General features: G+C 39.7%; 2 protein-coding genes across 2 annotated transcripts in view; both read left to right on the forward strand.

The window, feature by feature from the left end:
- The first annotated feature begins 10,316 nt into the window (after positions 1–10,316).
- MYL1 (myosin light chain 1) lies at positions 10,317–27,375 on the forward strand. Its single transcript, XM_027873775.1, has 7 exons — positions 10,317–10,463; positions 11,298–11,322; positions 15,821–15,964; positions 18,479–18,652; positions 19,339–19,416; positions 24,742–24,784; positions 27,050–27,375. The coding sequence occupies exons 1-6, from the start codon at positions 10,461–10,463 to the stop codon at positions 24,768–24,770; spliced, it is 453 nt and encodes a 150-aa protein (XP_027729576.1). The 5' UTR covers positions 10,317–10,460; the 3' UTR covers positions 24,771–24,784; positions 27,050–27,375.
- A 40,596-nt stretch (positions 27,376–67,971) lies between these two features.
- Positions 67,972–70,002, forward strand: part of ACADL (acyl-CoA dehydrogenase long chain) — a 44,653-nt gene continuing 42,622 nt past the window's right edge. Inside the window, exon 1 of the mRNA XM_027873847.1 lies at positions 67,972–68,116. Coding sequence (XP_027729648.1) covers positions 68,025–68,116 — 92 coding nt within the window. The 5' untranslated portion in view covers positions 67,972–68,024. The remainder of the gene's footprint in view (positions 68,117–70,002) is intronic.

Below are 70,002 nucleotides of genomic sequence, written 5' to 3' on the forward strand. Positions count from 1 at the left end.
ACATTTTTCACTCTGTTCTGATCAATTAAAGAAAATTTGAAATAAACTGTGAAAAATTCTACAAAGATTAAGATGCTTTACCATTAAGTATTCAGGTAATATTGATATTAATAAGAATATTGAGAGAGGAAGGAGTTTTACAAGGATTAGGTGTGATCATTTGTATGATCAGCATACATCATTGCACCTGGTACAATTTGTATTTCATTTCCGACATCATTTCCAGACTTGCTGGCTATTGGGTTTGTGTAGCATAGTGAAAAGAGTGTGGAATTGGGGTCAGGGACATGGGTTCAAATCCTGACTCTGCCCTTTTGTACCTGTGTGACCATCATCAAGTCACTTAACCAACTCCTCCTGTGTCTCTGTTCTCTGATCTGTAAAAATGAAGGAATCGCACTAGATGAGCTCCAAGGTCTCAGCTCTAAATCTGTGTGGTCTGAGTTTTCCTTAAGTACGGGCAAATAAGTATAGTTAATATTCAGTGACATAGTAAATAAGATAAGAGGTTAACTTGATTTCCTCATTTTTTTTCATATACCTGCTTTAAGTACTCTTTTCAAAAATGTTGATAATAGTGAAATGTTGGAGATACCCTCCCTGTTGGTAGTCTTTGTAATCCTTCTTTCTTAAAAGGCTGATACTTTCAACAGTAGTGCCAGGACAGTCTGACAAAACATGTAAAGTTTAGGATTTAAAATCCTTAGAAATGTACTTATAAGTTAGAAACACAATTAATAACAATGATTGCATAAAACCACCTGGGACCATGTGAAATAATAAAACAGAGACTGGATAACAAGAAACCTGAGTCTATAATTTTTAATAATAATAGCAAGAATTTATATCACATTTTAAGGTTTGCAAAGCACTTTCCCTACAATATTGCGTTCAATCCAATTATCATCACCACTATACAAATGAGGACTCTGAGGCTGAGAGAGATTGAGTGACTTGCCCAGAATCTCACAGCTAGTAAGGATCTGATACGGGATTCTTGCTGACGCTAGGTCCAGCACGGTGTCCTTCACCACCTGGCCAAACCAGCTCCAATCGGATCATTTGTGAAGTGTTTTAAATGCTGGCTATTAATATTTTAAAGAAAAGTTGAGTTTCTTCATCTGTAGAATGGGGAGGGGTGCACGATTTGATCTCTAGGGTCCCTTCCAATTTTATGATCTTCATGACGTAAGTAAATCATTTGCATGCTGCATGCTTTCGGTTTGGTTGATTTTTTTTTGTCTGATATGATTTTGAATCATGGTTCTCACTTGCTTTCTTTAGTGGTAATTCTTGTTGTATTTACTACTCAACCAGGTCACCCCTGCCTAGGCACTGCAAGTGGTATTGCAAGAGAGGTAAAGCTACAAAATGCATTGACAGAACCCTATATAGGTAGATAATGAACTTTAGGATTCATGTGTACAATTTAAGAGGCATGGAAAAAATTTACTTTATGAGCACCTCTCCACTGCTTTAAGATATCTGTAAGTGATGAAATGATATAAGAAAATATTTGCCTAGGCAAAAGGCAAAAAAAGTTGCAACTCATCTCATTCTCCTTCTTCTGTCATCCTGACTGGTTCTAGACTAAGATCTAGATAGGTTCTAGACTAGGTCCATGATTTTGTTGTTGTTCCCTCTCTCCCAGGTATAAACTACATATAGGTGAAGAGTAGTAAAGTGGATGGAGTTCTCGGCTTCTCATGGGGACACCCTGGATTTAAATCCCATCTCTAACTGTTATTTGGACCTACCGGTGACTTACCCTTTGTGTGCCACAGGCAATTCTCTAAAGGAAATTATTAAGGACTTACCTAAATCAAGGATTTCCCATAGAGGGGAACTCACTTTACTGAGGAAATGATAAGTCTTTCTCTTACTCTTATGCAGAATGAATGTTTGTGTCATCCCTATTATAAAAGACATATGAGGGATGGTCTATTTTTCTTGTCCAACCATGGCTTCAGATCTGGTAATGGATAAGCCTATAGCAACAGCTTGGTCCAGAAACTCTGTGACCACTCTTGGCATCCTTTATAGCACAGTCACAGACTTAGGGGTAGAGGGTACAAGATGATGTGGACATTGGCCTTATTGAACTTTATCCCCCCATCAAACCATTCTGTATCACTCCCAAGGCATAACAGCCCGTAAAACTGATTTTTGAAAGTCATCTCTAGATTGAACACAACCATATCTTAAAATGCTTATTATTTGGATTTTGTTTTTTTTACTCATGTAGTGGAAAAGAAAATGGATATAGTGTTACAATTCTGCAAAGTTTTCCATTCTATAAAATGAGATTAGAAAAAAATATGTTGTGTACTCATACACATGTGTACCTGACTAGGACAGCCGGAGAGGGGAATGCCTTATATTGAATTACCAATATTATAGTATCAATGATTCTGCTAACTGGTCTTTCCACTGAGCAATTAAAAATGACCAACTCTGCTCCCTTCCTCCCCTAGTAGTTGCTGCTTTCTAGCAGGGAGAACAGAGAACCAGATGCAGGAGAGAATCTTAGGACCTGAGAGTGCCACTTACTGGTACTCCTCTTCTTCATGTCCATCAATGCAAACCTGTACCATGCAAAATGGAGAATAGAACCCAATATGCAAGATTTTTTTTTTAATTTGATGGTATCAATTAAAATGTTGAAAGATTTTTGTTTTGTTTTCTAAAAAACACAAGTCTTTCAAAGTTGCCATTAGGTTAATTTAAAATGGTTTCCAATCTATGTTTAGTTTGTAAATAATTGAGAAAATCAAAGTCAGAAGTTCTGTACTTTGGAGGACTATGCAAAAACATGTTGCCATAGGTATGAATCAGTTCATCTCAAATTTAACTGGATAAAGTCATTTAACAATTCAATTCAACAAACATTTATTTACACACCCATTATATACAAGGTACTGTGCTAGTTGCTGGGGATATAAAGACAAAAAAAAAATTTTATAGTCCCTGCCAACAAGGAGTTTACATTCTCCTAGGAGATACAACATCAATCAATCTAGTATTCATTAAATACAGTCTCTAGGCCATGTACTTTCCTAAGTCCTGGTGATATGAAGAAAGGAAGAGAGAGAGAAAGAGAGACAGAAAGAGAGAGAGAGAGAGAGAGAGATTAAGGAAAGAAGGAAGAGAGGAAGGAAAGAAAAAAGAAAAAGGGAAGGAGGAAGGAAGAGAGAGGGAGAGAGGAAAGAAAGGAGAGAAAGAAAGAGGGAGGAAGAAGGAAGGAAGGAAAAAAGAAAGGAAAGAAAGAAAGAAAAAGAAAAATAGTCCCTGGACACAAGGAGTTTACATTCTCCATTCTCCTAAGAGATACAACATCAAACACTAACTCTGGTCCAGGCACTCTCCTAGGTGCTGGGGATAAAAGTACAAAGAATGAAACAGTTCTAAAAATCATATTAAAAAAAGAGAGGAGGAGGAAGAGAATACTACCACAAAGGGGATCAAATAAAGGCTTGGGGTAGGGCAGGGAGGAGGGGGGAGGAGTCAAAAGTAACACCTGAGCTAAACCTTGAAGGAAAAGGAGCAGAAATATAATGCCATGTGAGTATTTTAATTAAGAGAAGACATCTAGCCAATGACTAGGTGGTACCAATGGAAAAACAGAAAAATAGTTCAGGTCTCTTTATACAACATTTGCAAATTATAATAGTGATCACTGGTCTTTCAAAGGAACAATTAAATTATTAAACCAACCATACTATCAAGCAACTTCAATAAAAATCCAGGTGTTTGGTGGCTGTAACTTATCTTTGGGAGGCAACTCAAAGCCAGCCAGTCCTTTGAAAATATCACCAAGTGTCAGCACCGGGTTACCTCTGTCCAATTTCTAAACTGCCATGCACATAAGAAATGTCAACAGTCAGTATAGGGGAAATCTTTGAAGAGCAATCATTAACTTTTCCTAGAATTACAGATTCAAAAGACAAGACTGGGTGACATGTAAATGCAATGTCAAATACATTTTAAAATGAAGATGCATTTCCACCAACAGTCATCCACTCCCATTCCTGATGTGAGTCAACTCTGTAAGCTGATTGAATTAACAATGTGACAGTGCCAAATTTAGCCTCCTGACCTTTTACTATTGCAAATAAAACCCTTGGCAACTTGTATTTAGAAGTTGTCCCATAATTGCATGACATTAAAGACCATCTGACTCATGGAAATTTGGGAAATGATATGGTTAGTTTGCTGATAATACTTGTCCCCCCTGCTTATCATCCTAAGAAACTTTTTCTATGAAAATAGGATCTTTGTATTGGAAGAGTTCTTCTATACTTCCCTACAGCTTTATCCCTGCATGGAATAAAAACTATCTAGGGAGCAAAAATAGAAATTTAGAAATGATAGAGGCTTCAGATAAATTCAAATTCACATAATAACTGCCTAAAATTAAAATAATGTGGTTACAATTAAAATTTTGTGGGCTATTAATCCTTTCTGACACATAGGAAAAAAGTTTTCCATATTAAAAAAAAAGTTGCAAAATTATATATGATGCCAAATGGTTTTGATTCAAGAAAGCCTGTGGTTCTAGCCCCACCCCTGCTACAGAATCGTTTGTGTGACCCTGGGGAAGTCACTTGCCCTCTCAGTAGACTGGAGGTGGGGAGAGAGTTCTCTAAGACTGTGAGTTTCAGAGAAAGTACTGACCTGCATTGGTAGAGAGAGAGTTTCTTTGGCTCTATCAGTGAAATCACAGGTCCATTCGTTACATCTATATTAAGGGCTTACTTCTCACTCATAAAATCAGAGAACTAACTGTTGGCAGTAGGATTCCAGTTATTTCTGGAGAGTCCCAATGTTCACATAATTCTATCATCACAAAAAGGATTTTTGAATCAAAGTAAGAAAGATAGCAGGAGATGACAAACTTAAATGCATACACAGAAGAAATGAATGTGCTGAAAATGGGACATATAGGTAGAACTCTTGCAATAGAATATGCATTATTGACAGATAAGAAAGGGTAGAAATGGCCAACCACTTAACTTTTCTGTGCCTCACTTTCCTAACTTGTAAAATAAGGGCATTTTACTTCTAAGGGCAGATGACTTCTAAGGTTCCTACCATTTCCAAATTCTCTGATCTAATGAATAGGTCATTTGGTAAAATGTGTCTTCTAATTTGAGAAATAGATTATAATCAATCTATTAAATAATTCAAAAAGTACTTTATAAAACCCTTAAAGTTGTTATTATTTTCCAATGCACTGAAAGCCAGAAAAGTACCTACTATGCTCAAGGCACTATAGAAAAATAAAAAGATAGGTAAGTAGATAGATAAAAAGTTCTACCTTTTCATCAGGCCCTCCCTATTTCTCTATGTGCCTTTGCACATCCCTCAGATACTCTCCCTTGGCACCTCCTCATCTTGGAGGTGCCCTTTTAGGGTTTAGATGAAATCCTGCCTTCAGCTTTTGTTTTTCTGTCCCCAGTGCCTAAGACAGTGCCTGGCACATAATGGGTGTTAAATAAATTCTTGTTGAATGGAATTGAATAAAGTTGAGGGCATCAGAAGCCCAAAAAAAAGCAATGCTATATATAACCACTTATTTTTTCTTCATTACAATTTTTATATAATCTTTTCTTATTTCTTATAGGTCTGTACTATATTCTTTTGGCCTTGGCTCTATGCTGATTTGCATAGTTTAATCAGGTCACCCAATGTGACTTGAATATAAATTTCTTCCCCATTCAACCCATTCTAAATTCCCTCTTCTACTAGTATCTTATGATTAGAAAGTGAGTTTATCTTACATTTTCCTCAGTTTGGGTATACCATTTATACCAAGTTACAGTAACCTACCCCAGTAAATCTTTTGTTGGGTTCAACAGGAACTGTCTTCTGGGATTTAACAAAATGCACTTAAAGAGTTGATTTATTTCATTCAAACTCAGGGATTCAGAAGAGTGGGGCCCCAGTCTAGCAGACTGTTGCCTCTGCTAGGATGTGTGTGTGGGAAGGAGGTGTGTGTTTGGAGGGAGAGAGTGACTTTGTAATAGCCCCACAGAGATGGGCTGAAAACAGATGAGCTCACACTTACAAAGGACTTTCTCATCTTCTGGTCATTGGTGTCTTTGACAGGTCTTCAATCATGTGTTCTATAACCATGACACAGGACTGATTGAAAAAGAGGTTTGTCACTATTAGTCCCCTTTTTGCCCTTCTTGATCAGTCATTCCCCCCCACGTGTCTTGCAGAAATGATGAAACTCTTTGGAAGATGTGTTTTCTTTTCCTACCCTGGACCTCATCTTTTTAGGATTTAAATACTACTTGCCTTTTGATCATCTTGAATCAATATTCTTCCTCTTCTATGCTTATAAATATCAGTTCCAGAATCTCACTGATGAACTAAATTATTTGGATGGGGGGAGGTTATCTCTTAGGAATTGATTCTTTCTATACCCTAGAAACTATCTCATCCTTCAATCAGTTTCCTTAAACCTACCAATTTTTTAATAATAACAATAATAGCTAGCATTTATATAGCACTATAAGATTTGAAAAGTGCCTTATAAATATTATCTCATTTTATCCTCACAGTCACTCTGGGAAGGAGGCAGCTATTCCTAAGGTGGTTATTACAAAGGACAAATTTTAAGAATTTTAGCAAAGAAAAAAAAATGTGATTATACACAGCACTACCTCTTTTAGGCTTCTGATGCCCTCAGCTTTATTCAATTCAATTCAACAGGAATTTACTTAACACCCACTATGTGCCAGGCACTGTCTTAAGCACTAGGGACACAAAAACAAAAACTGAAGGCAGGATTTTATCTAAACCCTAAAAGGGTGAATTCCAAGACAATGAGATGCCTAGGGGGAGTATCTAAGGGATGGAGATAGCTTGTATAAAGGTACATAGAGAAATAGTGAGGACCTGATTAAAAAGATAGAGCTTATTTGCCTATCCCTATTCTACAGATGAGGAAACTGAGGCAGAGATTAACTGACTTGCCCAGGATCACCCATTTAATTGTGTCTGAGGTTGGATTTGAACTGAGATTTATCCTAACTTTAAGTCCAAAACTCTATCCATTGTGCCTTGTAGCTTCCTGGGAATCATTTGAGAAAAGCTTTTCAAAAGTAACCAGTAGTGTACAGGTATTCTGTAACCAATGCAATAAAAATACTTTAAGACTACCTACCTAAGCTCCACAATTTACAGTAATATTAACATCTTGCCAATTTTCACAAGGTCAGTACCAACTAACAGGTTACTTCAAGAATGTGGATTGTATTTCTTTTAGCCTCTGTGCAGGCCAAAAAGGAGAGCAGGCTAGTAAAAATAAATTTTGCATTTGTCAATTTTAAGGTTCTGATCTGCAAACCTGCTTCAAAGGAATCCTCCGGTGATCCTTTATGAACTCATTTCAATAAGTTGGTGGATCTATTATGTTTATTGGTGTAGGAGCTCCCTCTACAGATGCAGAGCAGAACTGCACTCCACCTCTTTCCCCTTCCCATGTCCTTTCCCTCTTCCCCAACTCCACCCCAACCTGAGTAGACTACATTCATGAGTTTCTCTGACTGAAAAACCCAACAACCTGCAGCAACTCTAAGGAGAAGCCTTTATGAAGCCAGTCGTCAGACATGGGGTCTCCAGTCCACTGCTAACCCATGCTTCAGAAACTTTCTTCTCTGCTAGGACCTACCTCAGTTGGGGCTTCATTTACACGGACTTTGGAAACCCAGGGTCGCTTTGGTAGAGGATACAGAATATGGGCTGTGGATGTCTATGTTTGCCCTTAAGGAAAGGAAGTGAGGAAAATCAGAGGCTAGAGACATCTCAATAAAGAAAGCTTAAAATTAATTTTCAAAACACACGCACATAAAATGCAGAGTCTACTTAGAATGGCTGTATTATTCTTGCCTGTCCAGGAAGAATAATACAAAATACCCTAAGTAGACTATACATTTTATATACATGCCAAGAAAAGTTAAGTTCCATTAACAGGAGTTTCACAGGAAAGAAACATTTTTATTCCTCTATCACATTTTACAAAGCAACTTTTAATTAAAGGACCTTTAAACATTATTCTTCCTGTTCACACATTTAGGACCAAGTATCCTAAAACAAAATAAATCCCATTTCCTGAATTATTTCTTGCTCATAACCGCACAAAAAAGAGGCTCTTTTACATATGTTCTCATAGTTCTTTCTAATATTCTCAGTTGCTGTTCATTTGCAAAGTAAAATAAGCACCTTTCTTTGTCTTCCCCTCTTACCTCCAAGGAGCCTTTTCACCTTTACATATGATTACCATTTTCTCCAATGATCCTTCAAAATTTCATCCACTGTAGGCTGCATGTATTTGTAATGGTACTAATAATTAGAAAATAATATCCACTATCCTCACTTGAAAAGTCAGATTCCCAAAATAATGTTCCTTATCATAAGAAAATAATATTTCTAGTGTAGGGGTTCTTAGTCTGGGGTCAATAAACTTGGTTTTTAAAAATACGTATTTTGATAATTATATTTCATTGATTTCCTTTGTAATCTTTACTATTTATATTATGCATTTAAAAACATTATCCTGAGAAGAGGACCATGACACTAAAAAGGTTAAGAAAGCCTATTATCTGGCCAATGTCTTAAGTTTAATGCCTGGTTCTCTCTCCCCAATATTCTTTAAAAGTATACTTTTCTCCTTGGAGAGTTGCAAATTACAGATCTCTAACACTTTGAGGACTTCTATTTTGAGGGCTCCCCTGTGAACAAGTGATTTACTTTAACAACATTCAAGCATCTACTCTTAGTTTAACCTTGTCATGTTTATGATACAGGTTAATTTGCTAATGACTGGCTAATTTTATCCCAGCTTGTAGAAAGTGGGTAAGTGCTTGGTTCAGGTTTCAGGAGACATTTTGTGGCTGCTATCTCTCCAGGACAGGAGTAACTTCTACTCTGTGGGATGGTAGTGAACAGAAGACATTGACCAGTAAGCAAGTTTCCATTTTGAATTTCTCTCAGTTCTCAGAGTTAGACCTTGTCAGTCCCCATATATCTGTAAGTCTTATAAAGGCCAATGTGGCTGCCACAGCACAGCACGTAGGTTGATTCAAGTTCCTTTAACAATCAGGTCCTCCCTATAAGGTGATGTCCAAAAGTACCCTCCATTTTCTGCAGCTGAAGAAAGAAGGGCACGGAGAACTGAAACACCAGACAATTATTAAAGGCCAAACAGGAGGAGGAGTCAATGTAAGGGTTTATAATACAGCTAAAAAGTAGTTGTAGACATAGATTGCATACATAAAAAATGGAAATGGAAACCTTAAAAAGCACAATGGTGGTCATGCCTGAAAAAGGAAGAAAAGGTAAAAAAAAAAAAATTGGTATAACCTTAAAGATAATGTAGGGAGGTAGGAAAATGGGCATCTCTACCAGAATTAAAAATGGAAGCTAGGGCTTTCAGAGTGAATATGCGTGGAAAATGGAGAACAAAATGGTTTCTACTTTGGGCAAGTTTTATATTCCTGGAGAATGAAGTAAGATGCAACTTCCTTGAGGGAAAGGATTGTCTTGATTTTGTCTTTGTGACTCCCACACCTAATAGTGCCTTTGGTCCAGATCTGGGAATGCATTAGCATACAGTAAGAAAGATATGGAAACTCCCTACACCACTACAGATTAGCAACTGATTTATAGTTTATAGTCTCAGAGTTGCCTGGAATGCAGAGATTAAGTGATTTCAGCCCATTATCCCACAGCTAGTATGTGTCAGAGGTCTTAACTCGAAATACCGAATACTACCATTCTCCAACTCACTGGAGCTAACATAAATGGCACTCAGCCAGACTCTTAAAAACGCACTGAGAGTTCTCATCAGTTTTAAAGGAGGCCTCTGCAGTTGGGACCTACTGTCGATTTCAGAACTTTAGGAGTTAATCTTTTTATAACAGCTGTTCTTGAAACTCAAAACCAGGCTGTTCCAGGTAGTTGCAACTAAAATCCCCCTCCACCCAAGTAATAACCAACTTTGCTGACCAGAAACTTGCCATGCCCCTAAACCTCCAACAGGAAGAATCTGACCCTTAAGCAACATTTTAATTAACTCACTCCTAAAGAAGCACTAACCCTCCCTAATGGGAAACTCTCAGTAATATTCAATGAGAGGTACTCCCCTTGATGATAATAGACCAGAGGAGTGCTGACAAGCTTCAGCCACACTAGAGCTGACCACTCCCAAGCTCTGTCTGATCTCCTAAAATAGCCCTTATGATAGACCCAGTAAGAAACGATCCTTCTTTCCCTTTGCCCTAAGAAAGCTAAAGAACTCTCCAAGGGGAGTGGCCACTTCCTTCTGATACCTGATCCTGGCTGTGAGGTCACAGTTTCCTCATAAATAAGAAGTCTTGTGAGAGGGAGGACTCCACTCAGGGACAAGAGCAGCCCTCAGCTCACTTCGCCAGCTTCTCAACATCTCCATCATGGTGGGTCTGACCAAGAAATTATTTTTCAATCCCCTGGTGGACTGCTGATGAGATAGGGAAGAAAGTCAAGCAAGAAAGTCGCAGTTAGGTTGGGGAGGTTGGGTAAGGGGTAGGGTGGAATGAGGCAGGAGGGGGTGGAGAGAAGCAGCCAAGTAGGTCAGATTTTTATTTGCCTCTTGAGGCTAAAGCAGAGGGAAAAGGATATTTTTAATTGTCTTGAGTTGTTTCGTCCAACCATACTTGGGTTAGTCCAATAGTCACAGGACAAATGATTAAATGGAATTGCATTTGCCAGGCAAGATGATGGCCATTTGTATCTGAAATTAGAAGTCAAGAGCAGCTCTCACTAGAAAACCATCTATCCTAAAATTTGATCCTATGATACTAATACTTATTATTTGGATAAGTGCCTTTTAATGCATTGGATTTATTGTCTGTCTTAATAGAAAATGTCCTAGTTAAACAGTGATAATGCTTCAAAACATCCTCTTAATGCTGCATGTCTAGGGCAAAACCTTAACTGAGCACTGAAACACTTTGTTATTCTAGGGAGCATTTATTTCAGCATTTGATTAAGCATTGATTCACTATTTGAGTTCCAGGCACCATTTCCCCTCAGTTGTCTATTTCATAGTCTTAAAATTCCTAGATGTAAAGGCTACCCTCCACCCCCAAGGTAGTACTTCTCAGGTGATAGCAACCTGCCTCAATGCAGACTACATTCGAGACCTTTTGTGTTTAAGAGACAAAATAAGAGAGTACTCTTGATTCTGTCAATGCATTTTCAACAATTATTAGCTGTATCTTTTCTTTTTCTTCCTCTCTTCACTGCAGTCCTTCAGTGCTGACCAAATCGCTGGTAAGTGCAACAAAACCTCAGTTTCTCTAGCCCTTGGGTGAAATGATAATGTCTCACCCCCCAAGTCCTAGCTCTTCACTAACCTTCAAGGCGTTTTGCTTCATGCTGTTCCTATTAATATCTATGCTACATGGGAAATCCAAAGAGTGGGCTCATTTGGGAGCCTACTCTAAAGATAGACTCATGGAATCAGCTAGATACACAGAAATATCAGGAACCTGTTTGGTTAAACAGTTCTTTGTGGTTAATGTCTTTCTAACAGATCGAGTTTTCTAAAGAGCAACAGGATGGTAAGTTAAATCAGATTATTGTTGCTGTGGGTGCCCTCCTCAAAAAGGCCTGTGGAAAAACTGACTCTCAGGAAGAGCTAATCTCTCCCTAATTATCCCCTTTAGCCTTGCCTACCAAAATAGGTAGACTGAGCTGAAGTCTTCTCTAAATATAAACATTTAACAAGAGCGAGTCTTAGACTTGTGAGCAGCAGCCAGAAGGTCTTTAGGTGGACAAAAGGGAAATGTTCTCAGCTGGTGGTGGTATCTCATATATTGATTTGTTTTTTTATAAATTAAAGCCAGTCGTCCACAGTATCTACTCAACCAAAATTATTTGGCCACTTGGCTAGTTAACTTCATCATCTAAGACCTCAAAAGAATTTTTAGGAGATCTAATCAATTCAGTTTGACTGCCTAATGTACTCAAGAAATAGAACCACTGCCTTATCACTACTTCTCTTTTCACCTTATAATAATCACTTCCATGCTGGGCTTTGAAAGAAAACGATTTGTTGTATTGTTTGTTTGCTTATGAGGAAAGTCAGCATACTTTCTATCATATCATGCTTGATGTTAAATTAATGACCATGTCCTTCATATAAACAGACATTGGCTGAAACATTCAAGATTCAACTTAGTGAATATTAAAATGTGTTTATGGTGTTCCAGACATACAGTGCTTGATTCTTTGAAAAGAGAAAGAATAAGAGTTTTCTAAAGTCTTCCCTTTTTTGGTTTAACAGATCCATTTCTTGCTTTTCTCTAGAAATTTATGGCTTTTTTTTTCTTTTCATAAAAGAATTTTGTCCAACAGGAATACTAATAATCTTGATGTACTCCTATTTATACAAGGACATACTATTTCTTGACAGTTTTTTGTCATTTTTAGTATTTTCAGGGAACTATGATAATGACATTTTTATCATGGAAATCCAATGAACTGAAAGGGAGACACCTGTAAGATTGGTGATATCCTAGTCTACATGTAAGTTAGAATGACTAGTCATACTGCTTAGTTTTTAAAACTTAATAGCTTATTCATAAAAATGTCTCAAATCTGGGTCTGAAAAATGTTGACGTTTTTGTCAATTCTGACAGAGTAAGGAATATCCCTAGAAAAGCTACGAGTGAATTTACTGGATGACCATAGTTAATGGCCTCATGAAGAAGACATATCAAATTGTCTGATATACAAGCTAACTAGAATTTTAGAACAAAGTAGAAAACGTGTCAGATGCTTTAAAAACATCACTAAGAGATTCTGCTTCCTTTATCTTCCTCTCTCAGTGAAAATGTCACTTTGTTTTCTTAAGACATTTCAATTGAGGACATGACATGGTCTTACTATACTCCTTTCTCCTCTGTGGCCCTCTGTAGTGTCTAACTTGAAATCTAATTATGACTGTTATACCACTATAGGGCTAAGCAGCGAAGCAATTAAAACCCATTTAGGAGACAAAAGGACTAGCTTGGTGTGCATCTCACTACACCTATTAAACGTTTTAAATTTAGAGAAAAAGAAAGACATTGTTCAAAGGGTAATTTTTTTCTCTCATGCCAGGAAGTACAAACTTAAGAATCTTAAATGCTGTGAAAACTATGTATTTCCTTTGATATAATTTCGTTTTGAATCTATCAGGACTGAGCACTGAAGCCTCTGAAAAAATGTAACTAGAAAATGTGCAATATTTATAACATCTAAAGACATTCTGGTTCTTCTGGGGAGGTCCTAGATTCTTAGAGAGACTAGCATTGCTTAAAAAGATTTCCAATTAAAGCAAATTTTTTTAAAATCCAAGAAGGAAACTAATCAGGGAGAGCCTGTTTCTGGTATAAGCATTTAAAGTAGAGAGGGTTAGGTTTGAAACTATCCTATTACAGTCCATAAAACCCTCTTCCTGCATCAGCAATTTGACTACGGTGATAGTGAACCTCCTAAGCAGACTGTATATGGAGGACTAAAACCAGTACCGGAAGACTCCAATTTCACATGTCCATTAAGGAAGATGAAAGACAACATGGTGACTCATGACTTGTGGATCATCTATCAGCGCTTGTAGGGTGTTCTCTTAAAAACGGTCATGGAAATGTTGAGTCCTTTGTTACAAATGCAACACAGTGCCATCTGCTTTAAAACTGTAGATTTCTCTTAAAAGAGTAAAAACTCTCTTAGTCATTGGCCAGTGAATGGTCCGAAACTAATCACCTACCAGGGGCTTTTAGCTTGACAGGGAATGATTGGAGGGACCACGAAGTTTTCTAAAACACTGGTCCAGATAGAGGTAAATTTCAGTTTAAAGGATGGTATTCACACCCTTCAGAAATGTATTGTATTTTTTATAGTGGCATTCACATATGCCCCCCCAAAATGCTTCCTGTCCTTTTCTCCCACTCTCACTGCCTCCAAAAAAGCGCAGATGTGTTTCTGAGCCATGCGTTCTATGACAACCTACTCCAATCCCCTCTTGACATAAATATAGATCTGGCTTAACCTTATACCACTCATTTCTTTGGCTAGTCAATTACACATTCAAGCTCACTTTCTCAAGAGATTGGTGGTTAAAATTATGAATAGAGCTGCATATGAAGTCAAGTAATAATGCTGAGCAGAATAGCAGCTGGGAGCACCATGATGCATAGAGCACAGGGCCTGAGGTCAGGAACTTGATTTCAAATCTAACCTCAGACACTTACCAGTTATATGACCCTGGGCACATCACTTAATCTCTCTTTGCCTCAGTTTCCTCAACTATAAATAATAGTACCTTTCCCAGGGTTGCTGTGAGGATCAAATTATTAATATTTGTACAGTGCTTAGCACAGTGCTTGACACATCGTAAGTTCTACATAAATGTCAGTTATTATTATTATTATTATTATTATTATTATTATTATTATTATAGTCAAGAAGACCTAAGTTTAAATCTAGCCTCAGATACTTACTAGCTATATGACCCTGGGCAAGTCATTTAACCTGCTTGCCTCAGTTTCCACAACTGCAAAATGGCTAATAACACCGACCTCCCAGGGTTATTGTAAGGATCAAATGACATAACATATGTAAAGTGCTTAGCACAATGCCTGGCACATAGTAGGTGCTATGTAAATGCTATGACAATGGTGGTGATGATGATGTAACTTAGTATACTTGAGACGTATATCTGGTATTAGAATATGGCAAACATTTGTTATATGATAAAGGGACAAAATGCAGGAAAAAGTCTATCAAAAAATAATCTGTTTAGCTTTCCAATTAGTTTGTATTTATCCCTAAGGCAACCTAAATCAGTTTGGCTTGGATACTTTGACCTGGGAATTTATAGGCCTCTGAATTTATCACTTGCCTTCAGGAAAACTATTATCCTATTGGGCTTTAATCAGTGAAAGGATGGAGTCCTGGGCCTCAAGAAAGGAGTTTCCCTAATTCCTATATGTTTATCATGAAAATTTTTACTAAGCTTTTATATAACTAAAATCAGTCAATCATTTACAAGAAGAAGAAAAGAAGGAAGGAAGGAAGGAGAAAGAAGGAAAGAAAGAAAAATAAAGGAAGAAGGAAAGAAAGAAAAAGAAAGAAAGAGAGAGAGAGAAAGAAACCTTAACCATTAGTAATAGTGGATTGAGTCCCAAGATTCCTGATATCACCTGTAAAAATAACTCACTGTTATACAGCACTTTGCAATAACAAAAGTGTTTGCCTCACAGTGACTTTGTAAAGTTAGCAATTAAAATTCTATTATGCCTTTATTACGTCCATTTTACAGATGTGGAAACTGACACTCAGTGAAATGATTTGTCTTTAGTCTCACCCCTGATTTGTCTGGTCTCACAGAGCCAGAAGAGGAGTCCACTGCTCTTTAGGGAAACCAACCCATAACTGTTCATCAAAGTAGCAGAGATAGATTAAATGAACAAAAAAGGAATAAATATGGCATGGACTGCCTTTTGCTGAAATAGATAAAGGGAATTTATGAAAAGAGGTTGAAAAAGCAGCAATGTAATCTCCACAGGTAATGACAAGGCAAGTGGGAATATAATGAGGACAGTGATGATATTTGGTACTTGGAGAAAAGTATATCTAAGAAAAAGAGATCTAGAATTTTTTTTAAAGATTAAAACTGTCAGTCTAGAGTAGCCTTGGCCAGAAACATGTATAAGTCATTGTTAACTGATAGATCTGTGGTAGGAAGGAATCCCTGAATAACCTGCCTTCTCTCTTCCTACAGACTTCAAGGAGGCTTTCCTCCTCTTTGACAGGACTGGCGAAAGCAAGATCACATTAAACCAAGTTGGTGATGTGCTGCGTGCTCTGGGTACCAATCCAACCAATGCAGAGGTCAAGAAAGTTCTGGGAAACCCCAGCAATGAAGGTAGGTAATGAAAGCAACATCTCCTAGCAATTGAGAATCTGTATGTTCAGGCCAGGTCAGGCTCCATAGCCTAGGCCTCAACTCTGAGAATAACTGACTTCCTTGTACTGTGGTTTCTCTGTTGATATATTAAGGTGGTCATAAGTGATATGAGGAGTTGTTAGATCTATGATTTAGTCAAAGTAGAGAATTACTTGCATAAAAACTCCTAGCCACAACACAGATCAGCAACATTTATAACTATATTAGCAACCTAAGACACTGAGAGGTTAAATTACTTGCTTGTGGTCTCTGTGCCTGAAGCAGGACTGGAACCCAGCTCATTGGAGCTCTTTCTCCCTCCATCATCATACTGCCTCAATCTTGGAAAATACAGCAGTGAGAACACAGTGGTTTTAGTGACTCATGCAGAGATTTTTTTTTTTAGTATTCATTAGCACTCTTAATATATCACTTCTTTAGCAACCTCCAAAGAATCTGTGACTATAATGAAGAATAGAGGAGATCAGACTTAATAAAAATATCTTCCATTTGTAGAAGATCCCAATGGACTTTGAAATTTGAATTCAGCTATGTTTTTGTAATTTTACAAGTGAAATATAAAATCAATGAGGAATACGTTTTGCAGAATTCAGACCCATTTATTGAGAAATCAGTCACTCAACAGTGATATTTTAGCCATTAGCACAGGGTAGCCATTTAGGGCAACTAGGTGGTAGTCAGCTTCCTCACACGTAAAATGAGCTGGAGAAGGAAACAGCAAGTTACTCCAGCGTAAAGCACTTTACAACTGTTATATAAATGCTAACTGTTATTATAAATTTTGTTGTTGTTCAGTTTTCATTTTTCAGTTGTGTCTGACTCTTCATGACCCCATTTGGAATTTTCTTGGCAAAAATACTGGAATGGTTTGCCATTTCCTTTCCAGCTCACTTTTACAGAAACTGAGGCAAATAGGGTTAAGCGACTTGCCCAGGGTCATACAACTAGTAAGTGTCTGAAGCCAGACTTGAACTCAGGAAATGAATCCTCCTGACTCCAGGTCTTGCACTCTACCCACTGTGCCACTTAGCTGCCCCAAAAAAACACTTTATAAACCTTTAAGTGTTATATAAATACTAACCATTATTATAAATGCTAGCTACTAAACCATCATTAGAATTATATTCAGACTTTCTCTCTCTTCCTACCCACTACCTCCCCAGGTTGAATTTTATCAAGTTAATCATGCTAAAAGTATCAAGAGCATGAGATAAGGTGAGAGAGCAGTGGGTAAAATCTTATTTTTAAAATGCCTTTCTCCTAATTAAACATCTATCTTTGACCATGGAATGATTAGATTAACATAGCTCATTTCTTCAGCATTCAAAACTCAATCTGTTTTAATCTTTGATCTCCAATTTAATTTCTATCCTATGAGAGCACTCAGGAGGAGGGAAAATGTGGTTTATGTGTAGAGATCATTTCCTTCCTCTGTGTATAAATGACTATACCATTTTAATGTTATGTCATCACCAGGCAGGTACTCAAAGTCTGGTGGAGATCATAGATTGCTAAAATATGCCAAAGAAAGCTCTCTCCTCTGCAGGGTTTTGGACTTCAAGAATTAAATCCAGACTTACTTATATTATACTTAGATTTAAAGCTAGAAAGAAACTTAGAGGTCAACTAATTCAACCCTCTTGTTTATAGATTACAAACAGAAGCCAGAGAGGTAGTGATTTCCCTAAAAGTGGTAGGTGATAGAACTAGAATTTGAACTCACCCACCATTCTCCTTCCACTGTACCACACTGCCTCTCAACCTCCTAGCACCTTGTTTCTGTACTTCTTTCTTCAATTCCTTTAAAAAGAAAGCATTTAGACGCACAGTACTTGCTCTGCTTTTCCTTTGTTGTTTTGTTTTATTGCCTCATTCTCATGGTTCCTCCCAATGGTTCTAATCGTTCTTTACATCATAACTAATGGGAAAATATGCTTAGTATAAATGTATAAGTAGAACCTATATCAGATTGTACACCATCTTGGACAGGGGAAAGGAGATGGGGTAGGGGAGAAGAAAATTTAAATTCAAAATCTTACGGAAGTAAATGTTGAGAATTAAAAATTAATTAATTAATCATTTAAAAAAAACCATTTACCACAGCTAGCTGGCGCATAGTAGGGACTTAACAGACAACATCATTTAAAAAGTCCCATTACAAATCAAGTGTATTCCAATCTTTTTTTGAAGTATTACATGTCTGTAGCATCTCAGCAGACCTTTATACTGCTTTCCCATCTAAAAATACTCTCCTATGTAAAAGTTTTATCATCTTAAATGCAGATGAAATAAAGATTGTTGGGGCAGGGGAGGGATTTCAGGTCCCTTATCTACAAACTTGAGCAGCTATTATGGATAGCATAATAGAATAGGGTCATCTTGTGCACCCAGAATTCTGAAACCCACCTTAAGCCGAAAATCTGACAGACCCTGGAGGGTTCATAAATCTCAAAATGGTGACATTTCTTTCAGAGATGAATGCCAAGAAAATTGAGTTTGAGCAGTTCCTACCCATGATGCAGGCCATTTCCAACAACAAGGACCAGGGAAGTTATGAAGACTTTGTTGAGGGTTTGCGTGTCTTTGACAAGGAGGGCAATGGCACAGTCATGGGCGCTGAGCTTCGTCACGTGCTTGCTACCCTGGGTAAGTACCTCTGATTTCCTGAGGCCATCATAAAAGCTAGCTGTGAAGAAGAAAGAGGGAAATTGGGTAAGGGAGACTTGATCAGTGCAGGGAAGGAAAATGTTCCAAAGTATAATTGATGAATAGCAACAGGAGGGAAAAGTCACTGAGAACTTTGACCAGTCAGTCTCCAAATTCTCCTAAGGGATCATCCTGGAATGAGTAAAGGACAAGTCTTAGAAGATAGAAGAATAGAATTTTAATCGTCTTAAATCATAAGAACATAAATGCATTGTGGTATTTATTCAAATATTCAAAAATATTTATTTTATTACCCCTGAAAACTAGAAAGGAGAAGGGGAGCTGCATGAAGGTTCTAAATAAATAATTTCATCAGTATCAGGGAAATCCCAATGTGAAAAATCCTTCCACTAACCTATATTAGACAGTCTTCCGTAACTTAGGGAATTTTTGAGGACCCTATGGGTTTAAAAGACTTGCCCACAGTCACATAACCAGATTTGTCAGAGGCAGGATCTGAATGTAGGTCTTCCTAACTCCTAGAGCAGCCCTTTATGCACTAAACCACTCACATAACCTCTCAAATTAGCATTATTAAGTGAAATTAGAAAGGCAGGTTGGAATGCATTAGGAAACTGCTTTCTGTCCTTATTTCTAAACAGCTACAATTTTTTTTTCTCTTCCAGGTGAGAAGATGAAGGAGGAGGAGGTGGAAGCCCTGATGGCAGGTCAAGAAGACTCCAATGGCTGCATCAATTATGAAGGTAGGTCCCGGAATGCTTTTTTTGTTGGCATAATAATAATGGTGGTGATGATAGCTATGCTATCATTTAGTAGATAGTACTTTAAGGTTTGCAAAACTTTTTATAAACATCTGATTTGATCCTTACAACAACCCTGGGAGGTAGGCGCCATTTTATAGTTGAGGCAACTGAGGCAGACAGAAATTAGAAGTGTCTATATTATCTCTTACTTCATGATGGGTCTATGTCCTTGGAATGGAAAATGACTGGTTTCCCTGGGCCTTTTTGCTCCCATTTACTTGATTTGTAATTTACTATATAATAACAAATTGCATAGTTTATTACTTTCGAGAGCCATGGCGATGTCAAGGGAAAACAACTTAAAAAAAGAAAAGGCCTCCAACACATTGAGTAAACCACCTGTGGCAAATGCATGAGAGAACACAGGCAGGAGTCACACAGAGTAGGCATACACTGATTCCAACAAGTTCCAGTCTGTATGGTTGGAAGCAACATCCAAATTCATGACACTCCAGAGCCATTTGAGAGTTGGTTATAAAAGACTGAAGTAGGGATTATATGATCACAGGTAAGATCCTCACCAGTACACACCAAAAGAAAATACTGTTTGAATAATGGCACTCTGAGTTTAAAAAAAAAAAAGTTTCCTTAAAGTGGCAAAGTATCTTTCTGTTAGAGGCAGCTGGGGGCAATGGTTAGAGCACTGGGCTTGGAATCAGGAATACTCATTTTCATGAGATCAAATCTGGCCTCAGCATTTACCAGCTGTGTGAACCTGAGCAAGTCACTTAATCAGGTTGGACTCAGTTTCCTCATCTATAAAAGGAGCTGGAGAAGGAAATGGCAAACCACTCCAGTATTTCATCCAAGAAAACCCCAAATGGGGTCACAAAGAGTCAGACATGACTGAACAAATGCTAACTACTCTAGAGGCATATTGAAGCAGCTTCAGCCATATCTGAATATAACCTAATGCTCATTTCAGAACTGGACAGCATCTTGGTGGTCCTTTAATGCAACACCCCAAAAAAATCCTCACTATGACACATTCCAAAGGTGGTCTTTCAGGCTTTTGGGGGAGACTCACTACCTATCAACAGCATCCCATCCCACTTTTGGCTAGTTCTAATTGCTAGGAAGAGTTTTTGCTTTTTTTCTTTACGTCGAACTTAGATTTGCCTTTCAACAACTCCTGCTATTGCTGCTAGTTCTGCCTTCAGGAACCAAACAGAATTTAATAATAAATAACAATAGTAATATAATAATAAATGATAAAAAATAAAGAAAGAATAAAAAGTAGTATAATCTTTCCGGTACTTGTAGACAGTTATTGTCTCTTCTCTTCTCCTGGATCAACATCCTCAGTTCCTTTGACCATTCCTCTTTTGACCCAGACCAAAGGATCTTTTGCCATTCTAATGGCACTCCTCTGGACATTCTCTCATTTATCAATGTCATTTTTGAAAAATCATATCCAGGACAGAATATAGTACTCCAAAAGTGGTCTTACTAGTGCAAGAGTAGAGTGGGATTATTACTAATTTCATTACCTTTTTTGGCTTCCTTAAGAAACGGTCCTCCCAAAATCTACATCATTGAGTCTGGAGGCCAAAAAGATCTTTCAGACAAACTGCTAAATATAGTATATGAAGTTATTTTTTTTTTCCAGAGCCCAGGTGTAATACCTTACACTTATCCCCATTAAATTTCACCTGAATAGATTCGACACCATTTTCTAGTCTGCCAATTTTTTTGGATCTTGACTCTCCCCTCCAGTATGTTATTGATATCTCACAGAATTGTGTCAAATTTGCAAATTGGATAAGTCTGCCACCGTTGCCTTTATCCAAGTCATTATAAAAATGTTGAAACATACAGAGCTACTCTACTAGAGTCCTTTTGCCAAGAGGCATTAATGACTTTTCTTTGAGTCAGACCATTCAACCATTTACAAATCTAATTGTATTGTCACTTAGCTCCCATCTTTCCATATTTTCCACAAGAATAGCAGGAAAACTGTGTTTATTAACTGCTTGAATCTGGGAAGCTTGTATCTGCAGTAGTCTTCTGATCTAGCAGTTTAGTAACTGTCATAAAAGGGAAATAAGTTTGGCCTGACTTCATTTGTCCTTGATGAAGTTAGGCTTGCTCTTTGTGGGGGCATCTCCTTTTTCAGATGTTAACTAATTATCTCTTAATTTCCTGGAAAAATTCTAGACTCCATTATTAAACTCCAGCTCCTGGCCTGTAGTTTGCAGACTCTGTTCTTTACCTTATTATTATTATTATTATTATTATTATCATTATTATTTTAAATTTGGACATTTCCCCTTCTCCAATACTGCAGTACCTACACAGTTTTCTATAGTTTTTCAGGTATTACTGATCACACCCATTGGTATTTTCATTAACCAAGGGTGTAACTTGTTTACTTGTTCAACACTTCATAAACACCTACTATCTACCAATGGAGAATCAAAGACAGAATTTAACAGCCCCTGACCTCAAGGAGTTTACATTCTATTTGAGGCAATATACACAGAGGAGTAATAACAAAGTAATTTCCCAAGGGGAGAGTGCTAACATCTCTAAAACCTCATAGAAGGTGGTGCTTAGCTGAATCTGGAAATAGGGATTCAAAAAGGCAGAGGCTCAAAGGGAATGCACCATAGTCATCTCTTCACCTGTGCCAAGGTCCAGAGGAGGAAAGGGGAATGTCACGTCCAAGAGGCAAGTAGCATAGTTTGGTTGAAACATAGTGTGAAGGAAAATCATGTGTAATAAACCTGAGAAGGAAGGCTAGAGTCAAATTTTAAAGGGCTTTAAAAGTCAAATAGAAGAGTTCACATTTCATACTAGAGACAAGAAGAAGCCATTAAAACTTTTTGAGCACGGAGGTGACAAGGTCAGACCACTGATTTAGACATGTTGATTTGACAGCTACATGGAAAACAGATTGGAAGAGGATGAAACTAGAGGTTAGTTGGGTTGGGCAAGTAACCAAAGGGCAGTTAAGTATTCTCAGATTATCTCCTTACTTATCTTGGGTATCAATTCCCTATTAGCCATTTGTTTGACCATTTGTTCTGTTCTTTCTAGTCCAGAGGTCATTTTCCTTGGCAGAGAAAACAGAAGTAAAATAACAATTAAGTTCTCCCTCCCTCACTCCCTCTCTCTCTCTCTCTCTCCCTCTCTCTCTCTCTTTCTCTCTCTCTCTCTCTCTTTCTCCCTCCTTCTCTTTCTCTCTCTCTCTCTCTCTCTCTCTCTCTCTCTTTCTCATCAGTGACCACTAGTCATCCAAGCCAACCAGAAATCCACTCCTTCCTTTGAGCTTTCTTTTCTAAATATAGCTTGGAAAAAAACAAACAACTTAGCTTTTCCTGGATGGTCTCTGTTCATCCTGAGCTTTACCACTTTTTAAGCTGTTCTTATGGATCTACTTCACACTCATTATTCATCCTATTACCTGCCCCTGCACACATCTTCTGTGTGTATATATACCTACACATATGTTTATCTACATATATGTTAATTGGTAAGTTTCTTGTACATCCACACCAGACTCTTTGGACAACTCCTGGTTTTCTTCTTCAATAGAATTGTTTTCTCTTCATGTCCTCTTAACTTTATGCTGAAAAATTTCCCATCCCTCTCAGATTGACTTCCCCTGTATCATTTTAAAGAATGGGATCATATCAATCCTTCCAGTAAACTGCTTAAAATCTGTCCTCCCAAAACCTACAGTGCATGTCAAACTATACCTGAATTTCCTCTCTTCTAACACAAATGCTGGGCATTGAATGGTCACTTCCTGCCTCCAGTCAGATTACCTTGCTCTCTTTTTTTTCCTCTTTAGTAAGAATCAGACCTAGAATTGAATTTTGCCTTGTTGTTTCCTTTATCTTTTGGAAGGATGAAATTACTTTCAAAGCAAGTCAGGAAATTATTAGCTAGTCTGCTTCTCTGACAGAACTCCAGCAGATATCTGGATCGTCTATGTTCCCTATCCTTACTATGTCATGACTCTTTTCCAGGCTTCTGATATTTCCAGAACTCCTCATCTATTTCTTCTTTCTGTAGAAGTAGTAGTCTGTAGCACATTCTGATGGCAAAACCACTTCTCCCAAATGCTGATACTGTGCTTTTCTTCCCCAAGTTCATAATTTTATTTTCTCATGAAAGCATATCTTCTTAATATATATTGCTACCTTGTTTCCCATCCCTTCCCAATTTCTTACCAAATCATATGAATGAGGTACACCCCTCCAGAGTCATATTCCAATCATAGGTCTTATCCCACCAAGGCTGTGACAGCCATGAGAGGTCAAATCTGCATTCTAATTCATTTCATCTTGTTCTTGTTGTTCAGTCTTTTCAGTCGTGGCTGACTCTGTGATCCATTTGGGGTTTTCTTGGCAAAGATACTAGAGCAGTTTGCCATTTTCCTCTCCAGCTCATTTTACAGATAAGTAAACTGAGGCTAATAGGGTTAAGTGACTTGCCCAGGGTCACACAGCTAATAAGTGTCTGAGGCCAGATTTGAACTCAGGAAGATGAGTCTTCCTGACTCCAAACCCAGCACTTTATCCACTGTGCCACCTACCTGCCTCTCACTTCATCTCAGTTGTTGCCTTTATGTTTTGTATTTATGTATAGACATTCAAGGCTATGTATATTACAACTAATAACTCCTTCTGTTGATTTTTTTTATCTCCTGTAAAAAAACTGGGTAACTCAACTGCTATTCTCCCTATATTCCAGCTACTCTTCATGGTATCTAGCTTGCTGCATGTACACAAGTAGTTTCCTCCTTCCCCCAGCCTCCTTGTCTTTTCAATTTAAAGCCTTTTTGATTAAGGCTTTTGATTAGATTTGCAAGGCATAAGGCAATTACATTCTTATCAGGCTTTTTTAGGTATACTCCAGGTGTCTTGTCACGTCTTTATTCTAAACCATACAACAGAAATCCAAATCCCATTATCAGCTGTTCATTTCTGTATTAACAGCCTTCCTATAAATACATATTTTTCAAGCTCTATATCTTTGTGAAATGAGCCTGGATTAAAACGTAACATGTATTTTAAATACATGCATATGTCTAAGATTCACCAAGGCTCGTATTCTAAGGATACTAAGCTTGGTAACTGCCTATTTAGATAAAAATAATGCCAACTTGGGAGGTTCAGTCTTACTAATGATAAAAGATACCTATGTATTAAACTTCCTAGTCTCATAGCAGAAAATAATTAGGATTTAGCAGATTGTGCATAAACCTTTTATGAAACTTTAGTAATTCTCTAACACTACGTTTGTATTATTCCACAGCCTTTGTCAAACACATCATGTCCATATAAATGGAACTCTCCAGGTAAAATAGCATCCCTTTAATCTGCATGATTTATTCGACTTTGTCTTTTGTTTGAGGATTACATCCCCTACGGATATAATTAAGTTGGTTCCAATTAAGAACCACTACCCAAGAATGCCAGTTATTTGATACAAATGTATTATGACCTATAGTTTGCATTTGGGTCTGCCTGAAAATATACTACATGTTCTTTTCTTTTACATTTCTTAGCTTTCACCACATAAAGTGAAGCTTGCTGTTGGTTAACGTCTTTAGTAAAAGCATAGTGCTTTAAAAATCGTGGATTTAATACTGACGTAGGTCAGATAATTTGGTTGTAGCCCCAAACTGTGCCCACATTAACCAAAGGCTTTCCCCTCTTTGCCAAAATTAAGATATCTAATTGGTCATTAGGGGTACCAGCTTAAATACATGACAACTGTTTAAAAAAATTAAGCAAACCCTGAAATATTAATAATATACCTATGAAGTACTTCCAATCTAAAGACAAATGTATGAGGTATGAGAGACACTGGTTAGTATATATAGACTATGCACTGCTCCTTCCTTTGAGGCACTTGCAAACAGGTGAGGGTTGGGGTAGGGAGAGAAGTGTCACATACACAAATAACTAGCATCCAAAATAATACAGGCTAAGTGCATAAAAGCTTATCTTCCTGATGATAGCTCAATGGTGCTTTTTCCCACTTATGAAGGATGACACATAAAAGACAAGATTGGAAACTTTTAAAACTCTTAAGCACTTCTCAGTCTCCAGCACCATTTTGTTTCATACTGGATTTAATAAGCATTTTATTAAGAGCCTTCTCTAGGCCTGCCAAGGCATTTACAGTGATAATACAAAGACACCCAAGGTACTACTATCCTTGAGGTCTATGGGCTATGTTTGAGCAGGACAGATAAGAATAAAAAGGCAAATAATGAAACCGCAGGAGAGAATGGGAGTATTAGGTGAGTGGTACAAAGGGGGTGTTTTCATGGGCCGAGAGGGAAAGACACTGTCTCTGTTTGGAATAGAGGGGAAGGTGGCATTTGAGCTCAGCCTTGAAAGATAGGTAGGATTTCAGCAGGGAGATGAGTGGGGATAACATTCCAGGAAAAGGGAATTGGAGGAACAAAGTATGGAGTTAAGGAGAATTAACATGATAATTAATTAAGAAGTTTCTACAAAAAGTTATATCTTAATATTAAGAGTTGCATGCCCTAGATAAGATTACCAGAATTCAATTGATTATTCAAAAGCAAAAAAAAAAAAAAGAATGAGGGTCACCACAGCCAGTAGATGGTGCAAGCCTTATATACAGGAAGACTTGGAATCAGGTCTTAGATCTGTTGATAGCTACTAGCCATGTGATGGTGGAGCAGCCACTCAACCTCTCTCAGAGTCCACTGGCAATTTTAAGATTACAAATTGCAGATGAATTGGGGATCTGTATTGGTAGAAGGAATTTCAACACTAGGAGTTTCCCCAACTAAGTTAAATAAATAATTAAATCATAAGCCTGGATGAAAAACAAAACTGTTTTCAGGGTCTGTTGGTGCCTTAATAGCTACTCATTTCTGTGATATACAAAATGGAATCACAGTCTAAGATTATGGATTTCTGAGAAGCGCTAATTTCATAACCAAAAAGCCCTTATCTTGTCTAAGGTTACCTTCCTGTTATTCTACCTAAGTCACATAATTACCTATTTATTTATACGTCTCCTCCATTAGAACACAATTATCCCTCCCACATCACAGGGAGCAGGAGCACAGTGCCCCCAAGATCTGGAAAATCCACATAAAAATTTTGACCCTCCCTTTCTACCAGAGAAGAAATCTGAATTTTTTCTTTTCCTTTTATGGGGTATTTACAGTACTTTAATGTAAAATTTGGGTTGATAGTATATAATACTATACATAGATTTTATGCATTTCTGAGTTTCTAAACTTTTTCTGTGTCATCTGCTGCATCCACAAAACTCCCCCAAAATTCCCGTTTAATTTCTTATGCCCTGTGATATATCAAAATTTCGATGGGGAAAGTTACAATGTAGAAGGCATAAGTGTAGAAGTTCCTTGAGGGCAGGTTCTGTTTTGCTTTCTGTATCCCCAGGGCTTAACATCCTCAGTGCCTAGCACATAGTAATATGCTTGTTGATTTTTAGAAACAAATTACTTTCTCACCTACTCTCAAGAATGCCCATCAATTGTTGCTTTTTTTTTCCTTTGTTAGAAAAAAGAAAGCAGTACAAATCTAACTATTTTTTCCCTTCTTAACAGAACAAGTGATCTTTATGAAGACTGACTGGAAACTAAGTCATGAATTTTAGGAACATTCAGATTCAACTTTCCAGATCAGTTGACCAACAAGGCAGGAAAAACCAAAGGAATTTGGACTATATTATACTGAAGGCCTCCCCAATTTTTTATGTACCTTCAAGTTTCCTTCTCAGTCCTCAAGTTATATTTCTACTGCACAAGTCAAATGTTTGCAGCAGCAAACAACCTGGACAAAGTTTCTACAGGTCTCAAGTCTAAGTTATCTCTCTTACCATGCTATCCACCATGGGTAAATGTGTACCCTTGAAAGAATCTAACAATCAATAAATCACTTTGGTCAGTCTCTGGTGGTGATGTTGTTTTTGTTTTTCTTGTCATGTTCTGAAGGCAAAGAACAAAACTGAGTCTTTTTATTCCAAGAAATATACAGAATAAGGATGCTATCAAACCCTTTCTAGAAGGGCAATTTGTTTTCATCTAAATCTCCAAAAGGAAAAAGAAAACTGGGGCAAAGAGATGACAGAAAAGGTAGATCCAAGTTATGCCTCCAGTGGCAAAGTAAAGTTTAATATGGAGGTAATTCAAGGTCATTGATAAAATGTCTTCTCCCTTCTAGGTTAAGCTTAAGAGGGTTGTGGTAGTGGGTTTTCCAGTATTTGAAGGTGTCACGTAGAAAAGGGGGTTACACTTGTTCTCCTTTGTTTCCATAGGGCAGAACTTAGAGCTGTGGGTGGAAATTTCCACTCAATGTAAGGAAAAATCTTCCCAAGGGTATGATCTAAAAGTGAGTAGGTGCCCTTCGGAGGTGGAGGAATCTCTTCTACATGAAACCTTCAAGTCACTCTGTCTGGCCATTTACAGGGGCAATTCTTGGCCAGATATAGGCTAGATTAAATGGCTTGAGCCCATCCAACTCTGTGTTTACACAAAGAATTTTCGTTTAAAATATCCAAGCAATTAAGACAAAAGTAGATTTCTTGTATCTTGTCTAAATAATGCTACCATTTGTCTTATTTTTTTAATTTTTATTTTTGCTTTGCCAGTAAAGTTCTGGACCTCTTAAAAGTCCTCAAGAACTTTTAATCCCTCTTATTGTCCTTGAGAGATATAATTTAACATATATCTTCAGCTATTTTCTCCATTCCCTTGTTTCTCATTTCTGACTGTCTTTTTTTGTCTCTGTTTCTGTCTCTCTGTCTCTGTGTCTCTCTATCGCTACCCTCCCTCCACCACCACTGACAGAGGAGATTATGGTGCAAAAGTTTATTATTTCACTCATCTTTAACTCCCTCTCACGATATGTTTTTGTTTCCTTCTTTAGCACAGAATCAGCTTTTGAAATTTAATAGTTTGAATACTTAGGACAGCTGAAGTGATTAATGGCTTCCCAAAAAGGAAATGTCTCCATGACATCTGGGATTATAGAGCTCTAGAAATCACTTTCCTGCATTTGTCTCTTTGGGGAGCAGCTTTTTTCCTACTATTTGGGCCACTGGCCAACTTGGTGTTCCTGCCTTTGATGGCAGTGCCCCTCAGGTTTTTGTGATCCTTAAATTTCAACTATGCACTATACTGTTGTGGCCAGGACATTATTGGAACGCGAAAACAAGTTCATAGTGATAGTTCAGATAAACTAAATTTAAAGCAAAATTGGAGAAAGACAAAGAAAATTTCATTTTGAGAAGCATCTGACAATAAAAAGGGATGATAAGAAAGTAAATCTTACTCCCTACAGAGCACTGTGGGCTTTTAACAGAAACTTACCAGTGGCAAAAGACCCATCCACTAAGTTTAAAGTATTTACAAAATGTCTCCCATGCTACAACCTATTCTACAACTTCAATCTGAAAGCTGGGCTATCTATTCAGGTTGCAAATTTAAAGGTCTCTAGTTTTAGGTATAGACCCTTTTCCATTGAGACCTTATAAAACTACATTAATCCCCCAGTGGAGCAACAGCTTGTGCTATTACTGTGTGACCTAACCTTATTAAATTACTGGATCTGAAATAGCCATAACTCAAGCAATAGCAGGTGCATCCGAGAGGAAGAGTTGGGACGCTGATGATAATTTTTAACATCGACACCAGCTGGAGCAAACGACAGGTGCGAGGCTTCCAGTTCTTTAAAAAATTTTTAACTCTTGGTGAACAGGCAAACATTTCCTAGCATCTTTGAAAAATGTCTTTGAGGGTTGGACAAGGTCCCTTCTAACTCTGAAATTCTGTGTTTTTGTGAAGGAACTTTCGGGCAACAAGAAACTTACTTGCTACTTCTTTAAATGAAAGAATATCACTTAAACTTTCCTGGTCCTGAGTATCTTTAACTAAAATGAGTGTTAGATTACCTCCAATGTCCTTTGTAATTCCACATCTATGATCCTACAACAACCCACTTTGCCTCCTAGGATTATACTAGTGCTTAGTATCATGCAGGACATTTAGTAGATACTAAATAAATACTTGTCAATTGCACTAATGAATCAAAAGTGATAAGTAAAAGTGGCCTTGGGGGAAAAAATATAACAGTATACACAAAAATATGAAAGCTTTATTAATGCTTCCAACATAGTACTGTTTGTAAAAGTAGAAATTATTTGATGACTATATATGAAATACAACCATTGGTTGTACAATTAATCTATTAACAAACAAAGGGTATGCTAGATCTTTATTATGACTATAAAACTGGGACACCAATTCTAACCAGTGGCTCCCCAGAAAGGCAATACCAGGTTCAAGGTATTCCATGGATTCACGTGAAATCCTACCAATGTGTTTACATTTACTAGTGAGCCAGAGGAAAATAATAGTTGAAAGTAAAGGCATTTAAGGAAATAACATAGTTTTAGAAAAAAAAAAGGAGTAATAGAATGTCCCCAACCCTATAAACTAAATGTGAATACCATCTGCAGGAAGACTAAGGACACACATTGGCAACATGTGTGTCCAGAGCAAACAAATAGAAGGTCAGTTCACACCTCTGATGTTTTAGGGTTACTATTTGTTGTTCAGTTATGTCCAACTCACCATGATCCCATTTGGGGGTTTTCCTGGCAAAGATGCTGGAGTAGTTTTCCACATCCTTCTCCAACTCATTTTACAGACGAGAAATTAAGGCATACAGGGTTAAATGACTTGCCCAGGGTCTAAGGCCGGATTTGAACTCATGAAGATGAGTCTTCCTAATTCCAAGCCAGTGCTCTATGTTCTGGGCCATCTAGCTGCCCCCAAAGTTACCATAGTCATTTGCTAAATGATACAACTTTCTACTGCACTGGTTCTGTGGATCATCACAGTCTTTACTGTTCTTGTAGTTCTGAGATTCTCTCAGCTACCACCTTCTGGGTTTCATCTCCAAACAGAACCTTCAGTCTCCCTCAGCTCCCATCTAATAAGGTGAAGTGATTAGAAAGTCTCTTCCAGACTGATAGGTCATTGTTCATAGCTTTGAGCCACCACACCCTGCCAAGGGCAGTGGAACAAAACCCTAATCCAGTGTCCCCTACCTTGGATAAGATTAAGTCTACTCTTTTAACTATCCTCTTCCAATATCTTTGGCCCATGTCTCAGTTTGAAAGTAATGGATTGTTCCCTTTAACTATTCCTAATTGTGAAGTTCAGTTCTTATCCAAATCCTTTCTCAAAGGGTTACTTTCCAATAACCCCCAAAGAACAGGTATTAAATATCTCTATCTAAACCAATAGAGATAGAGATATGTTGTTGTTGTTCAGTCCTTAGCTGACTCTTCAAGATCCCATTTGGGGTTTTCTTGGCAAAGATACCAGAGTGGTTTGTCATTTCCTTCTGTAGCTCATTTCACAGATAAAGAAACTGAAGCACCTAGCTGCTCAGATATTAATATAAAATAAGGCATTGTTATTCTCCCTTTTGCCCCCAAATCTTATGGTTCTCTCAAGCAACTAAATGGGTGTGGGGGAAAAGGGGAAAAAAATAGGTGGAGCAGGGCTACAAAAAGGCTATTGGTATGCATTTTAAATACTTCATTCTAAATCCCTACCTTAATTTGGAATTGTGGTCTACAACAATTATCCTAAACTTTAAGCTTCTCTGCTAAGTGGTACAGTGGATAGAACACCACTAAGCCTGGAGTCAGGAAGATGAGTTCAAATTCGTCTTTGGATAGTTACAAACTGTGTGACCCTGGGCAAGTTACTTAACCCTGCTTGCCTGAATCTCCTCATCTGTAAAACGAGCTAGAGAAGGAAATGGCAAACTACTCCAGTATCTTTGCCAAGAAAACCCCAGATGGGGTCAGGAAGAGTCAGATACCATTGAATAACAACAACAACCTTCTTACCTAACATTTATCTATTAAAATATTTCTTCAGAATTATGAGGAGAGGGGCAGCTAGGTGATGCAGTGGATAGAGCACTGGCCCTGAAGTCAGGAGGACCTGAGATCAAATCCAACCTCAGACCAAACACTTGACACTCACTAGCTGTGTGACCCTGGGCAAGTCACTTCACCCCAATTGCCTAAAAAAAAAAAACAGAATTATGAGGAGATAAATGCGCAATTTCTTAAAAATCATGTTGCTATTTCATGTTTTAACATTGAAGAGTTTGCAAACAGGCAAAGTCCTTTTGAAAAACAGAAACCTAGTTTGTAAACTATGGAATAAAGTTATTCTATGTCAATGTCACTCATTAAAAAAAGGAAAGGTAATAGAGAAGAGAGCTTTTTTAAAGAAAAGGTATAAAGTTTAAATGAGACATGGTTGCTGCCTGCCTGAAGCTCACAAACATAAGCCACATACATAGATAACTATAATGTTTAATAATACATTATTAAAGACCCTTAGAAAAGTGTGAAATAAAAAGCTATAATATGGATGTATGTGGAGAGCATTTTCTATCTGCCCAAAATAATATATAGAAAGAAGAAAGATGCAATGAAGCTAGTGTGTAAATAATAATGATAATAATAATAATATTTATATAGCACTTTAAGGTCTCAATCTAAAATGTGATGCTTGCTCCTAAAGAGACCAAATAATCAGGCAGGTGATTTCTATTTAAGTAGAGACATTGTTTGGTTGTTCAATGGCAGAAAGTTTCAATTTGAGGTGATAGAATGCAAGCTTCTTGAGGGCAGGAACTGTTTCATTTTTGTCTTTGTCAAAACATAGCACAATACCTGACACATAGCAGGTGTTTAATAAATGTGTGTTGATTAATTGGGAGGAAAACAGAGTTAATAACTAAAATTATCTTACCAAACAACATCTATCTGTGCTTATGTAGTTCAATTTCTTTAAATCCTCCTCCATCTGTTACTTCCCAGATTATCACAGACCTCAAAGGGATGCTAACTATCATCTGTTTTTTTATTTCTCCTTTCATACAGGTCAGTTGTCTAGCTCCTATTATTATTTAATAAAGCTATATTTTATAGAAAAAATATTCAAATATGAAAATACATGTTTTATCCCTGAGACACGTCTAGAATAGAGTCCATTTGCTTAGCTTCCACTTTCAGAGAAAGTACCACTAGTAGCAGTTTCGAAAATGTAGGCGTATAGTTTAAGGAGGAAATAGCCAGACTCCTATGGGATATAACTTGCAAATCCAGTCAGTTTCAGTGATGGCAAATGCCACAAGAATTCTATGGATCTTATATATTTGATATCAGTCTTACAGCTTTTTTACTCTTTTTCATTCCAGTGGGTGCTCCTCTCTCTTAGGCAACTCATTACTACTCTTCCTTCCTAAGGTACCATTTACACTTCAAGTCTTCACAAGAATGTGAGCTCTATACCTTCCTCAGAGACATTTTGCCTCCCAGTAAAATATACTGATTACTAACCAAATAAAATATGAAAAGCCCTGCAATTCAGTTCCAGCTCAGCAGTCCCAGTTCTGGTTCTCCTGTTCTAAGTAATTAGAAAAGACTTAAACTTTGTGATTTTGTCTTTGAAACTAAACACTTCCAGGTATAAGCTTTATTTATGACATATTAAAGTCAACTTCCTGGATCAAAGAGAAAGGACTTATAAAAATGGTTCATAAGGTTTACTGGACATCAGTGAGGAAAATGTAAATAAATCAGAAACACAAGCTTAATTTTCCTTGAAATTCATATGACTTTAAAGATGAAGAAAGTTGGTGATATAGATTGCTTTTTGTTGAGATTCGGCTTAAAGAGGGCTAGTTAAATACAGCTTCCTGTTTTCCCTGATTTAACTTGAACATTTGCTCAACAAAATGAAAAATACTGTAGTGATGTACCAGGTAAATACAAAGGTGTAAAAAATGAATATTACTTTTTGTGAGTTCTTTTGGTATATCAGCTAAATATTGCCTTATTTAATGTTTTAGTTAAGGACCTGAAAGAGACAGTAAACAATAAATTAATGGAAGGGGAGTGGCTGGTATGAAATTGTTGTTACCAAGTTTTTACCAGAGTTATTAAGGAAAATTGATTATAAAAGTTTCACATAAGTGGCCATTTGGTAGAGCAGAAGAGGGGAGAGGGAAACGCTGGACAGTAATACTAATACTAATACTACTGATAAATATTTAAATAAGTGCTTACTATATACCAGACGTAAAATTGTGTTTACAATTATTATCTCATTTGCTCTTCACAATAACTCAGGGAGGTAGGACAAAAGATACCTCTGAGTACTAGAGAATGTACTGTAGAGTACTGTAGTTGAGTAGTATGTAAAAAATAGTACCTTCTGAGTACTATAGAATAACCAGGGATTTTACATTTACCCTCTCCCCCAGGGTTCTTTGGTACCCTTAAGGGGTTTAGTTGTGTCTAGTCACCACTGGCTCAAGTTCTCACCGATTGTGTACCCCCAATTTTAGAGGATCCTTAGCACCCTAGTTCCATTTAACCACTCAATAGTAAGATTAGCTTTTACAAAGGAATATTTATAGACATAGCAAAAACAAACATACAAGCATTCCCTGGCCCCAATGTCTAGGGAAGGTATAATTTCCTCACAGACCCTGCTCTGTCTCTGGAAAAGGAAAGGAGATTAGATTCACAGCTTAGCCTAGTTCCTATATAGCATCAGTCCCATCAAATTCCAAATCCAAAGCCCCTGTGGGTTTGCTTTGTAGAACCCTGACTTCTTAGGGTTTTCCTACTGAGATGGCAGCAACATCCAGCCTAGAACCAGGCCTGGATCCAACGTTGCCATGTCTTGAGCTCCCAGGTCTGGGGATTCCATCACTTGCTCCTAGAAATGACAAGTACAACCAAAGCAGACCAAAACTCCAAGTCTATCTCTTGGGGCCAAAGGACATTACTAAAGAACCTTAGAAAAGCATGAAATAAAGAGCTATAGTATGGATATACATGGTTGGAGAGTGTTTCCTACCTGCCCAAAATAATGTATAGAAGGAAGAAAGGTGTAATGAAGCCGGTGTGTAAATAATAATAATAATAATAATAGCATTTATATAGCACTTTAAGATCTCAACCCCCCATCTAGCACAGTGAATGGTGTCCATGCTATAGTGGGCTATACAAATTCTTCAACCTTACACTCTACAGAAAAGCAAACAGAACTAAATGCAGCCAGTCTGACTACTCAGCCAATGGAAATAGGAGCATAGAATGTCTTTTCCCAAAGACGCATGTCCAAAAGCGGGTCCTTAGTGTCTCCCATGTGGGTGCCTCCATCCTAGAGGATTAAGCATGCATTAAAACCCCATTACAAGAAACTATAGATGGAAGGGGCAGGACGGGTCATTGGTCTCTAGCACCCAGCACCATGCCTTGCATGTAATAGATGTTGTTCAGTAGTTCAGTTGTGTCTGACAATTCATAATCCTGTGAACCATAGCACACTAATACTGTCCATGGGGTTTTCTTGGCAAAGATACTAGAATGGTTCACCATTTCCTTCTCCAATGGATTAAGGCAAATGAAGGTTAAGAGACTGCCCAAAGTCACACAGCTAGTAAGTGTCTAAGGCCAAATTTGAGCTTAGGTTTTCCTGATTCCAGGCCCAGCACACTAGCCACTGAACCAACTAGCTGCCTCCATATAATGGGCATTAAATGTTTATAGAATGAATGAAGAGAGGTATCAGTAATAATCAATATGAGTTCAAAAAGGCAGGTAGCATCACGGAGAGCCAGAAGGGGGCCAAAGAAAGATTCCTAGAAGGTAGAGGGTATAGAGTGATAGGGAAATCTGGCAACAGGCAAGTAAATAGAGCTCTGGCACTAGGTAGAACAGATCTAGTTGTAGAGACCAGAGATCAGAGGCAAGACTCCAGTCCCAAGGAGGAATAGAAGGAGCATGGCAGAATTCTGGCATCAGAGGACTTAAGGTACCAGGTGGGGGAATCAGTACCAAAACTCAGTTCCTTGAGCTATGCTAGAAAATGTGGATTGGGTCATAGGGAACAAGGCAAGAAGTGGTTACTATAACCAAGCAACAAAACTGACCATGGAGGTTAAGCCAAGATTTGGGGCAGGGCAGGCTTAGCCTACTGGATGGTGATGAGGGGAAGAGGGACCAGACATCAGGATTAAAATGATGTAGGATCAGAGAGCCATTACAGACTGTTAGTTAGAATGTCACAAAACACTAGAGTTAGAAGGACCCTTAGAAGTTATCAAGTCCATCCATGCACGATTCCTTTCTACAACATTTAGCTTCAGAACTTCCGGTAATGGAGAGCTCACTCTTTGACAATAGAAGCCTATCTCATCATTTGGAGACCATATGTGTGGGGAAATTTTCTTTATATTGAACTGAAAGGGGACTCCAGATAACTTAGATTGTGTGACATGGGAAACAGTGGCACAGGACTGCTCAACTTGGTGTGCCCACATCAGACAAGGTGCTGTGCTCTATGAGCAAAGCAGAATTGAAGTGGCTCAAAACAAACATGAAAGTGCAAATTTAGAGAATCCATCCCACATGTTCACGTGGACTGTTTGTGCCCAACCTGTGGTAGAACATTCCAAGCTTGTATTGGTTTGATCATCAGCCACAGTCAGACATACTATAACTTGACCCTAGCCTAGTGATGTCATTTTGGTCCTCTTCTAGAATGAAGGACAACAATTAACCAACCAACCACCCAACTTGGTCTATGGTGTGAAGTATTGGTCTTAACCTAATTTCTGCCAGAAAGCTGTCCAGTTTTATTGAACCAAAAACTACTAGATATATTTGCTAGGTAGATTATGTATCTAATCTGTTCCACTGATCAACTTCTATTTTTTAATCAGTACTAAACTGTTTTGATAATTATTGCTTTTAAGTATAGCTTGAGATCTGGCATTTCTAAACCACTTTCCTAGGCACTTTTTTCATTATTACCCTTGAGATTCTTGACCCTTTGCTCTATTCAATGAATTTTTTTTCTAGTTCTGTAGAGTAGTCCTTTGATAGTTTGATTGATATGACACTGAATATAAATGAATTTAGCAGTATTATTTTTACCATAGTAGCTTGGCCTATCCATGAGCAATTAATATTTCTCCAATTGTATAGATCCATCTTTTATTTAAAAAATGAAGATTTTTGTTTTCAGTGTGAGGCAATAGGGTTTAAGTGACTTTCCCGGGTCACACAGCTAGTATCAGGTGTCTGAGGTTAGATTGGAACTCAGGTTCTCCTGACTCCAAGAGCAGATCTTTATCCACAGTACCACCTAGCTGCCCCTTGTTTTGGCTTCTTAAAGAAACAGGAGGCCTGAGAGTAGTTATAGGCAAAGGGAAAATAGTAGAATAGAGATTTAAGTTACATCAAAAAAGAGGGAATGATTGATGAAGTGAAGACAGAAAAAAAAAAAGAGAGAGAGAGAATGGACCAGAAGATACACATGGAGGAATTAGCTTTGACAAGAAGGAAGCTTACCTTTAAGAATGAAGAGAAGGAAGGTTAGAATGTGGAGTTTTTAGAGGCAGAAGAGGAGAGTTGAGGAAGCTCAAGTATCATTTCTTCCTCATGGTAATTCACTGTTATTTTTGTGTCTCACCCTTTGGTCCTCCATTGAATTGTGCTACAAAGTAGTACAATCACCCCTAGGAATGTTTAATTGTACTTGGCCCCCATCCATCTGTCTTCTGTGTCATCACTGAGTGCCCCACTCCAACTGTTTTTGCCCCAGGTGACATTATTTCATAGTTACAGATCTGAAAGAGGTAAGGATTGTAATTGAGGGCTTGAGGAGGAGAGAGGAGGTTTAGAATATCATGCATTCTCTGGGCAATCCCAATAGCACTATTTTAAGCTTCACAGTATATAATGCAGAAGAGGGAGAATTGGATTGGGAATCAAAAGGCCTGGTTTCTGGTCCCAAATCTCGCCTTCACCAAATGTTTGGCCTTGGGCAAATCATTTACCTCTCTCCTCCTCAACTGCCTCAACTACAAAATGAGTGGATGAAACTAAGGTCCCTCTTAGCTCTAACACAGCAGGATATCTACATAATGACAATAAATAGTACAACTCTTACAAAGTAGCATAAGACTGTAGTGCTTACTCAAATTCTAACCCACCACTTCTTGCATCTTAGTTATTGAAGTTTTTCTACCAATTCATAGATGAGCTTTTTCTTAAAAATTGAGTCCAAGCTTGACAGAACTCCGGGATGTTATTTAGAGCGTCTGATTTCATTGTTGTAGAGAACTTCCTTTATGGAAACTCCCTCTACCATGGCAAGTTAGCACCTCCTCTGCAATTTACTGTCTTAGAGTCACCTAGGCCACCGAAAGGGTAAATCACTCACCTATCATTACAAAGACAATCTATTTCAAAGGCAGGATTTGAACCCATGCCTTCCTAATGACAAGACCTGCCCTTAATTCATTACATCATGTTGCTTCTCAATTTCAATACTTCTCAGGTCAATAAGTGCTATATATGAATATCTTCCAATGTTATAATAAAGAATATGAAGAACAAGAAACAATTATGGATGTCAAAGAGCTTTGAGAAAACAGCAAATCTTGAGTCCATATAAACAAAACATAGCTATATGTTTTACATACTAAGCTTGCTAATTATGTAAACAATAGTGTGCATACTACTTTACAAAACATAGAGGAAGGCATAATTTCTTTGTGCTTGGTTCCCAATTTAACTAATTAGGACAAGTAGGAATTATAGTATATTTGGTATTATCTGCATTTTATAGAGAAGGAAACTGAGACAGAATTTACATGACTTAATTCAAGGTTATATCAATAAATAGTGTTAGAGATGGGACTGGAATGCAGGTCTCCTGATATTTACTCTTACATCTGTATGTGGGTGGGTATGTATGACATCAGAGTAATGCTTATATTTTATGTGTAACCAGCTGTTCAGCATTCTGTGTTTCTTCAGGGTTATTCAATCCATGTTCAAAACTACAACAAGCATTTAAAAAAATTTTTTTTGGATGGTTTTCTCTATACTTAAGTTGAAAAATCTTTTCTAAGTGAGAGAACAGAAATAAATGTGGTCTTAATCTACAAACAATTTTTTCAGCAAACAATTTTTTTTTTAACTGAACATTCTTTCATGTGTGTCCCTGTGGTCTCCCATTTACTCAGGTCTACCTTTGACCTTGAGCCAGATGGGATTAGACTTAATGGCTTAATAGATAGACAGGTGTTTTCTATTCCATGGAAATCAAACACTTCAAGGGAATCATTTCAGAAAAGGAAAGAGAAAAGAGTTGAGCTCTTAACAGGGACTCAGAAAATTTCAAGGGCAGCATTCTTGAACAGGAAGAGAAAAGCAGTTTGAGTTGGTCTCTAGTGACTCCCTGTGGTACATGAAGGGAAGAGCAGAAAAACCAGGCCCCAGCTCTTTATTCTTAGATGATGCCATTGTGATTTCCCTGAGTGTTTGGTAGGGGAGAGAGGAAATTATCGTAATTCAAAGGTAGAGAAATGGTTTTTGTCCTTTAAAAAAGTCACAGAAACCAAAGTCTAACCCCTTTACTTTTACAGTTGAGGAAACTGAAATCCTGAAAATGACCTTCTTAAATATGTAATTTTATAGAGCCTCCTGGGGGATGAGGTTAAGTAACTTGCTAAGGTCACACAGGTGGTACATATCAGAAGTAAGACATGAAGTTAGATCTTTCTTCCTGACCCCAAGGCCAATCGACCCTGTTGCCTTTACATGGTATTATTAGATAAATCAAAAGCCCTGAAGGTTTTATTTTGATGGAAATCTTTCTGATCAAGACTGTCATTCAGTAATTTAGATTTAGAAGCCTGTCGCTGACAGATAAAATCCAAAAATATTATAGAAAACATAGAATTCAATGCCCCTAGGCATCATTGTTGAGGCTAGTGGTGTATCCCCACCTCACTTATACTTCTCCCAAGCCGAAAAGGGGTATAGTGGAAAACCTACCAACAGCTCTGCCTCCACTGAGGCAGGACTTTCTTCTCTAGTCCCTTCCACTTATGCCCCCTCCTTTCCTTCCTCTAGCAAGTGGGGAAGGAAATGCATAGGTGGGATGGAAGAAAAAGGTAGCTCTTGACAAACAACCTTAATTTTCTCAATAAACTAAAAGGTGACACCCTCTGCCGAAAGAGAGGAGAGGAGATAGTGAAGCAGGCTCAAAAGCAAAGATTTGGCACAGCAGTGGAAGGGAGAGAAATACTACTAGAAAAACTACTACTAGAGAAGAAGTAAAAAGGATTGTCGTGAAGCATTTCAGGCCTGGTTGAAACAAAATAACATAAATTTAGAATAGCCAACTTGTAGAATAAGATATCTACCCTCGTTTCCTCTACTTTCTCACCCTTAACTCACTTCCCAAACCCCTTGAAATTGAACTTCCATTAGCAAGAGATGACTGGAACTGTGCTCCCCAACTTTCACCAACAGTCTCTTTATTGCTCATTTGAGTGTCCTTTTATGGATCATCCTACTAGACCTCTCTGAAGCTTTGAACACTGCCAGCCACCCCCTTCTTCTAGATTCTCTCTCCTTCCTGGTTTTTCATGCTAGTGCTCTGCAATGATTCTCTTCTTACTTGACTGGCCAATCCTTTTCGGTCTTCTTTGCAACATCATTAGCCATATCATGCCCATTTTAATGCATGATATGGCTCTATCCTGGACCTCCTGCTCTCTTTTCCCTCTATTCCCTGTTGGTATCTCATCACGTCCCATAGTTGAATTATCATCTCTATTTAGTCACTTCCCAGATCTTTGTATTAGCCCTAAAGAATCGAGTCCCACATCACCAAATTTCTTTTGGACATCTCCAAGAAGAGGTCTCAGACATCTCACACTCAATATGTCCTTGACAGAACTTAATATCTTTTCCCCCAAACCCACCCCTCTTTCAAACTTCCTTATGTAACCCAGAAGCCCATTGGTATGGAATTCTCTCCTTATGGTGGAAATGAAGGCTCTACCTCACGTGAGGTGTGTGGTTAAATTTGAGAGGGGTGAATGAGCTCAAGTTTTCACCACTCAGTCCCCTTTGAGTTCCCTGAAGACTCATCAAGCTTTCTTCATGACATCGAGTTGCTTCAGGTGCTCCTGGCTTCCAGCTTTGAGAAGGAAAATGGAAGAGTCCAAGCCCACTTCAGGTAGCTGAAGGAAAAAACTCTAAGAAGACATGAGAGGGGCTCCATCGTGTCCTTATTCCCAGCTTGGAATCCTAGAGACTTGGGAGAGTTTCCATTTGGGTGAGATCAGGGACACTCTCTCTTGGTTGTGCTAAGTTATCTCCCAATGAGAGAGCTCCTTCACTTTGTATTGTTTGGTATTATGTTCTCCTATGTAAACGTCTGTTTTCTGTTTTTCTATGATTTAGACCAATGAGTTTCTTTGCTATTAGCTATGTATGTTCATTGTGAAACTGGTATTAGATGGCAAAAGGGTCAAGCCTTGAATAAAGAACTTGCTGTCCTCCCTTCCCCCCAAAATGACAAAGTTATCAAAAGTTGGCTTAAAACCAAACGTGTTACCTAAAAGGACAACAAGGGAGCAGATTGAGATAATTCTAACCTGGTACCCTCTCTCTCTGAGGAGGACAAAGTGGTGATCTCCGACCTCAACCTTCTGCTTCCCCTCCTGAGAGGAATACAAATCTCCCTTGGAGAAAGGGGGAGGGATGTGTGTATGAAGAGGATAGGGGTGTCTCTTCTGCCTCCCTTTGAGCCACACACATATGGGACCCATTCTATGGCTACACCCATTTCTATTGAAGACACCGCTAGTGGCTGACCACAACCTAGGAGGCATTTTTGACCCTTCACTCTCATTCACTGCCCATTACTATCGATCAGTTTTGTCATATGTTATTGATTCTACCACATTATCTCTCACATCCAACCCAGTCTCTCCATTTGTACCACAGCCAATCTAATTCAGGCCTTAATCACCTTTTACCTAAACTATTGCAATAGCTTCTGAATTGATCTTCCTGCATCTAGCCCCTCCCCTCTCCAATCCACTTACCACATAGCTGCCAAATTAACATTCCTAAAGCACAAATGTAATTTTTTTTTCACTTTCTTGCCAAAGGAGCTTCAGTGACTCGTTCTTGCCCATACAATAAAATCTAAACTCTTCTGTTTGACATTTAAAGTCCTTCACCATAAGTCTCCAGCAGCTTAAACATTATTCCCTCTTAAGCATTCTATGCTCTAGCCAAAAAGACTCACATGTTGTTCCTTGTACAAGTCCTTTCTTCTGTAACTTCTGTGCCTTTAAATAGATGATCCCCCATGCCTGAAATACATTTCTCACTATTTCCATCTCTTGGGACCCCTAGTTCTCTGCCAGGCACAGGTCTAATCCCGCTTTCTACAAGATATCTTTCCTAATTCCCCCAGATGTTGACGTATCCTCCCAATTACTTTGCATTTATTTTGTCTGTCTGATATTTATTTGTCTGTGAATGCATTGTACGCTCCCGAGTACAATGTAAGATTATGGAAGACAAACACTGTCTTCATTTTTAGTCTTTGCATGACTCAGTGCCTGACACATAGTGGACTAACTTCATGGACTGTGTGGCTTCAGCTGGGAGAAGATAGATAGTGGAGATAATCCCAGATTGGGTATTGGTGAGATGTGATGCTCACATTAATGAGATTTATCTGCAACTAAATACACAAAAATAAATGGCAAAGTAATTGGGACAGTGCTAACATCTAGAGGAATTAGGAAAGACCTCTTGTAGAATGTGTGTGTGTGTGTGTGTGTGTGTGTGTGTGTGTGTGTGTGTGTGTGTAATCTGGTCTTTTCTTGTAGCTCATTTTAGGGAAGATTTTTTATTTCTTAAAACATTCCAAAAGATGACTACTTTTTAAAAAGATGAAAAATTATTTGTATGCCTTTATAATTTTAGTAGTTGTTCAATAGAACTATTTTTTAAAAGTATGTATCATATATATTATGTTTGCCCTTCGTTCTCGAAGAGGACCATGACATCAGGGAGATGATGACATGACTTGCAATTGATTTTGATTTGAGTAAGGGAGAGCCGTGCAAGGTCACCAGCTTCACTTTGTCCTCCAAAGCCATCTGGGACCAATGACTAGATATTCATCAAGGCTACTAGAGATGGTCCAGGATGCAATGGGAGACCCTGGCCCTTTGAAGCTAAGGTCTTTTCAGGTTCTCACTTTGGGTGAGGTAACACCCATTCAGTGAATAGGCCTCTTTAAGAAACAAGTCAAGGGATGGCCCCTTTAATTAATCAATCAATCAATAAATAAATAAATTTGGGAGGGGAAGACCCTCAGGTTTGTTGGCCAAAAGAGAAATATTTACTATTTACATTCACTCTGAGCAAAGAGAGCTCAAAAAATAACCATTAAGCGGTACTTGGGCAGAGACCTTTTGTTGTCCAATCTATGAGCTCCAGAGTGAATTGGGTTTAAGGTTATCCAGTAAACCCCAGAGACTAGAAGGAGAGAGGGAGGGAGAGGGAGAGGGAAAAGGAGAGGGAGAGAGAGAGTTGGCTAACTCAGCTCTTGATCCCCTCTCCCTCTCCCTCTCCCTCTCCTTCTCCCTCTCCCTCACATCACATATGCGAGACAGTATAATAAGAAGAAGAAAACTGGGATAAGCAGTCAGGAAAACAGCATCTGACAGTCAAACAAGCAAATAACCTCTACAAGCCTGTTTCCTCACTGGTAAAATGAAGAAGTTGAACTAAATGATTTCTAAGACCTCTTTCACCCTTCCAACACTGACACTAACTCTAAGTGAGAATGGGATTTTTGTTAGTTGTGGTGTTTTCAGTTGCTTGGTCTGGCTATTGGATAGAGCAACAAATCACATCAGAGAAAATTCAACTCTGTCACTGACTTATGTGCAACCAGGGAAGAGTCACTGAATATTCTCCTTTTTAGGCCTCTCAACTAAGAAACTTGGATAAAGGACTTGCCACCTCTGCTTGACAGGCATGAGAGAGGAAGCAATGAGCTATAACTTGTCAATTGCCTTGTACTTCTTAGACAATGTGATCACCTTTATTGGTACTCATCAATAGGAAATTAATAATTTGTCATGGGAGACAGTAGATCTCATTTGTTTTGCTACCTAATGCCTCTTATGGAAAGAATGGTAAGTCAGTGGGGAAGGGGGCAGGCTGATAATCTTTCTGAACTTGTTCACAAAATTCTTCCACTTCAGTCAATCAATTAATCAATAAGTATTTATTAAGCACCTACTGTGAATTATGCATTATGTTAGGTGCTAGGGATATAAGATAAAATGATGCAGTCTCTACTGTCAAGGAGCTTACCTCCAATTGAGGGGAACATGTATCCATATAAGTAAATATAAAACATTTGAAGTAAGGACAGGTAATTTTGAGTGAATGTGTTGGGAGCAGAGAGATCAATAAAGATCTATGTAGGAGATGGAATTTGAACTGAAGTGTTGAAGGATGCTAGGAATTCTAAGAGGTAGAGATAAGCAGGTCAGTTGTTCATCCTTCATTTTATTTTTTTAACATGTTTTTAAAACTTTGGGTGACAATTTTCTCCCTTCTCCCCTCCCCACCCACCCTCATTGAAAAGGCAAGCATCTTGATACAGGTTATAGATGTGGAGTCATGCAAAACATTTCCATAGTAGACCTGTTGTGAAAAACTAGGTATATTTCTCTTCATCCTATCCTACCCCCCATTTATTCTAGTCTGTCTTTTAACCCTATCCCTTCTCACAAGTGTTTGTTTTTGATTATCCCCTCACCCAATCTGCCCTCCCCTCTATCAATCCCCTGCTCTCTTGTCCCCTTCCCCCTTATTTTCCTGTAGGGTAAGATAGATTTCCATACCCCATTGTGTATGTTATTCCCTCCTTAAGGCAAAACCTATGAGAATAAGATTCACTCATTCCCTCTCACCTTCCCCCATTTCCCCTCCACTGTAAAAGCCTTTTCTTGTCTGTTTCATGTGAGATATTTTACCTCATTCTACTTCTCCCTTTCTCCTTCTCTCAGTATAATCCTCTCTCACCCCTTAATTTTATTTTCCAGATATCACCCCTTCATCTTCAACTCACCCTGTGCCCTCTATCTATACATACATATAATTTTTTTCCCTCCCACTACCCCAATACTGACAAAGGACTCATGAGTTACAAATATCATCTTTCCCTGCAGGAATGTAAACAGTTCAACCTTAATAAGTCTCTTGTGATTTCTCTTTCCTGTTTACCTCTTCCGTGTTTCACTTGAGTCTTGTATTTGAAGGTCAAATTTTCTATTCTGCTCTGGTCTTTTCCACAGGAATGCTTAGAAGTCCCCTATTTCATTGAATGACCATTTTTTACCCTGAAGGATTATACTCAGTTTTTCTGGGTAGGTGATTCTAGGTTGTAGTCCTATCTCCTTTGCCCTCTGGAATATCATACTCCATCCCCTCTGGACCCTTAATGTAGAAGCTGCTAAATCTTGTGTTATCCTGATTGTGTTTCCACAATACTTGAATTGTTTCCTTCTGGCTGCTTACAATATCTTCTCCTTGACCTGGGAATTCTGGAATTTGGCCACAATATTCCTAGGAGTTTTCCTTTGGGGATCTCTTTCAGCAGGAGATTGGTGGATTCTTTCAATTTTTATTTTGCCCTCTGGTTCTAAAATATCAGGGCAGTTTTCCTTGATAATTTCTTGAAAGATGATGTCTAGGCTCTTTTTTTGATCTTGGCTTTCAAATAGTCCAATAGTTCTTAAGTTCTCTCTCCTGGATCTATTTTCCAGGTCAGTTGTTTTTCCAATGAGATATTTCACATTCTCTTCTATTTTTTCATTCCTTTCGATTAGTGTTACAGTGCCTTGATTTCTCAAATTGTCCCTAGCTTCCAATTGCTCTATTCTAATTTTTAAGGAAGTATTTTCTTCAGTAATCTTTTGGACTTCCTTTTCCATTTGTCCAACTTTGCTCTTTAGGACATTCTTTTCTTCATTGGTTTTTTGGACTTCTTTTGCCATTTGGGTTAGGCTATTTTTTTAAGGTGTTATTTTCTTCAGTATTTTTTTGGGTCTCCTTTAGCATCACTCTCAGTTTTTCCTCTACTTCTCTTACTTGCTTCTCAAAATCCTTTTTGAGCTCTTCCATGGCCTGAGACCAATGCATATTTTTTTTCTTGGAGGCTTTGGATGTAGGAGCTTTGGCTTCATTGTCTTTTTCTGTTTATGTTTTGATCTTCTTTGTCATCAAAGTAAGATAATATAGTCTGACTCTTTTTGTGCTGCTTGCTCATGATCTCAGTCAATTACTTGAGCTATAAATTCTTTGTTAAGGTAGGAGTCTGTTTCCAGTGTGGAGAATGTACTGTCCCAAGCTTCAGGTGTTTTGTGTGGCTGTTTTCGGAGATACTTCTAGGGATCTGTAAATTTTAAGTTCTTCCAAAGTGCTATGATCAAGGGTGAGGTATTTACTCCTTTCCTGTCCTGTGCTCTGCTCTATGAGCACTCTTTTCTGTCTTGGAACTGTGAGGAGGATTTCCTCTCCACAGTCACTACAAGCTCCACCATGCCAGCGCTCCTCCTTGCCCCAGGATCACCACCCAGAACTGTGACCCAGATCCAAGCACGGGCAAAGCAAGAGAATCCTGCTCTGCACCAGCAGAGAGATCCCTGCAATTCTCCTCTGAGTGGCTGATTCCCCTCAGTCTGTGGGCCGGAAGCCCAGGAGACAGCCGCCAACCCGGGGCTGCATTCAGGGAATGGGGCTGGAACCCCACTGTTCTATCTTAGCACCGCAGAAACAGACTTTCCCCACTGACCTTCTAAGTTGTCTTTGGCATTCATGGGTTGAGAAGTCTGGAAACCGCCACAGCTGCCTGTGATTCAGTCCTCTGAGGCCTGCTCCAGGTTCACTGTAGCCTGCGTGCCCATGCCAAACTGTGCTCCTCTCCCCATCTGGCGTGATATACCTTTCTGATCAACCATCCAGGCTGTCTTTGGCTGGAAATTTGTTTCACTCTGTCTTTTTATGGGTTCTGCTGCTTTAGAATTTGTTTAGAGCCATTTTTTATAGGTATTTGGAGGGGTTTGGGGGAGAGTTCAAGCAAGTCACTGCTTTTACTCTGCCATCTTGGCTCCACCACCCTCATCCTTCATTTTAAAAAGGACCAGTGACATCAAGGGGTGATGTCTTGACTTGCACATAAATTGGATTTAAGTGAGGCAGAATTGCACAAAGTCATCAGCTTCACTATCACTTCCAGTGTCATTGAAGCCCAATGGCAAGATAAAAGACAGGACCACTGGCAACAGCCCAGGATACAGTAGATGACCTTGGCATCTTCAAAGTATGACCAAGCTGCCTTCATGGCTGTTGGAATAAATTGTTTTCGTATGCTCATTACACCAGGGGAAGTTTTCGCATGTTGGCAGTAAACATCCCCCTAACTCACTGATGGATCTGAAGCAAGTTGGTTACCCTCAACCTGGTTTAACCCATCTACTGAGACAGTTTCTAGGGTGTGGCCACTGTTCATGCTGTAGCTTCTTGGAGCCATAGGTGAGAGCTGAGTACCAAGTAGACAATAAAAGTGGGTGAGCAGCCATGAAAAGATCTCAGCAAGCCCCACACCAGAGTCGCTAGTCCACCCGAATACCTCGCACAATATTTCTGTATTTTAAAATTTCTTAACATATCAATATAATTCTCATAAATGATAGATCAGTTCTTTAACCTATTGCTTCCATCTGCTATAGACCTTCAAGCTCACTTTCAACTACTAACAGTGATCTGGGCAACTGGTAGATATTTTAAACCTTTAAATTTCTAACAACTAGAATTAAATAAGCAGAATGCTCAAATAAAAACTGAATATTTCAGGCTTTAAGTTGAATGAATTGCAGCCATATTTTACTGTGTCAGTAATTTCCAGCCAGTACTCAATTGAAGTAACTAACCCAAATTTCTATACTTATTATACAGTGTCAGTATCAGAATACTGACCACCGGGTGATTAAAATTTTTGGACTCTTATAAAGTCATGAAGACCATTCATTAAATATATGAAAATGTCTCAGTCTGAATAGATGGAGGAAATACCCTCACCCCTGAAATCATAGCCCTTTCTGGTATTATTTACAAATCTAAAGGAGGCACTCTAATTTGTTAAACTCTCAAGAACCAACCAGGAATATTCTTGAATTGTTGGTATAACAATGTGAACCTAAAAATAGAAGGTTTGCCTAAGAAGGTCTGGAAAAGTTGGTCCCAACCAAGCTCCCTATTGTGTTTTTATATGCCATACCTGGTCTAAACTCTTCTCCTCCAAGTCTTGGTTTTAAAGACATTCAAAGTAGTTCTTAATTTTCCTTCTTTTAGTCATGAAACCTGATTTATTTAGAAATATATAAACTGCTTCAAATCTATAATTGAAAAAAAAAAAGCTTTCTCAGTAGAATGACCTATTATTCTTGATTTATCTTGGCTGGAAAAGGCAATTCTATTACTTTACCCACATGATTATGCTTTAGAAAGTCTGATATGCAACAGAACACATCAGCCATTGCTCCTACATCAGTCTACCATATTAATTGGCACAGTACGTATTAGATTGCACTTTATTGGAGCATTAAACTGAACTTTCTATTACCAAAATCTGTGGATCAGAAGGACAATATAGATTACTTCATAAACATTTCATTTCTCTACCTAATGTAGCAATGACTGGCAGGCCCAATCTTAAACCAGAGTGTTTGTAGTAGGACAGGCAATTGATGATCTTCTAAAGGAAAATGCAGTTAAGAATGAAAGAATGTGGATAGCATTTTCCAAGACTTTTGGAGATGTCTTAGATTCTTGCATTGCCGAGAAGGGCTAAGTCTATCAAAGTTAGTCATCACACAACATGGCTGTTGCTATGTATGACATTCTCCTGGTTCTGCTCACTTCACTTAGCATCAGTTCATACAAGTCTTTCCAGGTTTTTCTGAAGTCCACTTGCTCATCATGTAATCTGTTTTTAAGGGTGGTAAGCATTTATTGACATGTAAGAGATTTATATTGACCCTTATGTGAATATCATTCACAATCCAAGAAAATGTCAAAAGAATGAAGAGGAGAAGGAGAGGAAGAAGAAGGAGGAGAAGAACAGGAAGAAGAAGGAGGAGAAGAACAGGAAGAAGAAGAAGAGAATACACTCATCAGATTACAGAATCACAGAGTTAGAAATTACCTCAGTCACTGTATGGTCTATTCTACAAGTGATCAGGAATTCCTTCTATATCTCTACGAAGGGAGTCACTCAGCTTTCTGCTGAATAATCCCTGGTAATCTCACCACCTCCCAAACTAGTTTATTCCACTTTGGACAGTTTTAACTGTTGGGAAGTTTTGCTTTATATCAAACCAAAATCTGCCTCGGTAACTTATTTGTTGCCCATTTGAAGCCAAGCAAAATACACCTAATTCCTCTTCTACACCACAGCTCTCCAGATATTTAAAAACAGCTGTTATTTCTCCCTCTAAAGGTTACTCTCTTCCCCAAGATAAACATTCCCACATCTTGTAACTGATTTTAATATGGCATAATCTCCAAAGCCTTCCCCATTCTGGTCGCCCTCCTCTGAATGTGTTTCAGTTTATTGATTCCCTTCCTAAAATGCTGCAGTCACAACTTAGCACAGTTCCCCAGGTGTGTTCTGAGCAGAACAGATTGCAGTGAGATTGTTAGCTCCCTCATTCCAGGTACTATGAATCTGTTCACACAACCTAGGGTGGCATTCTCATGTCTGACTGCCACACAAATCATGCCACTTTTCTGAAGATTTGGTTCATTTACAAGCTTCTTTACTGCACCCTGATAATGATGCCACAATATGACAAGGTGGCTTTGCTTACTCTGTATCTGCTCCTTTTTCAGGAATGACTAAATATATGATGGGTATGTTTCTTACACTTATATTAGAATGCCCAAATTTGTGCCCAGAACAGTTAAACCTAAGGTCCTCAGTTATTCTGTGTTGTAGTTTTTTCTTCCCCTGAATTATTCAGATGCTTGTGTTGCAATGTTTCTAATGTAGAGAAGCCAAGAACTGAGGAAAGTTGAATGATACTCTTTTCATAAATCAGAGAAGCTACTATACAGTGTCTTCTATTTTATGCTTGTATTAAGAATGATTTTTCAGTTCACTGGCAGGTCAGTCTGGTAGAAAAAAATGGAGACCAGAGGTTGAAGAACAGTCAGTACAACCAAAGGATGAGTACAAAGACAAATTTCATGAAATGGCCATGCAATTCCATTTTGTGTTACTCTACTACCATCTAGTGGTTCTATTACATACAAATTTTTCAAATTAGTTTACTATATTCTAAATCGTTAGTTCTTGGTTACTTTGTCAACGCTGAGCAGGGAGGTCAAGTGTTTGCTGGCCAACCTGGTTTCTAGGTCCCTTTGGCCTTCTCATTGTGCTCACTGATATACATCAGTTATAGAGGAAGTAGCCCTAGTCCATGACTATATCTTTTCTGTTATCCATTTCCCAGTATTAATAGCTTGTTTGGGTAGGTCACACAGAGTTTATGACCAGTAAGCTGGCAAGATTGTGTTGTTGTTTCAGTCGTGTCTGACTCTTTATGACCCCATTTTGAGTTTCTCTTGGCAAAGATACTGGAGTGTTTTGCCATTTCCTTCTCCAGCTCATTTTATACCTGAGCAACTGAGGCAAACAGGGTTAAATGACTTGCCCAGGGTCATACGGCTAGTAAGTGTCTGAGGCCAGATTTGAACTCAGGAAAATGAGCCTTTCTGACTTCAGGTCTGGTGCTCTATCCACTGTACCACCTAGCTGCCCAAGTAATCTGGCAAATTAGTGATGAATTCTTTGGGCCTTGACAACCACATGTGACACTTCTGATACTCTTCCCCTCTCTCCCACACTATACACACACACACCTTTGGTTACGTGCAAGTGTATGCTGGTAAATGTTTGCCAAGAGGCTCTTTGTAAAAAAAAATATACACAGGACACATTTTTAAGTTTAAGTTGCATTTTTAACATTTTCCCCATCACTTTCTTAAGTCTAGACAGTCAAGAAAATAATAAATGATGTGGAACAATCAAGGTATAAACGCTTACACTGAAAAATTAATAACTAGCTAGGGAACCAGTTCAGCTGGCTTCTTCACACCCCTGATGTGTAACTCCTAGGCTCCTTCTAGGTTAGGCTCCTTCTGCCCATAGAAAGAAAACATGTCACCACACTATCTATCAAATGTGTATAAAATCTAAGTTGCCCACCAGGTGGTACTCTACTTGAACTATCAACCCAACCTTGTCAGTTTCTCTCTGGCCCCAGTGGGTCAGCCTTCCTAAGAGATTACAATATTCCCATTGGCCAAGAAGAGGGTACTTAGTGTGCAAATACTTAGGCTGCTCTGAGCCACTTGCAAGCCCGTGGTGCCACCATGGTAGCAGCACTAAGTGGTTTGGATTAACCCTTCTTGGCAGGGTCCAAAATTAGCCTAGGGAATAAAATGGAATATTTTTCAAAATGTTTAAAACATTGAATTTGTCATCTGTATCTACTTCATGAATCCTTACTTCATTGGTTCTCCTTTCTCTCAACTTACTGAATTCAAAAATTTAAAGGTTTAGTATGCTGTGGTTGTATAGGTTACAAATACATATATATGTACGTATGTATGATGTTCCAAAAGTCTTAGTGCAGGTATAAGCTATTTAAGTTATTCAAACTTAAAATGGCACGAAAACTTTTGAGACACTGTATAATATGAAGGAAAAAAGTTAAAAAGACCAAACATTGGTGGTTAGAGGCTGCTCCTTACAGCTGCCTTCTGGATATCCTCCCAAAGTTGCCCTCTCTGATATTTGAGTGAAGCTGAAGGGAAATTCTGACCAGACTCACCTACAGCTAAGGTAACAAAATTGGGGGAAGGGTGTGCACTCCCCATCTCAGAATCACAGATAAGAAGTAATGGAAAGCTGGTAATTAAGTAAGGAGAATTGTTTTGTTTTGTTTTGTTTTTCTCAAGCTACCAGTTCAATAGGATTCACATTGACTGACTAGCAGTCTTGGGGACCCTGGATCTTCTCTCTTTGAGACTACTAAGGCCTGTCTGTGCTCCAGGATTAGAAGTTTCTGGCTGCACTGGTATCTGGTCACCTTGCTGTCATGGAGCTGCAACTTTGGCCTGCTACTGGACGGTCCACGCATATGTTCTGGTCTCTGGCTGCTCATTCCTGCCCTCACAAGGAAGCCTAGAGTCAGAGGAAAGAAGGCAAGAAGTAAGCAATGAAGGCAACAATGCTTAGATCGTTCAAATTGTGTCAGACTTTTCTGTTGCATAGCTTCCTGACTCCCAGTGCGCTAAGGGCAAGACAGCTTCCATTGGTCACTCTCTGTCTAGAAGGATGAGGGCAGTCTCACTTCCTAGCAAGGCAACTGACGGGACAGTGGATAGAGCACTGGGCCTGGAGTGAGACATTCACTAGGTGTGTGACCCTGGGCAAGTCACTTAACCTGTGTTTGTCTCAGTTTTCTCAACTATTAAAATGGGTCTAATAATAACACCTACCTCTCAGTGTTGTTGTAAAGGTCAAATGAGATAATATTACAAAAAGTGCTTGGTACAGTGCCTAGTTCATAGTAAGCTCTATGTATATACTTTTTCCCTTCCCTTCCACTGGTGTTTCCATTGCTTTGTCTATCTCCGTCTCTAGCAGATTTTCTAGGTCTTAAGCTCTCCATAGGAATGAAAAAAAAATTGATGCAGAAGTAATATAAAATATAAAATGAAGAAAATCACAAAATGGGGCTCATTTCTGTTCCACTCCCTTCTAATTTTTCAGTAATAGAAGCAGAGTGGCAGAAAAGGGGGCAGAGGACGCTCACCACCATAGCTTTGTGCCATATTGTAAGCATTAGTTTAACTGTTGGAGCTTTGAATGAGAAATCCCTAACTAATGAAAATACTATGGAAACTGACATACCATAGAAGGGGCTGAATCATATCAATAGTGATGTTCTCTTTATAAATGAAGGCAGAAGACAAAAGAAAATTACAACTAAATAGAAGGATGTCTCACAGGCTCTCCTTTAGTAGATGAATAAAGGCATTGAAAGGGGTTGGTTTTACTGTATTTCCAGAGGCAACAAAAACGTTTTCATGATTTCATCAACTCATATTGTAGTGCTCATAATATATACCTACAAAAAAACCGTCATGAAGATAAATGGAGCTTATGTTTCAATAAATTTTGCAGAGAATGAGGAGATAAAATCTGCAGAAAACTAGGTAAAACCCTCTAGGTTAAATCAACACATCCTGTGTGACTTTAATGCAAGAATGGGAAAGGGGATGATGGTTGAAAAATATTTTTAAAATTTATTTATTACATTTAAATATAAAAATAAATATTTATTTTGTTCCTGGCTGAATGAAAATTCAGCCTGTAAGCATCTGCTTAACAATAGGTGAGTCATTTCCAAATCAGTTTTCTGTGTAGTCAGGTCAGGTCATCAATTTCAACAGCAAAGATCAAACTCAATTTCAAATTAGAAGAAATAACAAAAATGGAATAAGGTATATAACTAATGTAGCTCTTTTGTTCAGTCTTTTTTCAGTTGTGTCTTTTTGTGACCACATTTGGGGTTTTCTTGGCAAAAATACTGGAGTGGTTTACCATTTCCTTCTTCAGTTTGTTTTACAGATGAGGAAACTGAGGCAAACAGGGTTAAGTGACTTCCCCCCGGGTCACACAGCTAGGAAGTGTCTAAGGCCAGATTTGAATTCAAGAAAATGAGCCTAACTCCAGGACCAGCACTCTATCCACTGGACCACCTAGCTGTCCACAATGTAGCACTAACTTGACCTATTTAAGCAAAATATTGATACCAAAAAAGTAAATGGAAAAAATAAAACAAAACAAAAAAGGTGGATATCACCATTTCATAAGGAATTTTCCCAATGTAAACCAATCATCACTATAAGGCATGTCTGTTTGCCTTTCTGCAGCCTGTCCCTCATGTACTCTCTATTCTCCTCCATCTTTTAGAATTCCTGGTTTTCCTCAAAACTCAGCTCAAGGATCACCTTCCTCATACGATTTTTCCTAAACTCTTCAGCTGCTAATGTCACCCCTAAAAATTTCCTTGTATTTATTTTGTATATGTGAAAAGGGATGACCTGGTTATCCCAATTAATTGAATCCTCCAGTCCTCTTAATGAAACTGTAGGATGTTAAAAGGAGGTAACAGAGAAAATAAGATACAAAGAGATGTCCCTATGGGTCCTTCAGTGAGATCATTTAATGAGAAAGAGCCAGGAAACTTTTTTTGAAGATAGACAAATACAGTGGGCCTACCCCAGATCCCTTTTCTCTACCCACTCATTGATATGGGTGAACTAGGAAAGAAATAGAATTTAAGAAGGAATCACTGACCTTCCTGGATTGGAGCTAAGTATAAAAATGAAAGCAACACCTGTAAAAGAAGTATCTAACTTTTGAAAGTTGGTTCTTCACCCTTTCCCTAGTGCTTCTACCATCAAAGAGTGGAGAGATTTCCATTTCTTCTCCTCCCCTTGAAGCAAGGACATCTTGCAATAGAAACACAAGACAATATTCCATGGAACAAGGATTGAGCTGCACAGTCAAAAAAGATGGTGAAAGGGGAGATTTCCAGAACTAGGAGCTGAGATCTTGCTAGGGAGATGGCAGGCCCCAAGTCCAAGATTCCTGATGGTCTTATTCTTAGGGTACAGTTCTGGTTCTTTCTGAAAAGCATAGCAATATCTTAGGGTAGGATTTCACTTGGAGACAGAGGAGGCTATAACCAAGTATTGGATCCATGCACCCTGCTAAGGAAAAGACCTAGGAAGCCCAGTAGAGTGACTGGTCCAGCAGACACTGACCTTGAGGAGCACCATGAGAAGACATTAAAGGACCTTGTGACGTCAACAGGGTAAGTTGCCTTGGCTTGCCTTGCCTTGAGTTCCCTACATATATGTTTCTCTGCTTGTAAATTACATGTGTATCCACTCTTTCCATTGTGTTCATTCATAAGAGAATGTACCCTAGGTTTCATAGGAAATTGTTTTATTTCTAAAGTTCTTACCATGTCATTTCAGTAACTGTCTTTGCTTTGAGAAACCTAGCTAACTATCAAAAGGTAAATACATTGGTGGGGACACATGAACTATAGGTTTAGGAATGGGGACCCGCAGAGTACCTTGGATCTGAGGTAGTCATCTCTTAGGGGGCTAACTTTTGAGTTCCAGTTAGAGGGGTAACCCAGGGAGATTCTACATATTTATAGCCCAGATGGACCCCTACTCTTACTTTCTGGACTGGTTCACTCACCCCAATCTGCACTTACTCTGGTAGGTCTGGGGTTCCAGGAAGATCCAACCACCATGATGTTATGACACAGAATTCTCTCAGGATCCTAACAGTAACCCTAGTGTGATAGAGATACACTACCATTACTTATCACTTTTGCACCTAAGACCTCATAGTATGCCTCCTATTTACATAAAATCATTTACATAACATCTTTCACCATGAAGCTATTAATTCTTAAACACAAAACATTTACAAAACTATGAGGCAGAAGAAACAGTCACAAAATTTACTCAATTGAAGGCACGAACAGTGATTATCCTAACATTTATCAATAAAGAACAGAACAGGAATAATCATAATATGTCTACCTGGGTCATACTCTCCCACCAGTATACAGTGTCCATGGAGGAGAATAAATGACACACATTTAGAGAAACCTAGTAGGAATCCACATGAGTAGGGACAACAATGTGCCTGGAACAACTCAAAATTCTGCACTGTAGGCCTGGATGTCCTTGGTACCTTCAGGAATAATCTGTACCACATGAAGTTAGCTGTTCCCTGTCTCAACCTTACTGTTCTCTTGGTAGAGTTGTTCTTAAGCTGATCAAGTAGAGATAAGCTCTTCTTGCTCACTGCTCAAATCCTTAAAATCTAGCCACTGCTCAGATTCTTATAATCTAGCCACTAGCTCACTAATGTTCAGACTCCTTTAAGAATCTGCCCAATGTGACAGATGTTCTAATGAACCTTGTCTTTGACTGAAAGAAGGCTTTGGTCAAATTCTTTCAGGCAGGACCCTTGTGTTATGATTTTGGGGTCCCAGTACCCCTAACCCTCAACATTTTGATGGCCTGTAAGGGGAAACTGCCTAACCCCAAGTTCTTCTCCAAGTATGTAAGCCTCCCCACACACACACACACACACACACACACACACACACACACACACACACACACTTTCTTGTTCTGCAGTTGGGGTCGCTCTCCAAGCACCAAGGCTTGGAGGTGTTTTCCAGGCAGACAGTTACAAATTCTGTCTTGTACTCACCTGACGCTCTCAGGCTCTCAGTCCACTGGTTCAGTTTGAGGCCATGGACCTGGGTACACCTTCCACAGCATAGAGGACAAGGATGGACACCCTAAGCGTATGCCCAATTCTGTCAATTCTTTCAGTGCTAGGGAATTGCGGAAAACTGCAGTTGCTTTTTGGTCCCCTGAAGCTTACTTACTCCCCTCTACACTCCTGAATCTGCCTTCATGGAGATTATAGGGAAAAGTTAGAACAGCTAAAAACATCTTAGCAGATTCTAGAGACTTTGTGATCAATCATTAAGGAGTTTTGAAACTCCTCCTTACAATCCTGGTCACTCCTTTCCCCCACTCCCTTCCCTTGAGTCAAGAGGTTGACTCAATCTGTTGACTCCTCTCATAGGAGAAGAGAGTTTCACTCTTTACCTCTCACCTTTGATTTTGCCCTCCCCCACCTGGGAAAGGAAGGAGGGGGGAGGGGCAGCAGCTACAGAGTGGGTCCCACTGGCAATGGCCTTGAGTCCTGGGGCAACCTTTGCCTGGAAGCATCACCCAGGTTCAGCACATCCTGCTCAAGGTAAGAAGCTGGCCTCTGAACTTGGGTAAGCATGCTCTTTTAAAGTTGTAGTTTTAACTGTTGATGGTGAGATGTTGATTCTCTGTGTAAGGTAATTTGGAAATGTATTTAATAAAATTGAAGTCAACTGATTGGTAATGGGTTTGTTTCAAGTTTCAAATTGGTGAACTTTTTGTACCAGTTATGTCAAGCAACTTTTCATAATTTGGGGACCACTAAAATAATTTAGCTATTGTTGGTTATTGTTTAATGTGTAAACTAGCCAAAAAAGTTTGTTCGGGTTATGTATGGCTTGCTGAGAATTTGCAAGTGTATAGAAATCTCTGATTGGCTTTTTACACCAGGACAAATTTAAGTTTGAGATATAAATCCTGGAAAAGTTTTCCTAAGCTGTGATTAGTAAAACTTGCTGTTTGAGGTAAAAACTCATAGGATTTTGAGTTGTCTGATGGGTCATAATCCATTGATAATCAATAATCCACCATCTGAGAGAAATGCCACAAGCATTTCACATCACAGAGAAGGTGATACTGGTGGAAAGTCAGCATTGGGAAAAGCTGAGAGGACAATTTTAGCCTCAGTCTAAGATGGGATCCTCCTGGCTCAGTTTCCCCATTATGTTCCTTTGAAAGGGAATATTACCCACCTGGCTATTCCTGAGTCTGGCTATGAGGTGGACTTGATACTGCATGATTGGAAAACTGAATTATCTGAATCCAAACAGAGCTAAGGATGTTTTATCCTCTCAAAGTTGGGCCCTAAATCTAGTCCCTGCTTTATATCTGGGCCCTGCAGTTTTTTTGTGTCAGATTTATGTCTTCCAGACTACAGGCCATTCACCTACAGCGAGTACCAGCCAATGTCCCCACATCATTCCCTGGATGCAGCCTGTGCTCGGTTCTAGTCAACCTCCTCTTTGGAACCCCCCCCCCCCAGAGGCAGGGACAGCTCTACATTCCTTGCCAGCAGGAAGTAGTTTCAGAAGCCGAGACCTTTGCCCCTTCCCCCAAAAGAATTTGGGTTCCTATTTGTTAGAGGGGGGAATGATGGGATTGAAATTTGGGACCCAGAAAGGAAAAACCCTGAACTTTCCCACGTGGCCAAATCTCTGGCGTTCAACTGAGGCTATAATCACATCAACTGGCCTTTCATTATGGCTACACCCAATCTCCCCTCCATTGTCTTACCTCTTTATGGCCCCTGGCCATTTCCCACCCTTAATCCTTGCTAGGATCCATGGTCCAGGTCCCAGGAGTTCTGTTCCCCCCAGTTTACTGGCCACTCCCATCCAGATCTCCTTAGGCCCTTCCTCCAGTCACCCCAAACTACTAGGCCACTCCTAGATCCCTCCCACAGTCTTTCAGTATAAAAGGTCCATCTTGTCTCTATTAAGATGCTCTGATTCTTCGAATCTAGCCATTGCTCAGATTTTCACAATCTAGCCAATAGCCCATAGATGCTCAGATTCTTTAAGAGTCTGGGTAAATCTGATTGATTTAGATTCTGGGGAATCTTCAATAAACCTTGTTTTTTGGCTGCAAGAAGGCTTGGGTCGAATTCTTTTGGGCAGGACCCTCATGTGTTGATTTTGGGATTCTAGGACCCCTAACCTCTAGACCTCATCATAGGAACTAGATTTAGGGCCCAACTTTGAGAGGATAAAACATCCTTAGCTCTGTTTGGATTCAGATAATTCAGTTTTCCAACCATGCAGAATCAAATCCACCTCATAGCCAGACTCAGGAATAGCCAAGTGTGTAACATTTCCTTTCAAAGCAATATAATGGGGAAACTGAACCAGGAGGATCCCATCTTAGACTGAGGCTAAAATTGTCCTCTCAGCTTTTCCCAATGCTGACTTTCCACCAGTATCATTCTCTGAGTAGCTTGTGGCATTTCTCTCAAGATGGTGGATTTTTGATTATCAATGGATTATGACCCATCGGACAACTAGCTTTTACCTCAAACAGCAAATTTACTAATCACAGCTTAAGAAAAACTTCTCCAGCATTTACACCTCAAACTTAAATTTGTCCTGGTGTAAAAAGCCAATCAGAGGTTTCTATACACTTGTAAATTCTCAGCAAGCCATACATAACCCAAACAAACTTTTTGGCTAGTTTACACATTAAAACAATAACCAACAATAGCTAAATTATTTTAGTGGTCACCAAATTATGAAAAGTTGCTTGACATAACTGATACAGAAACTTCACCAGTTAGAAACTTGAAACAAACCCATTACCAATCAGATGACTTCAGTTTTGTTAAATGCACTTCCAAATTACTTTACACAGAGAATCAACATCTCACCATCAACAGTTAAAACTACAAATTTAAAAAAGCATGCTTATCCAAGTTCAGAGGCCAGCTTCTTTACCTTGAGCAGGAAGTGCTGAACCTGGGTGATGCTTCCAGGCAAAGGTTGCCCCAGGACCAAGGCCTTTGCCAGGGGGGCCCATGCTGTAGCTGCTGCCCCTCCCCTCTCCTTCCTTTCCCAGGTGGGGGAGGGTGAAATCAAAGGTGTTTCAAAACTCCCTAATGATTAATCACAAAACCTCCGGAATCTGTGAAAATATTTTCAGGTGTTCTAACTTTCCCTGTAACTTCCATGAAGGAGGATTCAGAGGTGCAGAGGGAAGGGAGTAAGTAAGCCTCAGGGAACCAAAAAGCAACTGCAGCTTTTCCCAATTCTCTAGCCGAGGGAATTAACAGATACAATTCTAGATAGGGTGTCCATCCTTGTCCTCTATGCTGCAGAAAGTGTACCCAGGTCCATGGCCTTGAACCGACCCAGTGGACTGGGAGCCCGAGAGTGTCAGGCCCAGTGCTAGACAGCCTCGTAACTCTCTGCCAGAAAAGCACCTCCAAGCCTTGGTGCTTGGAGAGCGACCCCAACTGCAGAGCAAGAAAGGAGGGGAGGGAGGAGGCTTACATATCTTCCAGTCTTGGCTGGAGAAGAACTTGGGGTTAGGCAGTTTCCCTGTACAGGCCACCAAAATGATGCAGTTTAGGGGTTCAGGGGTCCTGGGACCCCAAAATCACAACACACGGGTCCTGCCTGAAAGAATTCAACCCAAGCCTTCTTTCAGCCAAAGACATGATTTATTAGAACATCAGTTATATTGGGCAGACTCTTAAGGAGTCTGAACATTAGTAAGTTATTGGCTAGATTTTAAGAATCAGAGCAGTAGCTAGATTATAAGAATCTCAGCATCTTAATGGAGACAAGATGGACCTTATATACAGAAAGACTGTGGGAGGGATGTAGGAGTGGCCAAGTAGTTTGGGGTGATTGGAGGAGGGGTCTAAGGAGATTTAGATAGGAGTGGCCAGTAGGCTGGGGTGAACAGAACTCTTGGGACCTGGACCATGTGGCCAAGGGAGATTGAATCCTAGGTGGGATTAAGGGTGGGAAATGGCCAGGGGTCATAGGGAGGTAAAACAATGGAGGACTAGGCTAGATTAAGGGTCCACAATGAAAGGCCAGTTAATGGGATTATAGCCTCAGGCAAATGCCAGAGATTTGGTCATGCGGGAAAGTCCAGGGTTTTTCCTTTCTGGGGTCCAGATCCCAACCCCATCAGGGACATTTGAGACCCTGATGTGGTTTAGAGGTTCAGGAGTACTGGGACCCCAATATCACAACTCGAGGGTTCTGCCCAAAAAAATTCTACCCAGGCTTTCTTTCAGCCAAAGACAAAGTTTATTAGAACATCTGTCATATTGGGCAGACTCTTAAGGAGTCTGAACATTAGTAAACTATTGGCTAAATTATAAGAATCTGACCAGTGGCTAGATTTTAGGAATCTGAGCATCTTAATGGAGATGAGATGGACCTTACATACAGAAAGACTGTGGGAGGTATCTAGGAGTGACCAAGTAGTCCAAGATGCAATAGAATTACCAAGGGTAGGAAGTGGCCTAGGGCCAGAGGGAGGTAATACAATGGAGGGGAGATTGGGTGTAACCACAATGAAAGACCTGTTGATGGGATTATAGCCTCAAGCAATACCAGAGATTTGGCCATGTGGGAAAGTCCAGGGTTTTTCCTTTCTGGGGTCTAGATCCCAACCCCATCAGCCCCACTAATATAGTTTTGCTGTCTGTTTCTTCTTGTAACTGATATACCACTTAGTGCATATATGTTTCATATTGATATTGCTTCATTGTCTATGGTACCTTTTAGCAAGATGTAGTTTCCTTCCTTATCTCTTTTAATTAGGTCTATTTTTGCTTTTGCTTTGAGATCAGGATTGCTACCCCTATTTTTTTTTTTACTTCAGCTGAGGTATAATAGATTCTGCTCCAGCCCCTTACCTTTACTCTGTATGTGTCTCTTTGCTTCAAGTGGGTTTCTTGTAAACAATATATTGTAAGATTCTGGTTTTCAATCCACTCTGCTATTCACTTCAGTTTTATGGGAGAGTTCATTCCATTCACATTCACAGCTACAATTTCTAATTATGTATTTCCTTCCTTCCTCTTTTTTATCTTCTCCCTCCTTTCACCCTTTCCCTCCTCACCAGTGTTTTGCTTCTACCACCTCCCCCAATCTGCCATCCTTTCTGTCAATCCCCCTACACCTTTACTTTTTTTTTTTTTTTTTTTTTGGTGAGGCAATTGGTGTTTAGTGATTTGTCCAGGATCACACAGCTAGTAAAGTATCAAGTGTCTGAGGCCAGATTTGAACTCAGGTCCTCCTGATTCCAGGGCCAGTGTTCTATCTACTATACCACCTAACTGCCCCCCACCTTCTACTTCTCCTTCCCTCCTAGTTCCCTGTCAGATAAGATAGATTTCTATATTCAACTGGTTGTGTATATCATTCCCTCTTTGAGCCAATAGTGATGACAGTAAGGTTCAAGTGATGCTCATTGCCCACCCTCCTTTCTTCCCTTCCACTGCAGTAAGTCTTCCATGCCTCTTCATTTGAAATAATTTACCCCATTCTATCTCTCCCTTTGTTCTGCATCCCGTTCTCCTCTTTTTCATCCCTTATTTTTTTTATGTCATTCCCTCAAATTCACCTTCTGTCAATGTGGATTCCTACAAGCTATACTATTAGTGATAAAATTTTTAAGAATTACAAGTATCATTTTCCCGTGCAGGGATGTAAACAGTTTAGCTCTATTGATTCCCTTGTTTTCTTTTCCCTTTTTACTTGTTTATGCTTCTCTTGGATCTTGATATTAGATACTTGGTTTAATTCTGGTCTTCTCTGTACCAGCCACGCCGACCTTATGCCGGCCGCGCCGAACACTCCTCCTATAAGGAGCAGGCTGCCAGAGTCATACTCACTCATCAGTCTTCGGTCCTCAACCAGATAAACACACAGAGACGAGCCATCGGGAGGCACCAACACCAGAGCTTTATTCAGAGGCCATCACAGCAAGCCATCAGAGCAGGAGCCAAGAGAGCGCGCTTGATCTGACCACGCTCGTTCCTTAAGTACCTACTTAGCCCCTCCTCCCCAGCCCGCTTACTAGCCAATGATTGTAGGGTCAGATACCGGAAAGGGCTGTCTGAGTTTAGCAAGCCAAGGAAGAGGGAGTGACGTAGGAGGCTAGGACCGGATACAGGAAGGAGGCGTCTGGGATTAGTGCTACACAAAGAGACCCAAGAAGTCAGGAAGGACACAGGAAGGAGGCGTCTGGGGTTGACTTTGCATATAGGGAGGGGACTAAGCAAAGGGAACTTGTTCTCTGCCGTCCCTCTCCCACGTGGCACCACCCCTTGCCTCAGGAGCACAAGCTCGGCTACTTCCTTGCACCCAGCTTATCTCACATAGCACTGCCCACTGCCTCAGGGCTTCTCCGTACCCAGCCCATCTCAGTCCACCACGACTCCGCCTACCACAGCCCCTGCCTCGACTTCCAAAATACCCAGATCTTACCCTAATCTTGCCACAGCACCCACCTGGTAGTTGCCAACATCAGACAGTCCCTCACACTTCTCCTTATGAAAGTTTGAAATCCTTCTACTTCATTGAATGACCATTTTTGCCTCAATGTATCAGGCTTCATTTCACCAGGTAAGTGATTGTTAGTTGTAGTCCTAGCTCCTTTGCCTTCCAGAATATCACGTTCCATGACCTCTGATCTTTTAATATTGAAGCTGCTAAATCCTATGTGATCCTGATTGCAGCTCCCCGATATTTGAATTGTTTCTTTCTGGCCACTTGTAGTATTTTTTCCTTGACCCTGATAGTACTGAAATTTAGCTATAATGTTCCTTGGAGTTTTTATTTTGGGATCTCTTGCCTGAGGTGATCAATGGACTCTTTCAATGCCTATTTTGCCCTGTAGTTCCACGACAACAGGGAGTTTTCCTTGATAATTCCTTGAAAGATGCTGTCCAGGTCTTTCTTTTGATTATGGCTTTCAGGTAGTCCTATAATTCTTAACATGGTCTCTCCTGGATCTATTTTCCAGGTCAGTTGTTTTTCCAATGAGGTATCTTACATTTTCTTCTATTTTCTCATTCTCTTGAATTTGATTGATTCTTGATGTTTCATAGAGTCATGAGCCTCCACTTGCCCAATTCTAACTTTTAAGGAGTTGTTTTCCTCAATTAGCATCTATACTTTTCTATTTGGCCATTTGTACTTTTTAAAGAGTTGTTTTCTTTAGTGGATTTTTGTATCTCCTTTTCTGTTTGTCCAGTTCTACTTTTTAAGTAGTTGTTTTCTTTTTCCAAGCTGTTGACTCTTTTTTTCATAATTTTCTTACATCACTCTCATTTCTTTTTCCATTTTTTCTTCTACCTCTCTTATATGATTTTTAAGCTTCTTTTTGGGCTCTTCCATGAGTTCTTTCTGGGGTTGAGACCACTTTCCACTTTTCTTTGGGGCTTTGCCCATAGGTGTTTTGACATTGTTGTCCTCTTCTGAGTTGTGTCTTTATCTTCCATGTCACCATAATAACTTTCTATGGTTAGATTCTTTTTTATTGTTGTTTTTTTGCTCATCCTTTTTGGCTTTTTTCCTTTCTTAAATTTGAGCTCTGCTCCCAGGGTGGAAGGGGCATTGTCTCAGGCTTCTTGTGCCAAAGGCTGCAGGTGATGGCTCTTTACCTGGTGCTACACTGATGTTGCTGTGAGGCCCATGGGGGACCCTCATGCCTGTTGCTGTGCTGAGGGGGTGGTGGCACTTCTGGAGGCCATAGAGGTCTGGTAGTTTACCTGGTGCTGACCTGGGTCCTAGTGCTGGTGCCTGTGGTGTGCTGAGGCCCTGTCTGCCCATTTTCGTGGGCTTGGGGCTACCTGTTTGCTTAGATATCAGCACGTTTACCTGGTCTGAAGATCTGGCTGCTAAAGGTTACCTGTTTGTCCAGGGCTACGCTGAAGTACTTAGTGATTCTCAGAGCTGGAATCTGCCATTCCCCTGGCTATGCTGAGGTATATTGGGGGTCCTGGTGTTGGTGTTTGCCTGCTCCACTTTACTGGGGTTCAGGATCTACAGCTGGCTTGTTGAGGTGGGGCTTGCTGCTAGCTTGGTGGAATTCTTCCTGTCCTAGATTGAGCTCCTCTTTTACCTGAGTGAGACAGACCTCTCCTGTTGATCTTCCAAATTTCTCAGGCTCAAAGATTGTTTTGGATGTCTTTTGGCTGGTTCTGTTGTTCCAGGATTTGTTTTGGGGCATAATTTTATCGTTGTTGGAGGTGAAGATGGGAGAACTATGGCAATTTACTCCTTACTCCACCATGTTGGCTCCCAGGAAGTTCCCCATCCAAGACAATTCCAAAGAACTCATTATACAAAATGCTATCTACCTCCAGAGAGAGAACTGATGTAATCTGAGTACAAAATGAAGCATACTTTTCTCATTTTATTTTTCTTGTTTTTTTTTTCAGTATGGCTAATATGGAACTGTTTTGCATGATTTCACATATATAACATATCATATTCCTTAACTTCTCAGTGGATGGGGGAAGGGTTGAAGAGAGAGAGAGAGAGAACTTGGAACTCAAAAAATTTTTTAAAAATGAAAAATAAATAATTCTAAAAGTAAAAAAATAAAACAAAGGCAAAAATAAAACACAAAATAAAATAGATTGTCATCAATTTAAGAATATTAGATCATTTAAATGCATCTTCAAATCACCAATATAGTGAGGAAAATTCCATGCATGTTATCTTCCAATGCTGGCATTCTGTGTGAATTTCATAATGAGATCAATACAGAGTAGTTATCACTTTTAATCTCACAGTTACAAAGGTATAATGATACCATTCTCCAGCAATTACTATTCTAAATGTAGATCAAATATGCCATGGATAAAAAAAATTGTCACCAATTAATTTATCAAACCTAACAAAAATCTAAATTTTAAATTTCTCAAATCTCAAGCTTGCTCAATGTGTTCTAACTACTTTTCTAAATCCATAAAGATGCCAGTATCTGTGAAATTAAGTTTGAAAATCATCACAAATTTCAAATCCAACTACAACTCCTTGAGTTGTAATTATCTATTCAGAGGTCTTCTCCTGTCCTAGCAGATTTCTAAAAGGTAGATCTTCTGTAGCAAATTCCCTTTTCACTGGTATATTTCTTTCCAATATCTCCTAGATTTTCTCCACTGTCCTTTTGGCTTAGAAATTTTATGTGAATTACTTAAAGACACAGTGTAAGCCTTCACAGGTAGGCTGCAGGTTTTTTTCATGTAAACAAGGTATTCTACATACACCAAACATTTCTCCAAGTGGAGTTCATAGCTCTACAGGCATGCCAATTCCAGTCTTTAGGGGTGTCTTGCTATTCTTTTCTTATCCCAATGAGACAGGCAAATGGCACAGTGAAGAGTGCTCTGCCTGAAGTCAGGAAAACTTAAGTTCAAAACCAGCCTCCTCATCTGTAAAACAGGAAGAATAGGACCTAACTTCGGGGGTGTGGTGAGGATAAAATGAGATATTTGTAAATTGCTATATAAGTGTGAGCTAATATTATTATTAGCAATAATAACTTTTTTAAAAAAACTTCCTTAAATGTCTGTTGCCATTTCTGTGCTTTCTTTTCTCTGCTTCCTGCTGCTTTTTAATTGGCTGTTGCTGGAAACAGAGAACACACACACAGCAAAAAATGAGGACCTTATATTACCCCTGTTTAAGGAAAGAAGTTAGCTTTATCTTCCTGCTGTTTGGAGCCATTGGTGTAAGCAATTCCAATAGTAAGAGCTTACTATCTCCCTTTTACCTTTATTAAGATTTCATGGCTTTTTTTCTCTAGTATTAAAAGTACTTCTATACATTTCATGTTGCATTTAATTGAGCTTCAAGTTTGTGCTGAGTTTAATTAATTAAAATGGACATAACGTCCTGAAGAGTAGGTACAGCATAGAGCTGACCTGGTGAATGTTGAAATTGTTCAGAGAGTTATTTTAGCTCAACAGGATTTTTCATGGAATTTTGGTTGGGTAAAATGACCAAGGAAAAGTTAAATACAGTCTAAATAAATATCTGAATATCCTTTTCCAGCCCATCTCTAATTACCCACAAAGGTATGAGATCATAGATCTAAAGCTAGAAGGGTCCAGAGTTAGCAGTCAGTCAATAAACATTTATTAGCTTTGTGTGAGGCACTGTGCTAAGCAATGGAGATACAAAGAAGAAAAAGAAAGGTAGTCTCTATCCTCAAGAAGCTTATAATCTGGGGGCAGCTAGGTGAATAGAGCACCGGCCCTGGATTCAGGAGGACTTGAGTTCAAATCCAACCTCAGACACATAACACTAACTAGACATGTGATCGTGAGCAAGTCACTTAACCCCATTGTCTAATCACAAAAAAAAAGCTTATAGTCTGATGGTGGAAGGCAACACACACACACAAAAGGAAGATGAAAAGGAGAAGGAGGGTAGAAGAAGTACCCAGATATGGGGCATGATACAGAAGCCCAAAGGATGCAGCCTGGTGGGAAATGTAGAGATGACTGTCCTGGCTACCCTATTTAAATGGAGGTTTAGTGGGGAGCTCTTGGTTCCCCCACACAATCAGAGGGGCCCCAGGGGCAAAGGACACAGATGAAGGCATTCACAGATAAAGACTAAGCATCTCTGACTCTCTCTCACACTCCACATTCCATCATTGCCAAATCTCACCAATTCTATTCCCTAACATCATCACATCTATCCCCTTCTCTGCATGCCTCAAAATTATTTTGTATATATTGTCCCCACCCCCCAACCCCTGTTCTCTATATCCTGTTTTTCATTTTTGTCTTTGTAGCCACGGTGCCTTGCACTTAGTAGGGGGCAATCTTCAACCTACTTGTCCTCTCTATACCACTGTTCATCACCTTCTTCTCCTGAATACTCTCTCCTCTCTAGATTTTCATGACTGTTCTCACTTGGTTCTCATTCTATTGACTGCTTCTTCTCTGGTTTTTTACCTTCAAAACACTTCTACAATCCCCCTTCTCATCACTCACACAAACCATCACTGCTACACAGGCCCTTATCACCTCATACCTGGACAATTATAGTAATAGTCTTCAAACTGGTCTCTCTGTCACAAGTCTCTCCCTCCTCCAAGCTATGGTCCCCTCATCCGCTCAAGGGATTTTTCTAAAGTACAGGTTTGACCACTCTAAATTTCAATGTCTATCTCTTACGCCAAAACTAGCAATAAAATCTTTGGAAATTTAAATCCTTTGGCAGCCTGGCTTCTTCCAGTTTTTCCAGTCTTCTTACTTTATTCTCCTCCACCATGATCCAGAGACACTGGCTTTCTGTTCCTCACAGAGGACTCTTCATTTCCACAGCACTTGCCACTAGCTGTCCACCATCCCCGGAATGCTTTCTCCCCTCAACCATCAAAGGCTCTTAATAAATGTTTGCTGACTGACCTCTGCCTCCTATATTACCCTGATTTTCTTCAAAATTCAGCTCAAATCCCTTCTGCTGGAGGCCTTTCCCACAGATTGCCCTCCATCTACACTATCTATGACTTGTACATACGTATTTACCCGTTGTCTCCCACCCCACCCCCATTAGAACATGAACTTTTCATGGAATTTTGGTTGGTAGTAAAATGACCAAGGAAAAGTTAAATAAACTCTAAATAAATATCTGAATATCCTTTCCAACCCATCTCTAACTACCCACAAAGGTATGAGATCATAGATGTAAAGCTAGAAGGGCCCAGAGTTAGCGGTCAGTCAATAAATATTTACTAGCTTTGTGTCAGGCACTGTGCTAAGCAATGGAGTTACAAACAAGAAAGTGGGGAAGTGGGAAAGCAGGGACTGTGCTTTGGCACTTAGCAGGTGTTCAATAAATAAATACTGTTGTTGACCTCACTTTGTATCCCTAGGTTAACTCAGCTAAGCAAGAATAACGCTTTCTGACTTTACTGCTGCATGGCAACAATGTTTTTGGAGACAGGCCGAGACCCGGGGCGCTGGCCTTGCAGAGCGGGGATCGCGGCTCTCTCGGTGGTTTCGGGCTCAGATTGGCTTTTTCCTCTAATGATTGGGGCTTGGGGGGGCGGGGTACGCAGACTTCCGACCCGTCGCCGTCGGTCAATAGGTGGAGCCTCGGTTCGCACCCCGCCCAGGCACTGACTTCATAAAAGCCAAAGTCAATGCAGGGGTGGGCTCCGCCTGAGATCTCCGCTCCTGGACCATGGCCGTGGCCTCCCGGCTGCTCTGCAGGACCCTGCGCGGGTGGAGCCGCCTGACCACCCAGCCTCTGCTCCCCGTCGCCCCCAGTACTAGGCGAGTGTCCGGCCAAGGCGGCTGGGGGCAGGGGGACGGGGAGGGAGCGGGGAACGGAGCCCTCGTGGGATTAAAGAAGTTGCGGGGCTCGCTTTGCTAGCGGGTAGCGCCGCCTGGGAAGTGGGCACTGCCCGGGACTGCGCCCCCATCTCCGCCGGGCCGTGGGTGACCCCTGGGCGTGGGGAGCTGGGGGGCCCGATCTCTGCCCCGCCGTCTCCGCCGCGTCGGTACCAGCTGCTGCTCCAGCTGCGGGTCCCCGAGCGGCTCGGACCGTCTCGCTGCGGCTGGAATGGAGCGGGTGGGCGAGCTGCCCCATGCAGCAGGGAGACCCTGCTCCGGAGGAGCCTGGGTCGTGACCGTGAACTTTGGCCTCCTTTCCCAGTGCCAGAAGCCCGGGCTCCGAGCCTTCGCCTCTGCCTCTGCCGCTGCTAAATTTAGCCTTTTGGCTGCTGGGCGGTGGTGGGAGGATGTCCCAGCCCGGGGGCAAAGGGCATCCTCGCCGGCGGGGCGCCCGGGGCATGGCCCGGGGAGAGGTCTCGCCCCTGCTGGCCTGGAGCGCATTGCGAGGTAGGGAGGGCGGAGGGGCGCCTCAGCCGCCGCTCCCCTAAACGCGGAAGAGCCGTAAGCTGCCCCTGTTAGACGGGGAGCTCCCCGAGGGCAGGACCCGTCCTGTGCTCCTCCTGGGGTCCCCAGCCCCCCCACAGCTCCCGGCACCGAGTGGGCACTGAATTACCTAAGCGCCCCCGGGGGATTCACCGAGGGAAGGAGGTGTTCTCATCAGTGTTTTCTTAGGCAGCGTTAAACCGCTGAGCTGTTCTAAAACTTTTTGTTCTTACTTTACTTTCTTAAATTTATAGAGGCTCACAACCCCTCCCCCCAGAGCTTTTATTTATGATGGTTATAGCCCTCAGCATTTTCTGTATTAGAAATGAAAACACCTTAGTATATGCCTTCCAAAGTTCCCAGACCCCACTTGGAGAACCACTGGTGCACATACATTCTTTTACACCATGACCCTTCTTTCAAAAGTGAAAGAATGGGGGCAGAGCCAAGATGGTGGAGGGAAAGCAGTGACTTGCTTGAACTCTCCCCCAAACCCCTCCAAATACCTATAAAAAATGGCTCTAAACAAATTCTAAAGCAGCAGAACCCATAAAAAAAAAACAGAGTGAAACAAATTTCCAGCCCAAGACAACCTGGATGGCTGATGGGAAAGGTATATCGCTCCGGGCTGGGAGAGGAGCACAGTTCAGCATGGGCTTGCAGGTGAAACAGTCGTGGAGCAGGCCTCAGAAGACTGAATCTCTGGCAGCTGTGGTGGTTTCCAGACTTCTTAACCCACCAATGGGAAAGACAACTTAGAAGGTCAGTGGGAAAAGTCTGTGACTGTGGGAGAGAAGGAGCAAGGTCTCAGCCGCCCCGAGGGCAGCGGCTGCCTTCTGATCTTCCGGCCCACAGACTGAGGGGGAATCCAGTGGCTGATCAGAGAGGGATTGCAAGGATCTCTTTGCCAGTGCTGAGGCAAGAATCTCTTGCTTTACCAGTGCTTGGATCTGGGTCACAGTTCTGAGGGGCATTCCTGGGGTGAGGAGGAGCGCTGGTGTGGTAGAGCTTGTTGTGGCGGTGGAGAGGAAACACCTTGCCCCTTATCATACCACCTTGGAAGAACTGACACTTTTCAGGTCCCTAGAAGTATCTCTGAAAACAGCTGTACAAACCCCCGAACCTTGGGACAGTACATTCTCCATATTGGAAGCAGACTCTTACCTTAACAAAGAGTTTAAAACTCAAGTAATTGGTTGGGATCGTCAGTAAGCAGTGCAAAAAGAGTCAGACTATATTATGTTACTTTGGTGACAAAGAAGATCAAAACATACAACCAGAAG

The sequence above is a fragment of the Vombatus ursinus genome, unplaced genomic scaffold, assembly GCF_900497805.2.
Source record: "Vombatus ursinus unplaced genomic scaffold, bare-nosed wombat genome assembly UNPS02014802.1, whole genome shotgun sequence".
In the NCBI taxonomy this organism is placed as follows: Eukaryota; Metazoa; Chordata; class Mammalia; order Diprotodontia; family Vombatidae; genus Vombatus; species Vombatus ursinus.

Excerpts from the sequence above, each read along its gene's own strand:
- MYL1 (XM_027873775.1), top strand. Across the intron at positions 15,965-18,478 it reads GGGAAACCCCAGCAATGAAG|AGATGAATGCCAAGAAAATT; the intron begins GTAGGTAATGAA and ends CATTTCTTTCAG. Across the intron at positions 19,417-24,741 it reads TGGCTGCATCAATTATGAAG|CCTTTGTCAAACACATCATG; the intron begins GTAGGTCCCGGA and ends ATTATTCCACAG.